The sequence below is a fragment of the Uloborus diversus genome, unplaced genomic scaffold (genome assembly GCF_026930045.1).
Source record: "Uloborus diversus isolate 005 unplaced genomic scaffold, Udiv.v.3.1 scaffold_94, whole genome shotgun sequence".
In the NCBI taxonomy this organism is placed as follows: domain Eukaryota; kingdom Metazoa; phylum Arthropoda; class Arachnida; order Araneae; family Uloboridae; genus Uloborus; species Uloborus diversus.
Genome location: NW_026559165.1, coordinates 4,612 through 76,700, shown reverse-complemented (window position 1 = coordinate 76,700; position 72,089 = coordinate 4,612).

The window sequence follows — 72,089 nt, the reverse complement described above, 5'->3', positions numbered from 1 at the left end:
GCCTGTGTGTATGTGTTTGTATGTGTGTAGGTGTATGTGTGCGTGTGTGTAGTTGTGTATGTATGCGCGTGTGTGTAGGATATGGATGCAACGTGGAGACGGCTTTCGCTAGAGGAGCAGCATCGTGAAGAGCCGGTCGACGGGGGATGCTGCAGAGGGTGCTGGCGGGAAAATAAAATCATAGGAAATCAAAACAGCCAAATGAAAGCAATAAGCAATCGTGATTGCTCAAAAAAACATAGAAATTTCTATGATGTGTAAAAATACAGTCGAGTATTCGAATTCCATTCAACCGAACTGCTCAGTTGTCCAAACACGTAACCCCTGTCATACTTCAGCAACTCAGCATGTAAATAAGATTTTAATTGATTATAATAAGAGGATAAGGAATCGAGGGATATGCAAGTCGGCAGAGTTTTAACTTCTGCTTTTTCTGAACCCGAATAATATGTGAAGAAAAATTACACAAGCAGAATGACTTTGAAATCTACTTATTCACTACTGAATTTGATTGAAACATACACGCTTTACAAGTGGAACTGCACATTTATATCGTTTAAATCTAGTTAGCTTCTTTAAAGTGGTTCACTCAATTATAACAAAGAATGCTGATCCAGGAATGCTTGAAGCAGGTTCGGATAATTTGCATTCTACTGCATCCTACTGGTACGTCCCGATGGGAGGTCAGGGGAGGTGAGCGGGATCTCCCTACAATCTCCTGATGCGGCAAATTTTGCTGACGATACGGTAAATATGGAGACAATATTGTAACTTTGATATGTTTTTTAATCCTTAATTTTTTTTGTCGATCGATAAAACTGGAATTTAATTTGGCGAATTGAGAATTTTCCCACCCTCAAACATTTTAGTTCGGGGCGCTCCTGACTTCATCTTCAGACATTTAACAATCAATTGACGAAATTCATGGTATGGTTTCAGGCTTTCTCATTTCACAATGAGCAGTGGTTTGTGGCTTTGCAGTCAGACATTTCCAATCTTCAACACATTCGCCTTTATCAAAAGATCGGCCGTGGACTCGAAAAACGTCAAACCATCACCTTGAATGGGGATTCAGACATTGATTTGATCACAGTCAGGAGTGTGCACTATCTAGTCGTTGCTACTTACCAAACGAGGACTAACCAAGGATACAGTTACAGAGCTGAAGTAAAGTAAGTGATGATTTTTCAATTTCTTCTGAATTTTGTATTCGTGAATTGTTTGCTATGATTGTATCCCTTTCAGTGCCTTATCTACGATTTTTCGGAGCTGGGGCAAAAACGTGAAAATACCGTCCAGAGCTATCTTCCTTTAAGTTTTTATATCTAGTTTCAAAAAAAAAAAAAAAATACAGGAAACGGGTGAATTTGCAGCCTGGGGCAGGGGCCCTGTCTTGCTCAACCCTCGATCCGACAGATTTCGTATTAAAATTAGGAGGATCTACTTCAGTATAGGTGATATCATCAGACCAAATATTTCATTACTTTTGGTATGTGTTTAACTCGATTTTACATTCTTTAACAACGCATGTATGAATATAATTTCAAGGATTTCTCCAAATCAACTTAATTTAAGTAATTCTATCTCGTTTTAAAAACGACCTAGTACTGAATTTGTCATCTGGAATTATCAAACTTTAACCCGTAGCTGCGTGGTAAAAAAAAAAGGAATATTTAGAGTTTGAGTGACTGCTACTAAATTTGGGGAAAAGTTGAATCCGACTTAAGGCATCCGAATATAAGGTTTTCGTGTATCGGTATTTCTCGTTCATAGTCTAGCTGTAGTGTCTATAATGACTTTACTATTGCTAATGTAGAACCGATTTTGTCAACAATACAAGTGTACAAGTAAATCTTTTTATTGAAACATTTTCTGATGTTTAGCTTCGCGTATTTACTTTCATTTTATTGACCAAATGCTTTTTGCAATGTAAAAAAAGCAATTAAAAAAAATAACGTGATGCACTGCATGTACGAGTAGGACAAAATACAAATGCCAAGAACGTGATATGGGGCACGGAATGAGTTCTTCAAGCTTGAAAAGAGTTGAACAGTTTGAAAAATTAACACTGTGACCGTGTGCAAGTTCTGATGTTTAATTTTCTTTCTTGGATTGGGAGCAGATAAGTGTATAGCTGATTCTCTTAGAGTGTGGGGGTAAAAATAACTGCATCGTAGAACGTACAGAAATTTCGTGATAACACGCTTCTGGATATTTAAGTAGTGACATTTTCGTCTTACATTTTTTTTAAATTATTGAAGTATTTACATTTAAGTTCATTTTCAATTGAATGAGGCAATAAGCAGCACTGCCGCTAGTCTAAACATGGGCGGATACAAAGGGGATATCATGACAGTTATGACCCCCTCCCCTTAAACCGTCAACACTATTCTACATCTACATTTTGTTTAAAAAAATATGTATAAAGTTGAACAATTGCAGTAATCTTATGTTAAAAGTAAATATTTGAAACACTTTTTATTGCTTATGAAATTAGTAACGTTTCTGGCGCATTAGGGTCTGATGTATTACTCCTGGCCGATTTGGTGTTTTTGTATTGACAGCCAAGCAGTTTTAGAAATTTTTCACACCCAAAATCGTAGATTCGTTTGTGTGTGGGGGGGAGAGGGGGCGTCTTCCTTAGCACGATCCCCCCCCCCTAAAATGGCCGTCTGTATCCGCCCCCGAGTCTAAATTGTGCCCTTGAAAGAAATATTAGCTTAACTAGCTTGTTGGAATATCTATTCAATGCTTGTTTCAAATGACATGTTGACGTTTCAGATGGAAATTTGATTTTTTACTTCCGTTACAAATTTTTCTTAAATTAACAAGGTCAGCGGAGTTTTTAATCGGGCCATGTTATCTTGATTGTCATTTTTATAGTTGAAAACGGGCAATTACTACAATTTCTTCAACTTGAATCCAGTTTGACTCTTTGTAATTGTTAAATCTTCATTTTGAAGGTTATATCAGTGGACCGAATCTCAGTTTGACGAAATTGCTTCCCGCGTAACATATGGAGCCACATCAGTTACTTGCTGGGTTCTTGATGGAAGCTTGTACATGGCTGTTGGACAAGAAAGGGACGATGAAGGAGACTATAGTATCGGTTCGCCTGTTTTCCTTTATAATGCCAGTAAGTTTCATTTCCAAACCTCCCGTTCATTACGCAATTTGTTTCTGGAAATTGATAATTACTTTATTACGAAAATTTGTACTTAATCTAATGTTAAGTGTTTTAAGAAAGCCAAAATAATGCAGATTTTGTGTATGCTTACTTTAAGAACTAGAATATCGATTTTTGTTTTCACTGTTGACTGCAATGGTATTCTGGATTAAAACCATGAATCGTAGAAAAAAGTGGCGACACGTCAGCCATCTTGGGGCTAAACTATTTTTTTCCTATGTCTGCTATGGTGAAGTAATGTTTTTTGCTTTTTGAATGTGGTTTCTTATTAACTCCAAGCTAATCCACAATCAAGAAGCAAAACACACTTCTTCTTTATAGCAGACATAGCATAGCTACTTCATTATAGCAGATGCAGCATTAGACTTTTTCGCTCCAAGTTGACGGCCGTGTCGCTTTTTATTCTGCGACTCGGGGCTTTTTTTAGGATAAGCCCGTGATCGCTGTACTACTTACTGCCAGGATAAATTTCGCACCATGTCTCGTTTAATCCATATTTTCACATCGAAGATGTAACACTGGAGCCTTGAAACTTAACAGCCGCTTCCTGTAATCTCTTGGGAATTAGAGATTGAACTTCGTTACTCCCATTAGCAGCAGTAATCGATACTCAGTAATAAAAAGATTAATACCCTATAAGGTACTAAGAAATAAGTACCTTTTTAATGTGAAAATAAGATTATACAAAGTTAAAATCCACAAATATTCAGAAAACTGCTGACACGGGTTTCACCAGAAACCTCTTTTTCAACGCAAAAGGGAGCTTGTGGAGGAAAATAAATCAAAGAAATTCAAATATCATCTAGGAGCATTGAACTGTTATAAGCATTTCTTATCTCTAGGGAAAAGATTGATCTAATCTACACCCACGAGAAGCAGTAATAAAAATATCCAACAATGAAAAGATTAACATATACTGTCCTGGAAAGATAAACAGCAGTAACTGCAAATGTTTCTTTTTTTTTCTTTGTTAAAATTGCGTTTTTTCTCGAGCAAAACAATAACGCCTTTGTTTCTCGAGGGAAACAAATCTGTTTGAGAACTGTATCCCGTGTTCCTCGAGTTCAATTGTTTTAACTTCTCTGATTTTATCTATTCTAGAAGAAAAGAATAAATTAGTCATGCTAGAAAAACTTGCTACATTTGGCCCGAGAAAAGTCCTTCACTTTTATGTTAGCAACAACCATTATGCCATATTCATTGGTGTGTCAGAAGCTGTTATCTATTGGTGGTCAAGTAAGTAGATATTTTAGTCACTGGACATTTATTTGAAGGACCATAGGGAAGGACAATAGTCCACCACACAAATTTTCGGTACTACGCTTTTTAAGTTGGAAGTCCCCAATTTTCCATAGTACCCCTAATCTTTGCCCTGTTATAAGTTGGAAGTTAGGATCTTTCCTGCTTGAATGATGGTACACTGAAATACTGTTTGTAATGATCTATCAGATCCCATGGTAACTTGAATTCGGTGCAAAAACAGATTTTATCGTTCTTCCTTGTGGTCCTTCATTTGGAAAAAGTTTTACCTGTAATTAGTAGATGATTTCTAGCAAATCGTTTCACTTAAAGCTTTGATGTGTGTTTCCAACACAATGGGTACTTATAGTTGGGGTAGACCTAACCTGGCTGCATTGTGAAGGCTACGCAAATCCTAATCACAGAATTAAAGCGCTACCAAGTTAGGTTTGCTCTAGAACTTGATTTCAGCATGGTACTACTCAGGCTTAATCATGTCATCTAGCAATTATCAAGTTCCAGTTCCTACGATAAGTAGTGTGCTATGTCCTAAGATTCTGAAATGAGTTATCTGAATTAGCATTAAAAATGGTACCACATATTTGCCAAATAGCCTGAAATAAGACACTGAAAAATTGTAATTGAGTATGAAATTTGTACGTCGCCAAAGTACTGAAGTGAAACAATCGCTATTCTCTTCGTGTCAACTACTTCATTTAGATTTTAACATTTTCAATACCAGACTAGTATTTCTAGGGGTGGCGAGAGGTTCAATGGGACAACATGTGTTCTATCAGTATATTTCAGGGGACACATGTCCTAGTGGTACGGAAATAGGGACTGCAATACAATGAAGTTTCCTTTGATCGGATGTTTCCCATAGTCACATCGCAACCCGGAAAACAGCATTGTAGGAAGTCAAGATTTTATGCAATAGATGAAGTATGACTAGATGCAGATCTCTGTAGCAAAAGCCACTGAACGCGCGAAACTTGAAGCAAACTGGTAAAAACTTAACCTGATTGGATGCAACGCTATTTGCCAAAAGGCTACTACAAAAGTTATTTGCGTGCATGCGCTATTCGGGCGCTTGCCCGTCTACTAGAAGGGCTCGGTTGCCCGCGGTACCGGTTTCTCGTTGTGTATCTGGTTAATACTACATCTCTGCATGATGCATATTGTTTCTCATTATTGTTTCGTTTTTTGTGGAAAATGAACATTACCTGAAGCCATTAATAATTGAGTGTCAACTAGGAAAGAGAAAGGGAACGTAAGTTTGAAAAATATCAGGGACACGAGTAATATTACCTCTACCACACAAATTGATAAATAGTTTGAAAATAGTATTTATCAAATTAGTTTTCCATAAGTTTTAAAATTAATCTTCAGGTTTCAAATTCATAAACTAAGGGATGTTAATAAGTACTTGTAGTTTGTATTTCCTAGGAGGGAAATATTTTCTTCGTTATTAAGCATTGAAACGAGGGTAGCAAAATGTTGAGAGGTATTAATGTCTATCATCTTTAACAAGTTAATTTAAAACTCATAAAATTGAGCTGTATGTATTTTATACTCATTCTTTTTTTAAAAAATTCAGGTTAATGTGAAATAACTTTAAAAATAAAAAACTCGGTGATTAATGTTTATTAAAACAATTAAATTGCCTGTTTGTAACTTTTAATAAAAACTTTTTTAATAAACTTTTTTTAAGCATTTCGTTTTGAGTTTAACTTTGAGCGTTACCCAAATTTTTCGTTATATGCTTATGATAATAAAGAAAAGTGGTCCGAATGATTTTCAGGTGGCCAGTTTCTTTCTTGGCAAACTATCAAAGGTACTGCTAATGCTGTCGATGTATCTGTTCTAACTCTGGAAAACGGGGAGGCTGCCATTGTAATAGCTATGGAGGTAAGTTTTTTTCCTTTTAATTTCTATCTTACTTAACTCCCACATCTCACTCTCTAAATGAATTCATTAAAACTAGCTAAACTACTATTACAACATTATTAAGTAGTAAGTTACCGCCCTTGAGCCAGAGTTAGGGCAGAGCTACATGCAATTGATCGAATGGCCAAGTTATCACATCCAGAGACTGCAGTTTGGTCCTTGTCGAGGACTCATCATCCTTGTTCATTATTCTAGACTGATGAGTCCGTAACTAGGACGAAACTAGAGTCTCAGTAAAGGATAACTGGGGTGCCGGTATATTGCATGTATTACAATAGTTTTCGACTTTAAACACATTGGAGTCTCTTCAGGGTGTTTTCAGTTCTATTCAACCTTCCGTTACGTAAAAACGATTATGCATAGACTCGAAATGTTTTTTTAAATCTTTGTCTGCCTGAAAATAAATGAGAATTTATCATATAAGCTTTGTGCTACAATATAATTAAAGTGAAAAGTCAACGTAAATAAAGCACAAATTTTGAAGAAAGCTATATGCTGTATTTTCTTCAAAATTTGGGCTTGATTTACGTTGGCTTTTCACTTTAATCATACCTGAAAATACTTTCGAGATTATACGGGCTGAGCTTAAAGAGTAGTTTATTCGGAAGTAGAAAACATTTAAACAAGCAAGAACATGTAGAAATATTTCATCGCCAGCAAGAATATATGGTCGCAAACGCAATACTGACTCACTACGTGCTCGCACAACCAGAAACTAACGAATGCGAAACAGGTCTCAGATGTTGGAGGAACGTTTTTAAAGTAAGTTCCGTTTTGAAGTAAAAAAAGAACGAGTACGGATAGAGCAAAAGAAATTTATTGCACAAAAATCTACCACCTTTACGCTATTTTTCGACATTGCTCCCGTGATTTTCCAAGCATTTGTCATAGCGTGGCATAGGTTTTTGAATAACTATTCGCAGAAAATTGCCGCCTGTGTAAGCAACCATGGGGGTAACATATTCTCTGAGCTCATTATTGCTGTTGTACCACAGACCACCTAGGAAATACTTTAGATGCTTCAGATACAAATGAAAGTTGCTGTGACAGAGGTAGGGGCAGACCAGAGGATGTTCAAAAACGTCGCTGCCAAAGCCCTCCAAGAGTCCTCAAGGTTGACTACACAGGCGGCAACTTTGTACGAATAGGTATACAAAAACCTGTAACCACGCTACGACATGCTTGGAAAATCACGGGAGAAATGTCGAAAAATAGCGTAAGGGTGGTAGATTTTTGTGCAATAAATTTCTTTGCTCTATCTGTACTCATTCTTATTTTATTTCAAAACGGACCTTACTTTAAAAACACGCCTCGTATTAGCCTATTTAAACAGCATTTTAATTCTAAGGAAAGGATTAAGAAGCTGCTGAAATTTGATCTGCAGCTGTATTGTAATGCTGCAACGACGACGCTTCTACCGTCACAACAGCAAGTCAGTCTATTAAGCTTTCATAGGCTTTGTTGTAGCTACAAATCGCAAATTTAAACTACCATTTTAAAGTTCTTAAATACTAAAATGTGTGAAACCGTCGAGATATAATAAAATTTACTTTTATCGCATCCGTCAGTTTCTGGTTCTGCGTGCAAGTAAGATGTAGCCCGTCATCATTCCATTTGCGACAAAATGAACCTATATACCGGTATATCGACCATTGCGGCGGACGGAGGTTTGATGCCCTGGTCAGGCTTGTTGGATGATCGCAAACTCCTGTGTCTTCGAAAGACTCCGACAGCTGTAGGGAATAGAGGGATGACGTCTTGGAGCCCTATGTTTGCCTCATGAAGGGGGCTGTTGGCCCTCAATTAAATGGTCAATAGCGCGACGTCCCATAGAACTCTTCTCGTCGGCGAATTTCTGGGAGGGAAAGATTTGATTGGACAAGCAGATGTCCAAACTTCAACCACATTGAGCATTATTTCTGGAATGCTCTCAGCAGACTAATAGAAATTCGCAACCATCTCGGAGCTCCATTCATAGATTGAGAACAGCGTTGTGGAGCGAGTGGGGTCCATTGTCCCAGGGACTCATAAATCACCTCATTTCAAGTACATAATTACGCTGCGAGGCCGTCATGTCTGTTAAAGGGGATTATACCACCTGCTGACTCATTTTTTTTGTTCAACTTTACAACCACTGTTTCATATCTTCTGACTCCAACAAATGTTGTTAATGGGCAGACTGGTGTATTTTGAATGTTGGATAATTTGTTTTGTATCAATATATGCACATACCAAATTTCAATAAAATCTGTCCAGTATTTCCGGACATAATTGACGCAATCAGAGAATTCTCTTAATTTTTCACACTAGTGTAGAATGACTACAGAAACTGTCTACGAAAAAGGACCGTTTTGATTTATTTTTGTCGTTTCTAAATCAGTTATCAATAGTGATATATTTGTAAGTTGTATTGCACCTCAAATTCCATGTTTTTAAATGAAGTTTGCTTGGGACAATGTGTTTTCTAGGAAGAAGCTCTGTTTTTAACACTAGATGTGTCCGGATACTACATAATCTCGTTCGTAATGAGTTTCGCCGGATCTAGTCTCTCTTCACTGCAGTTCATGTACAGTGGGCAAGCATATTATGCGTTGGCTGTGTTCGCAGAATCATTTAGGCACCGTTCCCACTCCGTATACAAGTTAACAGTTGAACCATACAATTTGAGTAAGTTTTTCATTTTTGGTTTTATCTATAGGAAGACTCTTCAAGATGTGTAAAGTTTTTATCCTTTTCAGATAACAAAATCATAAATGCAGATTTAATAAAAGTTTTTCGTGATCTCTACAAATCAACAGGCTTGGTGTTTCGATTAATTTCGAGTATTCTTCGTTCAGGTCTTATTATACGACTTCAATGCTTGTACAATATCTCTTAACTGCACGATAATTCAGTTATCCTTTGTTGTGACACATAGTCTTAGTGAAATTAGGGACGTCGCCAGTTTTGTACAATTCATCTGGAGGCAGTTCACTCGATCACTTAAAATATTACTTTTCGCATCAGTTTAACTATGAATAAGTTAAATGTTTGAAAATATGCTTTACTTCAAACTAAAAGCTTTGTAAAATTTATTTAGAATGTTTTAGTATGACGCCAAAAATGTACAACATGGGTTTACACACAAAGTTGCCAATACCTAAGTTGTGCGAATGGAGAAGATTTAGCTCTAACTGACATTGTGAAAGTAATTTTATGTTCATCTAGTGGAGCTATAAATTGTAAAAGCGAAAATTAGTATTACCTTAGCTATAGCCTTGCTTTGGTACTACCAACGAACAAAAGATTAAAATATTAGTCTTCATCAGGAGTTTACTTGGTCCCTGATCTGGATCAAACTGTGAGCTATCTTCGAGGCCCCATCGAAGTGATAAAACAGCTTACGCGGTAAGAGGTGTGTTGAAACCACCCTGGGGTGTGATTAAATATATTCGAATTGCTTTTGATAAATTATTTTATTAAAAACCAACAAAAATTTTCATTCGATAATAGTAGAAAAGCACTTCTGAGTTACAGTACAAATCTTTCAATTTCTTCAAACGGTTTTTAACAATATTTGCACACTTGGGATGATCAGGTGCAATTTCTTTCCATCAGTGATGGCGAACCTATGACACTCGAGTTCAGTTTAGGTGACACGTATAAACAGCAATTAAAAAAGCTACACTGTTCAATTTGGAAAATTTAATTTTAAGCATATGCTTGATGAAAATATGAATGCAAAAACAGTGTAGTTTGGAAAAGAAATTAAGGTACTTATGGAGAACAAGCAGCTGGCGAACATTCCTCAGATCAATGGACATAAGTAGATCTTTTTTTTTTTTTTTTTACAGAGCTCTGTTTATATGGTTTAATTAAATTTAAAATTACTAGGTTATAGCAAAAGTATTGACCTTATGCATGGAAACAGTAAATCTTTTGGAAATAAAAATAGTTTTAAGCGAGACATGAAACTATTACAGAAGTATTTTAACATAAGTATTTTCCTCCTCACCTTCCTTAAAATTTTTATGTTTAATATCAAAAAAAGAAAAAAAAAGAGAGAGAAATGAAGCATTTTTGCCCGAAACAAGGGTCCTGGCTTTCTCCCACCTGGATCTGATCCTGCCCGCAACAAATGCAAGAGTTCATACTTATGTACCAGAGTAGAAGAATCTCGTTGTTTGATCAGTTCAGCGAAAGGTTCAGCCAGTTTTAAAAGCTTAAAATAAACCATTAAAATAATAAATATCAGGTGGTAATTGTTTCTAGTGCTTTGGAGTTAAAAGATTTCTAATGGATACATAATGAGAGCTTAAAGATGCAATTTGTAAAATTTCAAGGTAGTATCTGGACTCGTGTATTTATCGAGTTAAGGTTGAAAATTTGGAACAAGTCATTTTAGCAATAAAAGACCAACTGTGAAAAAGAAATTTCGAGCTCTTGGAATAGATGATCTGACAACTTTTACTGTGACATGAGAAATCTAAAGTTGGCTTTGTCAAAAAAAAATGCTTTTGAACATATTTTTATGCGAGGTAAATAATTAATATCAATATCGACAAAAGAAATAGGTTAACAAATGAAGTTAGTAGCGATTGCTTGGGTTTGAAGTGCATAAAAGTATGAACTATAGTAAATTTTATTTTTATACAAAAGTTTTAATATTTTTGTTAAACGTCATTGAAATATATAAAACATGTTTAATATTTCCAATACAACTTTTTACCTTCACAAATATCAGAATTATGATTAGGCACCATATTTTCAGCGTTTTTATTTTTGGCACACTGAGCTCGAAATGCGGGTCATCACCAAGTGCGGATACAAGGGAAGGGCGATGGGGTCGATCGCACCTACCTTGAGGGACCGTGCACCGTCATTTTTTCAGAATTCAAGTCCTGAAAAGTGTAGCCAATCTTTGATATCAAGTAAAGTAATGGGGTTTTCTTTACCGAATGTGTTTACCAGAAACTTTTTCGGAAATGAAGTTTTAAAAAGACAACTTTAGACAATCTTAGACGATGTTAGGAGAAGGAGTCTGAAGACCTCATCCTGGGCATTTTTTAAAATTTAAATCTTAAAAACGTGATTTAAGAGAACACAGGTAGTGTTAGGGGAGATAATGGGTTCAACGGCTTTCCTCTAGTACTTTTTCGGAACTGAAGTTCCAAAAAGCGCAATATTAGACGAAAAATTCCCCCGGAGTTATTCTAAATTTTTTTAGAACTTCAATTTCGTAATAACTCTTTCAACGGAAAGTGCCCTCCCCCCCCCCCAGCCAAGCTTGAACAAACCGGATACGTAGTAACAGGCGAGTTAAAAAATCAACCGTCCCTCTTTGAAACATTTCTGGATCCGTCTTTGGCCATCACTGCTTTAAAGGAAGTGAGAAACCATTGGTAGTTTTAGCATGATGTTTAAATAAAATTGAGTTGTACGATAGGTCATAAATTTGTAAGGTATAAAATCAAAAAGAATTGTTCAGTACAAATTACTGTAAATAAAAATATTTCAATTGGCGAAGAAAATGTGTAGTTTAAAAAAGGCTTTGAAATTTCAAGTAATTCAAAACAAGATTTTTTTTTGCAGTGACAGGATCATCATTGGACTCTTTACAAGAATGCCTCAGCAGTATGAACGAATTATTAGATGAGCGTGAAACTGAATTACAATTTGTGAAATCAGAACTTGGGAGAGTATGGTTGAAAGGAAAAGATCAAAGAATTACTTCAAGTGTTTATGTTACAGGTAGGTATACGGGTATTACTTCCAGTCGTCAATAAAATTCCATGTGCAACTAGAGTGTTCAAAACGTAAATTTTCATATTTTTAAATTGAAAAATAGCTGGCTGGAAAGTGGTGTGATTTTAACTTTGATCGAATAAACCAGTCATGTTTGGAGCTTTAGTCTATAATGTTCAGTTCTTCATTAGAGTGATGAGACTTCGCACTTTGTTTAGCTGATTTAGTTAGTTTATTTCTAGAATAAGTCTAGGTAAAAAAAATTAATTCAAACCTAGAACTATCAAATTCTAGAAGCTCTGAAATTTAAACTTTTGCTGCTTATCTTTAAAAAAAACTAGTATGTTGTGACCATCACGAAACTTTCTTCTATATCTTTCTAAAAATTCTGATCCCTCCACATGCTTGACGAGGAAGTAATATTCCCAACAAAATCACAGACGCCAAAACTTGACGACCTTCCCGATTTATTTTAAAAGCAAAGCAAAGAATAAAATTGAATATAATTTAAAAAGCCTTGCCCTAAAAAAATATTAGACATTTGTTGACAAACGCAAGATGGCAACAGTTAAAAATTTTAAATCATTGAGATAACATTTTGGATACAATTAAAATCACGAGAAATACGCAGATGACAGCCTGTTACGATTTATTTTTCTTATTGGTGCATTATTAAAGCTATTTTTATTCACACAAAAAATCAGACACCCATGGAGCGATTGGCGCCAAAATTGAAACAACGCCTGTTTACATATGGATTCACATCTATTCCAAATTTCTTCCAGAACGTAGCATTACTTCTTGAGGTATGGCACTCACATTGAAAAAAAAAAAACAAAAGATTGCGCCACTCCCTTTTCAGCTGTTGACGCCAAAATAGAATCGGCTCTTATATCTTCTAAGAGCTACTTGTTTGATTCCGTTCATTATTTCTTGAGATACAGCAGTCGCAATTGACGACAAAAAACGTTCTATAGCTAAACCCCCATTTAAGCTATTGACACCAAAATTGAATCAGCGCCTGTACCTGTTAGGGGCAACATATGTACCAAATTTTGTTTGATTCCACCAGTCACTTCTTGAGAAATAGCAGGCACGCATAACTCAAACTTCCCATTGCTCCACCCCCTTGGAGAAATTCGTGCCAAAAACCAATGGGCACAAGTTCACATAGGGGCACATATGTGTACCAAATTGCGTTCAATTTCATGTGGTAGTTTTTGCTGTAGAGCGGCCACAAAAAACTGGTCACACACATTCGTGACACATGTGACACGGACACACACACTGACACACGTTTTCCAAAAATGGTCGAAATGCACTCAGCACACCTCAAAACGTTCCAGTCCGTTAAAATTCGAAAATTTGCAAGAATCCAATACTTTCTTCTATATATTAGAGTGCCTGGACGACCGAGCCTCGCACGGCTTGAAAAGTTTTTTTTTTTTGTCAACTCGTGTTTTCTAAGGTTCGATACTTTTTCAAATATACTTGAAACGCATCACGTTAACGAAATATTATGATTCTCGCCAGTCGTTGGATATGCTTCCGAAAAACGAGAGATATACATGTAATCACTTGATCAGCATTATAATCATTTCAGCTATAAGAAGTCACTACTTAATATAGGCCTCCTCTCCCCCACGGTTATCCACATAGGGACGCTCTGAGCTGGTTTCGTATACATATTTAACGCACGGTATTGCCAAAAAAGTAGTTTCTAAGACCAAACATTGCGAAAATAAATATGAAAACATTGCTAGGATTGAAAATGCTACCATCTTATAACACTAAAGTACCAAACAAAGATTCTGAATGCAATTAAATGAACATTTGGCTTTAAACTATCTGTTACAATTTTGTTTCCACTATCGAATTTTCCTGTCATTAATTAAAATATTTCGAACTTGGAGCCAATTTTACTATGGTGAAATCGGTTTTAACCCAATACTTCCTTCCATACTATGTTGTGAGTCAAGATTTTATCCCAATCGAGATTTTCACTTGGAATAAGTACTTTTAGCGTAGTTGGTCACTTTACGCCAGAAAATACTACATACAGCATGCTATCCATAAAAACCGATGATCCACAAACCACTCCAACAAATTATGACAACAAAATATATACAATCTCAAGACATGTTTTTTCGAAATAAAATTTAGATGCGTGACTTGAAAAAAAAATTAATTTGGATTTTGACCCCTTGAATTCAAATTGTTTTTCGCAATCACGAGTGTGTGTATGTAGGCATGTGTGTTTATGTGTGTGGGGGTGTTTGTGTGTAGGGGGGTATGTGTGTGTAGGCATGTTTGTCTGTGTGCAGGTATGAATGTGTGGGTAGTTGTGTGTATGAGTGTTTGTGTGTGGTGGGGAATGTGTATGTGTGTAGGCATATGTGTCTGTGTGCAGGCATGAGTGTGAGTATGTGGGTAGTTGTGTGTAGGCATTAGTGTGATGTGTAGGTGTCTGTATGTATGCGTGTGTGTATGTGTTTGAGTGTGTATGTGTTTGTGTAGGTGTATGTATTTGTGTGCGTGTAGTTGTGTATGTATGCGCGTGTGTGTACGATATGGATGCAACCTGGAGACAGTTTTCGCTATAGGAGCAGCATCGCGAGGAACCGGTCGACGGTGATGCTGCAGAGGGTGCTGGCGGGAAAATAAAATGATAGCACATCGAAACAGTGAAGTGAGAACAATAACTTCATTCACAATTTTTTTCAGGGCTAAACTCAATTAGACTTTATATTACTCTTTTTTTGTAAAAAATCGCGTTTTTACAGAAACGCTGATGCAGATGAACTTAGAATGCTACACTACAATAAAATCCAAAATTTTATCCAAATCGTTAGAGCCGTTTCCGAGATACGAAATATAAATATATATAAATACCCACAAGAATTGCTTGTTTAAAGATATAGAAGAAAGTAAAAAAAAATAATAATAATACTTAATTTGAATTTTGACATCTGGAGTTGAAATTATGTTTTTCGCAATCACGAGTGTGTGTGTGTATGTCGGCATGTGTGTGTGTGGGTAGCTGTGTTTGTGGAAGGGGGGGGGGGAATGTGTATGTGTGTGTGTAGGCATGTGTTTGTGTGTGTAGGCATGAGTGTGTGGGTAGTTGTGTGTGTAGGTGTCTGTATGTATGCGTGTGTGTGTATATGTTTGTGTATGTGTTTGTTTGTACGTGTATGTTTGCGTGTAAGTGTAGGATATTGACGCAACCTGGAGATGGCTTTCGCTAGAGGAGCAGCATCGTGAGGAGCCGTTCGACGGTGATGCTGCAGAGGGTGGCGCTGGTGGGAAAATAAAATAATAACACATCAAAACAGTCAAATGGAAGCAATAAGCAATCGTGATTGCTCAAAGAAAAAAAATATTAATTTGAATTTTGACCTCTTGAATTCAAATTACTTTTTTCGCAATCACGAGTGTGTATGTAGGCATGTGTGTTTGTGTGGGGGGGGGATGTGTGTGTGTAGGCATGTGTGTTTGTGTGGGGGGGATGTGTGTGTGTAGGCATGTGTGTTTCTGTGTGCAGGTATGAGTGTGTGGGTAGTTGTGTGTATGAGTGTTTGTGTGGTGGGGAATGTGTATGTGCGTAGGCATGTCTGTGTGCAGGCATGAGTGTGAGTGTGGGTAGTTGTGTGTAGGCATGAGTGTGTAGGTGTATGTGTGGGTAGCTGTGTGTAGGCATGAGTGTGTAGGTGTATGTGTGTGTGTGTTTGAGTGTGTAGGACCCACACAGGTGTGTTGTGTATGTATGCGCGTGTGTGTAGGATATGGATACAACCTGGAGACGGTTTCCGCTATAGGAAAGCATCGTGAGGAGCCGGTCGACGGTGATGCTGCAGAGGGTGCTGGAGGGAAAATAAGATGATAGCACATCAAAACAATCAAGTGAGAACAATAAGCAATCGTGATCGCTCAAAAACAGTAGTGACATTCCATGATGTTTTAAAATTTGTTGAATGTTGGTAGGTATAGCAATCAGTTAGCAAAATATAAATAAATGATTTTTTATAATTCATGTACAAGTTAGATCGTTTTCATTTAAAAATCTTGCGTGAAAAAAAAAAAAAAAACTCTGTAAAACTCAGTCTTAGAAAAAAAAAAGGAAGATCGCCTTGCATTTTGTCTTCAAATTTTAAAATTATGATCCTTCGAGAACTCTATAGAATCTGTTTTTGTTTAGCAAATTAAAGTACATAGTCAAGTAAATAGAAACGTAAAGTAATTTTAAAACTTTGTAGACACTTCTTTCATTTCGCGTTATCTCGCTTTTGGAAACTAAATCATGCTTAATTGAATCATTTATTACAAAAACCAGTGATGAGCGGAAAAAAAAACCTGGGGGAACTAAAAAGCAACATTTGAGTGCGGGATACCAGAGTTTTTAAGAGATTAAGTAATGTTTAACTTTCTTAGTTTATATTGCTGAAACGAACTATCTTCACTTCCTGACTTATCTAAGATTGATTTGTTAGATTTTCGTTTTGATTTCAGGTGGTCTTGACTCCACCCTTAATACAATAGTGAGACAAGTACTGATAGTTGTAGAACACAAACTCCTCACAGATTCGCCATCCAGAGACGAGGTAATCGAAGAGCTATCGAAGGCAAAGAGTTTGACCAATACTATCAGAAATGATTTGGATGACATAGTGCTTAAGTCTCCTACACAAGAGATAGCAGGTACAGTGAAAACTATTGCCATTTGTTTGTTTTTAGGAAATTTAAGTTTTCTACAGGTTTTGCATTTAAAATGTAATAGGTTGTTCATTAGAAGCAATTGACTTTAAACCTATTTACTTGCACTCTTGGACCAGGGTTGCTTTTATTTTCCAATATGACTCTTACTTTCATAACTTGAGTTACTCGATAGCAAAATATATGTAACGTGACTTAGAAACGTCGTTTTGGGAATATAATTGAAACAGCCATTTTTCAAAATTAATTTATTACCTTCAGGGAAACTTCTCGTTTTGAGATTAGAGATGGAGGGGGGATATCGGAGTTTGGTTTGCTATTTTCAATGAATTGGAAGTCATTAATTTATGATTACTTTAAATGAAAAGTTGTCTGACATGAACTGTTCATCTATAAATAGTTTATTTTTGCTGATTGATAGATAATAGGCTATAAATACTTAATGTGCTAGAATAATATATCAATCAAACGTTAGTCATTCATAGATGAAACGTTATGATGACACATGGACCAAGTGTTATGATGACGCATGGACCAAGTGTTATGATGACGCATGGACCAAGTGTTATGATGACGCATGGACCAAGTGTTATGATGACGCATGGACCAAGTGTTATGATGACGCATGGACCAAGTGTTATGATGACGCATGGACCAAGTGTTATGATGACGCATGGACCAAGTGTTATGATGACGCATGGACCAAGTGTTATGATGACGCATGGACCAAGTGTTATGATGACGCATGGACCAAGTGTTATGATGACGCATGGACCAAGTGTTATGATGACGCATGGACCAAGTGTTATGATGACGCATGGACCAAGTGTTATGATGACGCATGGACCAAGTGTTATGATGACGCATGGACCAAGTGTTATGATGACGCATGGACCAAGTGTTATGATGACGCATGGACCAAGTGTTATGATGACGCATGGACCAAGTGTTATGATGACGCATGGACCAAGTGTTATGATGACGCATGGACCAAGTGTTATGATGACGCATGGACCAAGTGTTATGATGACGCATGGACCAAGTGTTATGATGACGCATGGACCAAGTGTTATGATGACGCATGGACCAAGTGTTATGATGACGCATGGACCAAGTGTTATGATGACGCATGGACCAAGTGTTATGATGACGCATGGACCAAGTGTTAGAACCGCATAATAGTCTAAAACACTTAAAGTATTCAGACGCTTTCAAAAACCTATATTTACAAATTTCTCAAGAAATAAAAGACCTATTGTTCTGCAGATTTTCTCATATGCTATAGCACGTTTTCCAATAAAAATTAGATCATCCATGCGTTTAGGGGACCATGGCAAACTGAAGAAACAAAAGTTATTTTTTATCACCCTTTAATCGTAAGTAGCTGGGAACAAGTTGTAAAATTCAGAAATTAGTTTACTTGTTATATACAAATAGTGAATGGGTTTTTGTAGAAGTATCACTTAAATTCATGAAAATAAAGCAGTTATTTCAAAAACGCAAATTTCTTGCGTAAGTTTTTGATGGGTAACACACAGTTTTCCGTCAAACCTTTACTTTTAGAAAGCTTGACAACATACATCGGAACTATTATACTAAATTTCAAAAGTTTGAAAATTTGTTTAAAAAAATGAAAATTTAAAGAAATTTCTCGCTGAAGACAGCAATTTAAAACTTCAAAATTTTTCAACCATGTGTATATGAAAAATACGTTGAGTATCATAAAAGTTGTAAAAGATATCGGCGTTCTAATGAGTCCGATATAAATTCACGGACATACTTTTAAACGCATAGGATCGTACGCAAATTGGCAACACTTGTTTATAATCTTGCAGTGTTGCTACGCGGTAATTCATGATTAAAAAAAAATCGTTCACCTTCCTTCGCCTGTATAAGAGTAATTGAAACTTGGCTCATTAAGTCTCTGATATATAAGTTTTTATGCTACAAACCGGGATTTTTTTTTTTTAGAAGTTGCTTCATGTTAACAACTAAATTCTGGAAGTTAGAAATTGCTGTCTTTTGCGCTCGCGCGGTGAGAAATTTCTTTGAGGAATTTGCTAGAAATGAAAATCTGTAAAATAACTATGTGGCAAGTAAACTCGTTTCCTAAATTTATAGTTTATTTCAAGCAATTTACAACGAAGGTTGAATAAAAATTTTTTTTTTCTTGAATTCGTTAACTGTCCCTTAAACGTACTGGGTCCATAAACTGTAATCGAGGGGTAATGTAGGTAATGTTCCTTAAACATATTGACGATTTCCTCTTTACTATAGAAAATATCAGCTGAAGCATACCTTCTTTGTACAACCAATCTCTTATTTCTCGAGAAACTCGTAGACATAATATACAGTGGCTCCCAAAAGTGTTCGTACACTTTGAAATTTTTTAGTAAAACCAAAATAACTCAAAACTGAATTCGAATATAAAGTCCAATATTTTTTCACATCATTCCTATGTCATTCTAAATATAACCCATTGGTTTTTTCAAAATATTGACGGATCTTCTTTTTGAAATGGGTCAGAAAACGAAGAGACTGAGAAATAACACGCCACAAAAGTCATCGTACACTTAAATATTTTCGAATAAATTCATGATTAAAATTATCATATGCCGTTTTATTAATATTTTTGCATCGTTTTGACCCTTATAAGTCATCTGGCTTTAATTTTTGGTTTATTTATTCCATAATATATTGCTTATTACTGTAAAATGGCTGGTATTCGTAAAAAACCGCAAACGCCATTCAAAATTTGAATTTTTTTCCCACAGTAGTGGTAAATTGGTTTGAAATGTCTCTAAATCAGTTAATTTATTTGTTTGTATAGTAAAGTGCTTGATAAAATGCTTTAAAGAAAGGAATCGGACCGAAAACAAGGTAAGAAAAGGGCAACCGGCAAAGTTGACAAAACGTGATCGTAGATTTAAAGTTAAAAAATTTATGAAAAATACACATTTCAGTAATGTAAAAGTTTCTGCAGAGTTAAATGAAACATTTTACATTTAATTTTCACCTAAGATTGTTCGCCAAGTTCTTTGATTAGCTGGATTAAATGGGACCTCTTCCCGCAGAAATTTTCTTGGTCGTGCGAAAACCAGAAAGCTTACGCTTTTCGCCCCAAAATCAATGATAAATAAGCTAAAAACAGTCTAGAATCATGTCTTACTTACAGATAAAATTTAATTTAACATTTTTGGTTAAATTGTTGTATAAATGTAAGTAGAAGAAAAAATTAGGAACTTAATCTTCAGAACTTAGTTGGATCAGTTAATCAGGACGGTGAAGGTGTTTTAGTGTGAGGGTACATATCAGCATCAGGACTTGGTAGTTTGTAATTTTTTGATGAAATAATGAATCATGCTGTTCCTTTAAATATTTTTAAAACAAATTTTGAACTCTTTGCCAAAAATTTGGTTATTGGAAACAACTTTGTTTTTTTATCAAGATAACGATAAGAAGCACACGGTTTTCAACGTTTGCGTCTAGTGCCTCGAAAATCGTCCTAAAATTTAGAAAATACCCCCTCAATCTCCAGATTGTAACTTAATGTAACGTATTTAGAGATATCTGGAGGCTAGATTACGAAAATAGGGCTTTAAAACGAAAATAGATCTAGAAATAGTAATACTCGAAGTGTGGTATAACACTTACTCAGAAATTACGCTAAAAAAGAAAGAAAAAGAATGAAATCTATTCCCAGATGTTTAAAAGATGTTATGAATACTGTATGATATTCTACTAATTAATAACTTAATCAAAAGTTAGATTAGTCGATAATATATAGACATTTTATAAAGTGTACGAAGACTTTTGTGAGATAAAATTTCCGGCACTTTTCGATTTTTGATTTTTAAAAAATTAAGTTTTAATATTTTTTAAAAACTTTTCACGCAGTTTCTTTAAAAATTGATCATAGATCTTATAATTAAATACCTATTCCGAAATATTAATTCTAACCAATGATTTGGGGCCTATTTCGTTGAAAGTCGTAGGTGTACGAAGACTTTTGGGAGCCACTGTATTTGAAAGAGTTCGGATACTTTTACAATGTAAATCTTTCTACAATCACACATATGAAATTAAAAAAATCGCTCTTCGTATTAGAATGAATAGCGCCTAATTCATGCTAATACTTAGAAAAATACGTATAGAATTTCTGAAAAAAAGGCTTAATTTTTTTATTTCAGGAACTTTGCAATTTTTTGAGCCCATTATTATACCGTCCTTGAATATGAAGTCTTCCGACTTGGATGTTGTCATCAATGGAATTTTTGTCAGCCTTTTGAATCACGCTTTGAGAAAAAATGGCGACCAGACGTTCTTTGGACCAATATTAGCAGGAAATATTCACACTGAACAACTGAAGCTGAATTCTTTGAACGGAATTTCCATTAATGGTAAGAGCAGTTATTACACGAATACAGCTATAGTCCAACCATGGATTGTATGGAATTTTCAAACGTCCAGATAAGACGAATCTATGTGAATAAGGGGGGAAAATAAAAATTTGATAGGCGTATTCCGCTCATTTGAAAGAGACTCTGCTTCTACAAAAGCTGACATCGGTAAAAAATAATAGATTCGTCCATTTCGGGCTGTAAAACGGATGTTTGTCTTTCCATACAATCAATGGTCAGACAGCATAATTCTTACTAAAATGTAAAATATTTTAAACTTTTAAAATGTTTTTAATTTTAATAATGTATGCAAGAATATGATTCAATAAATACATTTATTATTTATCAGAAGTAAGACGAAATTCAATTACAAAGAGTGCTTTTGCAAGCTTCTTGAAGTAACTGACCTGAGATGGGTCTTTAAACAACATTTTGTTTTAATACCTACCATTTAAAGATCACGGGGCATTATATCAACCGAGCAACAACTATCATCAAGTAATGAACAAATGTCTTAAAATCATATGCCTAAACTAATTTTTCGCCTAAAATATTTCACTTATTTTTAATTTAATACTTTAAAAAGTTTCTATATTTTCAATTATTTCTTTAAAAATCGAAATGCCTGAGTTATTTAAAGAACCTTAAATGAGCTTTGCATTTTTGTTATAAGCACTGTTAAGAGCTCCATTTAATCGTTTTGCACATGATTTTATTCGCCCCCATGATCCGAATTTGTGCAGAAGTATCGGACCTTTTCTCCCCTTTCAAAAAGCAGCTGTTTTAGAAGGAAACATAAAAAAAAGAAAGCTTTTTGGAAGGCTTAAAGCCTTTTTTTAAAATTTGTTCTTTTAAAAATAAACAATTATCCATAGAAGTCCTTCAAGGAAGGTGACTTTTATAAGATGCTTTGAGAAAGAATTATGAATAGAACTTACTACGTGAAACGTGATGGAAGGATGTGTGTACATATAGGAAGAATCTCCTGTAGAGTTAAAGCAGTGTGCCAAGATTGCATTGTGAAAGTTTAATGACAACATATTTTTGGAACGTGAAGATCAGCAGGCATGAATGTATCAAGAATTGGCACTTTCATTAGTATACTATTTGGTTGGTGAGGGGGGAAAAAACCCCATCCAGAATCGGGATCCTGGCATTAATTTGAATTTTCACACCTTGGGTTCAAATTGTTTTTTTGCAATCACGAACTACACTACCCTACGAGAACACTACTCGTTAGGTTTTTATTTCTACAAATGACTCCAATTGCAATCGTAATTGCGAAAAACATAGTTTGAACGCAAGATATCTAAATTCAACTTAATCCCAAGGGCTGAATGCTTAGGGCTGAAAAACAGAGGCCGTGTGTTGGATATTGTGTGCTGGATGCTGTTTTTGTCTAAAGCGGTTTATATAAATTCTGGGAGATATGGATGAGGAGTCTTGAGTCCTCCCCCCCCCCCCAACACCACCCAGGAGGAGCACTCGCGAGCGGAGTTCGGTGGACCTCAAAGAGGATTGCACACAAACTACAACCAAGTAAAAACAAGAAGCAATCGTGATTGCTTAAAAGAAGCCGAGTGAGAAACTTAAGTTTTAAGCTCATACTTTGCGGCGACACTTATTTAACGCAATTTGTTCTTCGACTGATTAAATCGAATATTTTGTTAAGCGTAATGTACCACATTTCGTTCGAAAAATCTCCGTGAAATATTTAACTATTTTTCCTTAATATTAGGAGCTTTTTATATGTTACGCTGCATTTTCAAATTTTATAATTTTTTGTGCCAATGATCCTGAGAACCACCATATCTTTCCAATCCTAGATTTGCTGTTGCTTCGAGGTCAACAAACAGTAGCAGGATTACTGAAGCTTTTCAATGTGCTCAGCAGCTCTCTTTCAGTTTCTTCTTTGAATTCTATTCCCGTCGAAAACCTAGTGCTAACAAACTCTGCTCAGGAGATTGTTGATTTGAAAAGTGCATCATATTTAAATTCCCTTGTTATTGATGTTCACGAGCAGACCAATGGAGTAAGTAGTGTTTTTTTTTTTCTGTTCGGTTTCACATTCACGCATTAGTATTTTTTGTGTGAAGCTTTACAAAAAATTGGAAGTGAATGAGAATTTTCAAATTTGCCACTTTGGTCCTCTTAAATGTTTGAAAGATATTGATTTTCCCCTGTCTCCCGTTTAAGGACATTTTTCTACGCGAAGAGATAAAATGGACTTAAAACTGCTAAAGAGGTTATAAAACTTCTAAAGAGGTTATAAAATCCAACAATATGGGATTTATACTGCAGGTATAACTAATCGAGGGCTTGAAATTCGTCAAGAAAGATTTGTACTCTTAGGTCGGAGAAAGTTTTTCGGATCCGTTCTGTTTAGTTTTACTTTCTGGCCGTTGCCGAAATCGTCAATTACCTATTGAGCTTTTATTTCAACAACGCTTATAGTCTAAAATAGATATTATCTTTTTTAGGTAGCAACCTGTATTGTTCATTTACTGTAAAATTTTGTAATGTTTGGTTCAAAAGATCAAACAAAATTCTCTTGTCTATTGCGCGTGACTCTTTTCTGAATAGTTAAGTTCAGTTGGCTCCTTGCTTTTGGGAGACAGATAAAATTACCTGTATATATAATTACCTGAATATTTATTTCTAAAAGGCAATTTACTTATATTGAAACTTCAGTTTACTTCGAGTAATTAGTACTTTTAGCTATAGTAGCGCAAATGTTTAATCCTATCAGAATTTTTTTTCATTGATTTGCCCTTTTTGTGTTTTTAACAGAAAAACTTAAACGAAATGCGGAATAAAATAGTTTTGACCAACACTGATGATGACATTATGGGAAGACTGACTTGGAACTCACATGCTACTATAGCGGGAGATCTTTTTGCCCCAGGGTTGATCAATGGCGAAGTTGATCTGTCCAAGATTGCTCAAAATAGTGTCCAAAAGCATAGTCAGCAAGATTTGACAGGTAAGTTTTAGTATATTTTTTCATTACCTTGTTCTCGTCTTAGTGATTTCTCTACTGAATGAGCTCTGGTAGATAAACAGCTTTAAAATTCGTTAAAGATTTCCCCAAAGACTGAGTTACTTTGACGTTGCAAATAATTAATGTAGTTGTGCAGTACGTTGATTTCCAAACAGAAGATATAGTGAACAATAAGTCATCTTCACTCCATGTATGATTTTATTCAACCTAAAATAACGCAAGTAGAGAAAATAAGCGATTAAATCGTTCATTTATTTCTTAAAGCTTGAGTTTAGTAGCTTATTCGAATTGTTTTAAAAGTTAGTTATGCTATTCTTCTTGCAACAGTTCTAACTTCTCTGAAAAGTGCTAGATTTAGCAACAGGTTAGGTAGCGAAATACGGCGTGTGTTTTGAAAACTTTTTTTCTGAATGGGCGGGCGATAGGTGGTATGCGTGCATACGATCGGGGAAAAAGATATTGGAAACGCTGGGAGTAATCTGCTCTCGTCAGTTGAAAAGAGCGGGTCACTCATACTGTGGAGTGTCAATTCCCGTCGAAACGCCTCGTCACAGAGAACCATGGCGCATTTTTTGGAGCAGCGATATGCAATCAAATTTTGTGTAAAGCTGGATGAAACGGGCAAAGATACTCACGACTTCGGTGGGTAAATCATGTGTTTTTCAATGGCAAAAGCTGCTCCAAGAGGGTAGGGAAAGAATGGAAGACGGCCGCTCCGGACGCCATTCGACCAGCAGGACGGGCAAAAAAAAAAAAAAAAAATAGAGAGGAAAAAATTCACTGAATAGTCGTTGTGTATGAATATCAGAATGATTGTTGATGAATTAAACATTCCTCAAACTCCGGTTTTTCAGATTGTGACAGAAAACTTATCCTTGAAAGAAAGTATGCGCGAAGTTTGTGCCGCGAGTGTTGTCAAAGGAGCAAAAAGTCAACCGGGAGAGATCTGATTCATGCACCGTAATCCACTTTACAGGACACAAAAAAAGGTTAATTTATGCTTTAGAACATCAAGCTTTAGAATTCAAATTACAGCTGAAGAGTGTAGGTGAAAAAGTAGGTATCTTAAAAAAAAAAACTTAAGGGAAAAATTCACAGAAAAGTATGAGCTACAGTAACTTTTTCAGTTAAACCCATTTAGTGGATCATTTCGAAACTCTTCGATTGTCTCAGGTTTTCTTACCTATCACACTGAAGAAAAAAAGCATTTTTTCACCGAAATTGGATTTGGAGATACTACTTTTGCAGCTACTCGCTTCAATTCTAAAAGGGTCAATTATCTGAAAAATGAGAAGCGCACTATTCATTCAATTTTCAGCCATTTGAGGTACTTCTCTGTCATAGAAACTAGGAAACCAAGCTCACCAATACGTACAAACAAGACCAAATTTACTAATACAAAAAGTAATTGGGGTTCATATTCAAACATCAACAGTCTTAGTAACTCTTTGTTCGGTGAATTTATGAACTTAAATATCCCAAGAGTACCAATGTTCATGTAAGCAACTACCCAGAAAAGCAGTTGCCAACGCATGGTACTTATAGCATGTCTCTTTGAGTTTTAGTTGAAAAATAAACAAACGGAACTGGAGATCATACACATTCTTGTTAGACGGGTTGTTTACTAAGTCTTGCACTAATAAAGAAAATTTATTTAAAGAAAACTACTTCAAGTTTAAAAATATTCATATTTTTAATTCCTTATCTCAAAATTATTTTTCACAGCTTTAACACACTTCTACGTATGCACCTTTCATGATTCTGCGAAGATTCAGACTATTTTCAACCACTTGTTGGACTGTTTTTATTTTACCACTCTTTCTTCCAGGTACCTTATTCTTCACGACTCCACAGTCTGTCAGTGCAGATATGACAGTGATTGGGTCAATAAATGATGTCGACACCCAGCATTTGCTGACTAAGGACACCACACAAACGATTTCCGGCTCCGTTATCTTCAGTGAACCCCTTTCTGTGCACAACGATCTTAGTACTGATTCTGTAAATGGCGTGGATCTCAGCGAATCTGCAGTTCTGAAATCTCCTTCATACACATACTACGACCAGTTTGTGTCTGGTTTGAAAATGTTCTCGAACGATCTAAATGTAAACTCTATTGATATGACGGAGTATATGACGCTAGACGGTGTTGATCCATCATTGCTGATGCAGGACATTGTAAGGCACAAGGCAGGAGTTGTCAAAGAGAATAGAACGAACTTCGGCAATGTTGTGGTGACTGGTGACGTTACTGCTCTTGGTGGTTTAAATGGACACGAAGTTCTAGATTTACAGCACATGTTTTGGTTGAAATCAAAGCCTCAGGTGAGCTTTTCATCAATATTATGCTTTCTATGCGACAGGAAAATGCAAAAGGGTTTGTTTCTTTGCTCGTATTTAGATATGTGTAGTATCCAAAGGCGTCCTTATGGGAGGTCACTGTGACCTTCCAAAAGTTTCCTTATTCGGCAAATTATATCTGACGATTCGGTAAAATTTGGAGTTCCATGCAGAAAAATTATAACCATTCGGCAAAACAATCATTCGGGAATTGATAATTTTCCCCTTCTCAAAAGTTTTAAGTCCAGGGTGGCCCTAGTGGCATACTGTTACTCTGAGTTGAGCTGTAACCTTAACAATATTTACTTTTCATAGAGTAATTGAAAAGGGTACCTGTTACTTATACGAATTTGAGTTGCAATAATTTGCGAAATTACTACAAACGTAGCTAAAGTCAACTCGGCGTCAAGGTCATGGCTTAACTTTTCAGAGCCGAATTAGGTTTCAGGAATTGAAATCAATCCTGGGCTAAATTACTTAACACCGCTTGCCACTTCCAATTCTCCGAGGCAATTTATTTTGGGTAAATGACTAGCTGTAAGCACCAAGCTCGATCGGTAGTTTTATCTTGTATTTTCAATGACAAGTTTGCAATCGATTTTCCAAGAACACCATCAATGTTGTCTTGTGCCAGCTAGGCTGATAATGTAAGGTGCGCTGCTTCACTTTTCCGACTGTATCGTAATTTGGTGTGAAGTCGCTTTAACAGGACACACATGTCATAAGGACCCGTTTATAGGGTAGGCAACCACTCACAGCATATAACAACGCCTTCACACAAAGAAAGAAACACAGGAGAGAGAAAGTGCTGCATCCATGCTCGAGCTAGAATTCGAACCCGGACCCTCCTCATTGCAGTCACTCCTGACCACGTGAACACAATCAATGGATTCCCAAATAGCACAACCAGACATCACACGCTGCATATAAAATTTCAACTTTCTACACTTTATCGTTTGAGTCATGCGAGATAAATACGTACATCGGGCGCACATACAGACATTACGTGTACAAAACTCGTGATAACTATCACGGCTATGGTCGAAATGAATATTTCTGCCCTCCATACGTTCTTAGGTTCTTCCATACATTCACGTGCGGACGGGTCAAAACAACTAAACCTTTATTCGGAGGTGAGCAATTTTAGTGCAATTTTCCGCTATTACGCTTCTAATACGTAGAAGGAAACGAAAAAATAGCAATTTTTAATAATTTTAAATACGTCAGATTGAAAAAAAAACTGTTAAAGGTTTTAAACATTTCAAATTTTCCTGTTTAAAAGGAAATGAAATTTACTCAATATATTCTCATAAATTGCAGTATTCACTCGTATATATCTAAATTTGGCATAGATACTACAATGCAGGGACTCACAAAGTAGGTTATGCGGCACCGTAGGGTGCCAAAGAAAGAGGCGAAGGGTGGCCACGAAATGTTCAATTTCAATATGTGTGTATGATCGACATAGGTTAAGTTATCTTGAAAAAAAATTCCAATTCGTAGAAGGGTGCCTTGAATCGGAAAAATTTGGGAGATCCAGCTATAATGTATTGTTCTACATACTTATCTGTAATATGTTAAATTGTCGTTGGACTTACTGGTGAAAATCTTAGAACAGGAATTAAAATGGAGGGAGCAAATCCAGTCATTGGCTGAGCAAAAGCCGACCCAAGTCATGTGACTCAATAACGACGAATGGTTAGCATGTTTGAGTGAAAAGAGCGAAGGAAATGCGACTGCTTCCAATGATTTGCTTTAAATCTGTCACGTGACTTGGGGTCCCGGCTTCATGAAATAAGTCTTCACTCCCTCCATTTTATCTCTTCTCAATGCTGAAAATACTAACATGTAACTAAACTGAACTTTGTAGATCATTGGAGCAGATGTTAGCTTCACAAAGATGGCGGTAGAAAACGACTTGGAGGTGGAACAGATAAACTTGCTGAACTTGGACAATGATGTTGTTCGAAGTTTCGGGAACGAAACTATAGATTCCGAAAAGTCGTTCGACCGCATCATCAGCGTGAGACGGTTGGATCACTCCAGGGGAATCCTCATAAATGGAATTGATGTATTTTCGTTCAAAACTGAGGTAAGAAGTATTTATTAATTAATACTAACGCCCAAAATCTTTTTCGCAGCATTTATGAAACTTCCTGGGACGGACACATCCGGGTTACCCTCGGATGGTCGTAAAACTCAACTCGTTTTTCAAAATCCATTTAGTATCGCTGTGAAAAGTGGCTTAGCCAGAAAAGAAAACTGGCAAGAGATATGATTGGTTTTAGACGATTTCTATGGACAAAAAATTAAATTTGGCCATTTTGGATGGGTATATATCGTCGCCTCAGAGCAACCATAAGACAACTACCCCCAGGAATAACAGTAAGAAATCCTACAGTTGTTTTGAGGCTACGATATATTTTATGATCTCCCCTGCGATACGCCACTTCCTCTTAACGTATTGCGCTGGATTTGGGTATTTTGAAAGGACTTTTCGTACAAGAGCAAAATATCACGTTCAGTACTACTGACAGGCGCTTACCGATTTGAAGTCATAAGAGGTGACTTCCCATCGGGGTGCGACTACTCCCCCCCCCCCCCCGTGACCTTTCAAAAATTTCCTTATTCGACAAATTTTGTCTAACGATTCAACAAAATTTCGAGTTCTTTTCTGCAAATTTGTCATTAGGCGAAATTTCGAGTTCGATTCGACAAAATTATCATTTGGCAAAATTTGGAGTTCCACTGGGCAAATTAAGAATTTTTTTCCCTTCCAAAAAATTTAAGTTCGGAGCGCCACTGGCTGCTCAGCCATTTTTTGAGAACGTGACTTCGCATCAGTTAGGTAATAGCGGGTTAATACTGCCGAAAACTCTTTAAAGAAATTAATTTTTCAACACCAACAGAATTTTGAATAGTTTTGTTGAACATAATTACATATTCTAAGTACTAAAGTACGATTACTTATAAACATTCAACTCTACTTGCATAATGTTATTCGAAAAAATTTCCTTTCAGCAATGTAATTCTTTAAATACGATATTGCAGTGCTTCTTATATTCAGATTGGCAGTTGTGCCAAAACTATCATCAACCAACCTTATCTAACCGTTCTGAAAAAAAATGTAAAGTCTTTGAATTCATCAAAATGGGAATATTCGTTAACTTTTTATATCCTTCTTTAAAAGTTTTTTTCTGTTTAATTGTTATCCTTCTTTATTTTTTTTTCAGTTGGAACGTGAAGATAATGACTGGACTGCGCATGGAACCAAGATATTCAAAACTCTAGAAGTGTTTGGAGATTTATCAATGAAAGAATTAGATGAACTATATGGTGCTAAAGAACTAATGCAACTAAAAGCATTTCAAACTGTTCTAGGTAAGTATAGATTTTCCAAATATTTAGAATTCCTTTACTGTATTGTAAATTTACACACATGCGGGGTTTTTTTTTTTTATTTTTTTGCTATAAAGAGTAATAATTTTGAGCATGAGAATTTTTCTTATCAAGCGTCAGGCTAATCCAATAAAGCGTTTCTATAAAAGATTTTTGTAATCGGTGATATTAGATATGTCGCTCGAAAATATAATGGTTATGAGTTCATCCTTTTATCTTATGGGGTGACTTTCTTTTCTTGTAATCTTAAATTTCAAGTGCTTGTAATATTATTTCTCAAATGTGTTTTTTCGTGCGAACGAGATCTTCCTAAATACTTTAAAATGCTTTACTTCTGAAGTTTTATGATTTTTTTTCACCTCTTTTGGCAAAAAAATTTAATCTGCTTTTGTTACGCATTGCTTATTTCATAGCGTCTTAGTATGAACACCCATTGACTCAGATGGCAAGAACGTAACGCGAAAATTTCTCAGGTCGTGAGTTTGAATCCGACTGAGAAAAAGTCACTTTGATTATTTTTTTAGCAGAATTCTGATCCAAATTTCCATGCATATATAATCTAAACTCATTGCAAGATTCTGAGTCACAGTTCTTTAAATCTGGAGAGAAGATATTAATTTTAACGTGGTAAATCGCAGTATAAATTTCAATTTAAAAAATATTAAGATTTCAATTTTTGTTTATTTAATACGCATTTGCTTTAAGGTCTGGCTTCCCGAGGTGGAGGCGTATTAGCTGGGGTAGTAAAAAAGTCCACCATAGAGCAGAAATAAAAATGAAGGGAGCGAGTCCAGTCACTGGCTTAGTAAAAGCTGATCCAAAGACCCCAGATCACGTGACTCAACAACGACAATAATTGGCACCGTTCTGCGTGAATAAAGCGGCACCTGATTTCTTCCAATTTGTTTTAAAATCGATCACGTGACTTGGGGTCCTGGTTTCATAAATGAGTCTTCACTCCCTCCATTTTATCTCTTCTCACTGGTCCTGAATCGACGGTCCTAGGATTGAACCTCCCCATAGGCTAGAAAATGTAGTTTTTGAATGATTGATTTTCCTTAGCTGAATTCTGCTCCAAATTTCAACTTAACTCATTGGGGAAAGGATTTTAAACCGCATTTCTGTTGTTACATTGAAATCAGAAGAAAAAAAAACCTTTTTAATATGGTAAACCGAAGTATCATATGTATTAATATATCATAGTTTTTTTTCTGGTTATGCTATAATTCCTTACTACTTCCTCAAACTTCAAAAGGAAAATATAATTTTAGATTTTCTTGAAAAGGAAGCAAAGAAGTCACATTTTTGCCTGTTATTCAAATAATTACTTAAGCAATTAAATTTTTGAATTCCTTCTGTCGAGAAAGAATGCTTCGCACGAGTCAGCTGGTCTGACTTTAAAGTGATTTACCAATCGCCAATTAAGGAGCTATATAAATTTAAATGGATAATAATAAGCTTATTCGTTGAAGACACTGCTTTAGTGAAGCTGGTTGATGCATGCTAATGGATCCTTTCCTCTTATTGCCACACAGCCAAATTGATTACATATTTTTTCGTTGCAAACTGTAATGAAAAACACCATTAGTGGGCAGTGCTTCAATAGTGGCCACTTCAAGTCTGCATATGTGCTTTGAAGAAAGAAATGAACAATATTAATCTGATATTTTGTTCTTACTTAATGTAACTATCATATTGAATCAATTTTATTCATCAGTTTTTCGAATGTAAAGTAATGTGAATTCTTCGGATGGGAGAATGTCAGATGGACACTATTGAAATTTTCAGATTTTGGAGTTGCCACAACTGGATCAAATTTGAGGTTTGGGAAAAAATGGATAAAAATTGAACAAATTGAAATTCTGGCATTTTTAGAAAAGAGGACGCTTAAGGAAGATTGGGGGCTGTAATACGCTGATTGTGTTTCCAAAAAGGTGATTAATATTGTAGATCCATAGCTTAAAAATATATTTCACTGTGGCCACTATCAGTGCGTTTTAAACCTTCAAGCTTGAAGTGACCACTACTGGTGTGTTTACCTTACTATGGATTAAAAGTTGCTCTCGTTGAGGATTTCTGAGGGCGATATCTCTGAAAGTCCTCTTTGAGTACGTTAAAACCAGACGAGATGATTCAATGAACGATTAATCTGCGTGTCATAGTTACTTTAGCCTCCTACACTCGAGGCGTTTAGTTGAACTTGAATCAGCTTTTCGAAAACGTTTCCAGTCAACTAGGTGACAGGCGTTTTTCGCTGTGTTCACATGAGGCACCTTGGTTTAATCAACTTTTTTCAAATAAACCGAATTTGTTCAAGCAGCTGCTGCGCAACACTGTTAAATGCTGTACCGAGTTGACTCGACTAGTGTAGAGCGAATGCTTGGCAGTGTCCCAATGAGTTGAATCATCTTTTTTTAGTTGATTCAACTCGTTGAATACCAAGAGTAGCGGCCCATGTGCCTGATGAGATGACTGTCGTGTGAAAGATGCCGGGCGATTCTTTCTCTTTTCTACTTGGTTACACATCATCAGGGGTTCCCACGGGGGGATGGTTATGCTGCAAGTTGCGCCATCAAAATTTTGGCAAGGGGGGGGGGATTTTTAAAATTCATTTATTTAATTCATTTTAAATTTAAATTTTTTTTTAATTTTATATTTTATTTTATTTTTATAGTTTGTGTGCGTGCGTGGGTCATTGGCGTAGCACAATTTTTCTAGTTAAATAGTTAAAATTAAATAAATTAATAAACAAAAAGTATTTTATGAAATTAAAAGGGAAAGAGGGTTTAGTTTTTTTTGGGGGGCGGAGGGGGGGGAGGATTTGCGCCATTGAACTTGAGAGGGCACCCCTGCACATCATAAAAACCGCCCGTTCGAAGGTTGATTCAACTAAGTAGCCTCGCGACCTAAATCTCTGCTTTAAACGAAAATTTAGCGAAGTTAAGATTCTAAACCGGGTCTTTCTACGGGAGGTAATGTTTATATAGAAAAGTAGCAATTAGACAAGTCCAAAAACAACTTTTTGTAATCATTTGTATATTTATAGAAATAGTAATGTAGAATATATAGTAACCGATTGAAGGGTAGTAACAGTTAACAGTATAGAGATCGTAACGAAAAATTACATTTGACTGTACCTTAACCTTGTCAAGATTCCATGCACACAAATGCATTTGTTTCATTTATGGCTCAAGGGCAATTCAATTTGATCAGTATCTAAAGTGGTCGAATCTCTAGGCTAATGTCGCAGCTTCGCATTATCGTGCTGCAGTTAGCGCCATCTATTTAGAACTATATTGCAGAAAGTAGAATATTGTAAATATGGCAATATTCTTTAGAGTAATATGAAGGGAGTCAAAGTGCTTTTGGTGTGATGGCATCTTTGGTAATTTTGCGATATTAGACTTTTATTAACGAAATTTGGAATTATTGTAAGAGTTTAATCCTTTTCAATAGGATGAAAAGGGTCTAATGTTTTTTTTTTTTTTTGCAGGAGAGGTTGAATTTTCATCGGAGATAACAAGTGTCCTGAGTGCTTCAAGAGTTCACGATTTACTTTTCGATACCATTAATGGCATTAATTTTCGAAATTATCTGGAGAATGCAGTTATGAGCCCTTCATCACGAACCATCTCAGATAAAGATTTCGCCTTTTTAGAAGGTAAGTCTGCTTTGAATTTATGCAGCATGTTTAATCTCTTTGACTACATAAAATGTTAACCGTGAATTAGAATTATTTAAAGAATTATCGCTATATTAAATATGGAAAATAGATTTTATTTGGATTTCAAATTCAAATTTTTTCCACTTATTTATATGAGTGTACATATTTAAATGTGAGTTACAGATGTTGAAGAAGGGACGATAGGCCGCAATATTTAAACATTTTCCTTAGAGGAGGATATAACTTTTGCGACTTAATAACCTTTTATGTTTTAGCCGTGGCGCTTCATTAACGGCGGAACTTCAGTTATTAAATAATTAAAAAAACCTCCCTCCCACAAAAGAAAAACTCCCGTCAGTAGAATGAAATTGTTTTTTCATAGTTTTTAGAACATTCAAAATTAAATAATCATTGAAATGTTACTCGAGTTCTTTAAGAGGAAATTACTTTTTTTGAAAGTGGCAGTTTATTTATATGAATATTCTGTTGACTATATCTTAAGTTTCACCTCCGATCTTAAGTTCGTTTTGTCAGCTCAAACAGATAATCTGATTGAAATTGCAAGCTCTTATCCCGTCGTTTTCTTCATGAGAAAATATAAAAAGTTTGCGGCAGCAGATTTGTTCAGTCTATATACTGTTGGTTTTATGAAAGTTTATGTTACTACCTGCATTGCCAGAGTTGCACTGTCTACCTCGAAATTAAAAGTTGTGTCAAGTGACGAATGTTCGCCAATCAGGTTTAAATAAAAGAAAAAGAAAATACTTCAAAAATCCACCTTTAATATGTAAAAAAAGAGAAATTTCAGGACTTAAAATTTAAACTTCCTTGGAGTTTTCAATAATTCTGAAATTCAGTCGTTCTTATCAATAAATTCAAACATTCCGTTTCATGAGTTTTTTGGCAGAAACCGCGAAGGAAGGATTGCCCCCCCCCCCCCCCAATTGAGACAAAAAAAAAAGAAACCTTGAATTTCTGAGCGTAAAAGGACCTCTGGTCAGGATTTGGCAAAAATTCGACAAACTGAATTTGCATTAGGAAAACGCAACGTGGGAATGATTTTAGTCCCCTCCCCTCATAGAGAGGTGAAAACCCTCCATGACTATTCGTGAGCATAAAGAAACTCTATGCCAAATTTGAAAAAGATCAGACGAAAACTAGATTTGTATAAGGAAACCCCTTATGGGAGTTGTCCTGCATAGTGGGAAGAAAGTTACCTCTTGAATTCCTGAGCATCAAAGTGCTGGCGAAAGTTTGACGTGAACTGTGGAAATGTATAAGAAATACACACATGCATTAACGGCCATTTACATATCGATTCCAAATAAAAAAATTTAAGAATACAAAAAAAAATTTCTTAAGTTTTACTACATCCTTAATTTAGCCAATGTTTAGTTAATTATGCAAGTAGGTAGAAAATATCGATTTTAATTTGAAAAAAATGTTAAAATCTACAGTCGGGTACTTTTGATTTGAGTTGAAACAAAATATTTTTATTGGTTTTAAAAATAGCTATACTTCCAGGCTCAAATATGCAATTGGAAAATGGAAGCACCATTGGCGTTGGAAAGACGTCTTTATTTGAGCTTCTACCAAGAATTGTGACATTAAATTCGATTCAACAGATACTTTCTCCAAAAATCTTCAATTCGGCAGTGCATTTTGCGAACGAAGTTGTGGCAACAGGTTTGAATGGCTTGGACTTATCATCATATGCTAGTCGAGTAGTTTTGAAGGATGATTTTAAAGTCATCGCAGCACGGAAAGAATTCTCTGGGTAAGTATTTAATTTTAAATATGAGACTAATACATTTTTCTTTGTTTAATCGCTCAAAGTTGTGATTTTTAAATTTTTTTCATGACTGTACCAAATATAAAATCTATAATTTGCTATGGAAATCTGAATGGGCTTTGTTTCATTTTAAGAAATCTGTAACCTTTAGTAATTCTTCTATGCTTTCGTTTCAAATTTGTGTATGTTTGAACTTCCTTAAAAGTGTGTCCGTGCAGCTTGGGGCAACACCATTTAAAAAGCTAGTCAATTGAATGATTGTTATTGTTGTTAATTGTTATTAAGAGATAACTGGCTTGTCTGCCAAAAGCGGCAATATTGCTTTTATGCTGTAAGTTTAACGTATTAGACTTATGTTAATGTACTTTTTTTACTGTGTTTAATGATCTGATTTGAAGATATTTAATATCTCCACTGAAATGCTGGGAGCCAGAGTATCCCCTCGACAACTTTATGGGTTCTTCATTACTTCGTTGCATGCCTAGTTACCAACAGACATTTTAATAACTAAAAATATTGTTATTGAAACTTAAAAACTGAAATATTTCGTGATTATTGAAGTGTATAAGAGTAATAAAATGGCAGTAGGAGATATACGTCACCGACACTCTTCAAATGCAGTGAAAACTTCAACTCGGTGCTACACAGGGGTGCACGAATGGGAAGTCACAGGAGATCACTAACTTTCCAAATATTTTCTTATTAGGCAAATTTTGTGTGAGGATTAGACAAAATTATCATCCGGCAAAATTTCGAGTTCTATTCGGAACAAATAAAATTTCGAGTTCTATTCGGAACAAATAAAATTTCGAGTTCTATTCGGAACAAATAAAATTTCGAGTTCTATTCGGAACAAATAAAATTTCGAGTTCTATTCGGAACAAATAAAATTTCGAGTTCTATTCGGAACAAATAAAATTTCGAGTTCTATTCGGAACAAATAAAATTTCGAGTTCTATTCGGAACAAATAAAATTTCGAGTTCTATTCGGAACAAATAAAATTTCGAGTTCTATTCGGAACAAATAAAATTTCGAGTTCTATTCGGAACAAATAAAATTTCGAGTTCTATTCGGAACAAATAAAATTTCGAGTTCTATTCGGAACAAATAAAATTTCGAGTTCTATTCGGAACAAATAAAATTTCGAGTTCTATTCGGAACAAATAAAATTTCGAGTTCTATTCGGAACAAATAAAATTTCGAGTTCTATTCGGAACAAATAAAATTTCGAGTTCTATTCGGAACAAATAAAATTTCGAGTTCTATTCGGAACAAATAAAATTTCGAGTTCTATTCGGAACAAATAAAATTTCGAGTTCTATTCGGAACAAATAAAATTTCGAGTTCTATTCGGAACAAATAAAATTTCGAGTTCTATTCGGAACAAATAAAATTTCGAGTTCTATTCGGAACAAATAAAATTTCGAGTTCTATTCGGAACAAATAAAATTTCGAGTTCTATTCGGAACAAATAAAATTTCGAGTTCTATTCGGAACAATTAAAATTTCGAGTTCTCGGAAGAGTTAAAATTTCGAGTCCTGTTCGACAAATTGAGTTTCTGCCCTTCCAAAAAGTTAAGTTCGGGCCCCTCGTCCTACATACGAAGCTTTACCCCTCTATTGTTAAAGGATTGAGTTATGTGAAACATACAAGGTAATTTAGGCCAATTCATCACAATCTGCATATAGGTCAAACGCCCGATAACAAGCAATAATCGCATAGAACTTATGAAACGCAACGCTGACGTGTACATGTACACATAGTCAGAAATCGATGGATGCGAAACTGGTCACAAACTTGTAAGACGATTTTACGAAACAGTATATTTTTCAAAAAAGTTCAAAACAGTTCTTGGAATTTGATCAGTAGCAGAGACATACATCGCGCTAACCGCCGTTCTGATTACGCTTCCATCCACTCACTGCCTTGCGTGATGAGAGCTACAGACCGCAATTTTAAAATGACGTTTTAAACTTATCTAAAAAATTTATCTTGTGCGAAATCCTTTGTGTGCAAAAAAAATTTGTGACGAGCGTTAAAAATGTTGTTCAAAAATTAAGCTCAATCCTATTGGAAGGTATTTCATTCTGGAAGTTTTCTTTTTTTTAGCTTTGTCCTCCAATAATTCAAAACTAAGTTGGTTGAATTTAGTTAAAAACATCGGAATATTCATTAATTTATTAAATATGTATTTTTAGTATAAACCATATTTAATGAATTTTTCAGCTATTCCGGTTAAGGTGTCGCTCCGGCTATGACGACATTTTGTATACAGTCCCAAAGTTAATGTGATAACCAGGTTCGACTGTATTTGGATATTTTTGATTAGCGTTTTTCAGATAAACAAATAGCACTATAGACTGTTAATTGTCAATGTTCTGCCTTATTTGTTTAAGAGTAGTACCCATGAAAACTGTCTAATCTAAAATATTATGTTTAAAATATCTGAAGTTGAACAATATCAAATTACTAACTTTAATAAAAGTTTATATTGGTTTACGTGATTATTCAAGATCTATTTAAATTTATCTTTTTCCAGAATCGTTGAAATGGATTTTATTTTCGTCCAAAACTATGTGAATGGCATCAAACTCGAAAAATTAGCTGAAAATGCTTTTTCTAAAACTGGTGATAATTTAGTAACTGCAAGTGTTAGCTTTTTGAGCGATGTCGACATTGGTAAGTACATTTTAAATATTTTATCTTGTTTCGATGAGTTTCTGCGGTTGAAGTTAAACAATTTGTATTTTTCTAAAATAATTACTAGATTTTTATGTGAATGATGCATAAGACAATAACACTTATCTGAAATGTCGTTTTACAAACTTGGACAGTAGTTTGAATTTTAGTTTCTTTAATCTAAACTATTAAAATCTGAGTGCATGTAACTCTTTCTCTCTATCTCTTCCGGACTGTGAATATCTACCAAGTCAATATTGGTAAGGTTGGACACAGGACATCCAGAAAAATCCATTCTGCTTGGTTTCACCTCTCTAAATCTTATATGGTCACAGATAAGGGATGGACATTCAGGGGTAAAAACATCAAAATCGATTGCCAACCACCGCAGGCGGCATTGAGACCCCCGCATTTGGCAAGCGAAACTAGGAGGCGGAGCCCCCAGCAAATCTTAAGCATTAAGACAGTATATGGCTAACTTTATGTATAAGAGCAAAATTAGTTACGCTTTTAATAAATATAATTTTAGAAATTTATATGAATATTGATACACAATCTTAACTTTATCCGGCAAACGCGAAACACACTGTCAACTGGTAAAGTCTTAAACCAATCGGATTTCCTACACTCTACCGCAAACCTTATGTTCCTTACAAGGTTAATAACCATCTTAACGGAAAATTCGCATTCCTGATTTAGCTCTGATTATATAAAATCAAGTTTAATGTGTTACTAGCTTAACTACAATTTTCCGGCTGGTTGCTGATTTAATCAATCTACTCAGTGGTAGAATCATTCCTGTGATATACCCTTTAAGCACCTGGGAAATACATTAACTCGATCTCATGGGCAGGAATTTCTGAAAGCTTGTTAAACTAGTGAGATCAGAATAAGAAGTTTCTACAATTATGAGTTTAAAAGATTTTCTCTTTTTTTCTATAGGTCATCTTTTAACTAACTCCATAAATGGTTTAAATTTGTCTAACCTGGTACTCACAAACCGAAATGAAATTCTCGGATCAACTTGGTTTCTTTCCGACGTGAAGCTGTTTGGAGGTCTATTTGTTACCGGATATGTTAATGGTTGTGACTTATCAATGGTGAGATGGTTTTCTGATATCTGTAACATTAAAAGTAAAATAAAATTAGCATTAAAAGTTCTATGTTGTAAACTGAATTCAACTCATTCCAATATGCTAAAATGACTTTTTTGGTTGATCTTTGAACAAAATGAAATCATGCTAACTGATCTTGATTTACATTTTAAGCATTTGGGTTATTAACAGGACGCGTGTTCTAGCCAGAGAGGGGAAAATATCAGTGGGGAGAGCTCGGAAGTACATTCAGTAAGAAGAATCGGGTGTCGTCTGCAACTCGGTAGCAAATTTTCCTTGTTTTAAAGAAAAGAGTTTTGCATTTAAGAGTTTTTTTTGCCAAGTTTTGGAGCTGTAATCGACAGCAATAAATTCATTGCTAAATTATCTATCCAGTTGAAAGACGAGTGCCCCAGTCACGTGACAAAAATCTGTTTTTTTGGAAAGAGGGTGTTGGTTCATTTGGATGGCATGCTCTCTCTAACCCATTTCACTTCTATGGTTGCAGGGATTAATAAAGGGATAAAAGTATGTTGATGTATCGTTGCTAAGCCGGCGTTTAAGTTTCGTCGAGTTTACCAAAACTATTTATGTAGCGGTTCGATTTAAAGGTAAATTTCAGTCGTTCTAGTTAGAACTACCATAGGTGGGTATTCTAAGGATATTTTGAGAAACTTAAGATATTTTTTTAGCAAAGTTTATTAGAAATTGACTATGAAAACGGTAAAATCAAAGGTGAAATTTTGTTACGACGTCGTCGTTTGAAATATGAAATTGAAATTGTCTAAAGTTATTTTCAATGGAAATCTGCTGGGTATCAGTTATAACAGTAGTGTCGTAAGATTTCGTAACAAAAGAGTTGGACTATATTCAACTTTTTAAAGTATGTCTTTTTTTTTTTAAGTTAATTTTCATTTTTGTTTTGAATATTCATTTTAAACTATATTTCAGATTCAGCGTAGTGCATTCTACACGAATAAAACTCAGCACGTAATTGGAACGGAAATAAGCGTTGATAGCATCCAAGTCTTAGGAAATATTGAAATCCTTAACAGTGCAAGTCATTCGCAAATAAACGCCTTGAAACGGAACCTCATTTTAGTATCTGAAGAGGAAGTTGTTGAAGCTGACATTGTTATAGATTCCAACGTTTTTGCAATAGATTTAAATATGGCCGAATTCGTGAATGGTGTAAATCTGCCTTACATTTTTAACGATGCTGTCAGATTATCTGTGCCACAAGTAAGTATCGTCATCTTGATCATCTGCTTATTTTTGTAGTCTGTTGAGAACTTAGTTTCTCGTACTCTACTATTTAGTGAGTTAAGCAAAAAATGAAGTCACAAAGTATATTGAACAATTTTCACAGAATTAATTTAGCAGATTACAGCTAATTTTGTGCAATGCGGTAATCTGCTAATTTTGTGCAGGTAAACGTTATTGATTGCCATTTACTTCTACACACAAAGGTATTTATCTTTTCTGAGCAAAGTTGGAAATAGGTTTGAAGGGAAGTAAATTGTCCGCTCCTTTTTGTGAAGAAATACTTCGCAGGTATTTGAGATAGATAATCTCATTTTTTAACACCTGAATGTAATCTGAAAATAAGTTCAAAATTATGCGTAAATAGTTTTCTCAGCTATTTGAACAATGAAATTCTAGTAGTTCTCTCCCACTGAAAATTTGATAGCACACTAGGTCTAAGTGGAAGATTCGTGCGTGAACGTGTTTTGCGTAGACAAAACTCATGCAGGTTAGAAGTTATTATTTTTCGCATTTGTTTTTTCAAAAGTTATCAGAAGCGACACATAAATAACTTTTCTGCTATGAATAAGTAATAAACTGCAATAAAGTTTCCTGCTTTTAAATTGATTTCGTTTAAAATTCAAAAATTATACATTACAACCTCGAATACTACAGTCCTTAAGAGAAACTATTTACTTGGTTCTTAAGCGAAACTATTCGCCTTAAAGGTTACTATCATAAGATTTTTTAAAAAAAGTTCATACTGAGATATGTCAGCTTTAAAATTATTTAAATCAACGCGAATAGTGTTTGGATAATACATTGAACAATATTTGGATTTAAAAAAAGTTAACTTTATTAGTTCAATTGAACCTTAAATACACAAAGTAAAAATTTTGTTTGGTTAAACCTTAGAGCTGGAATCATAACTGGAGGGAGCCAGTCTAATCATTTGTTTAAAAAAAAGCTGAGGTCCAAGACCCCCAAGCCACGTGACTCAACGACGAATGGTTGACACGTTTTGCGTGAGACTAACAAAAGAAACCTGATTTCTTCCAATGCTTCACATTAAAATCTATCACATGATTTGGGATCTTTCCTTCTCGAATGAAAGTCTTCACTCCCAGCATTTTCTCTTCTCAATGGATTAAACACTTCTCTTTTTTTACGCTTAAGAGAACAAATTAGCAACGAGAATTATAAAAAATTCCTACATGTTATGCAAAAGACTTACTTCCCGAGAGAATTTAAACTAGAATGGTAAATTTACAAAAGCGCTCAAAACGAAAGCAAACGCACGGAAGCAAAACGTATTGAAGAGAAACGCGAAAGTTTTAGAGACAGATTAGATTACGTTTGACTGATAAAGTCTACTATCTTTTCCGCCGCATACTGCACAATTTACTCTTCTAAATGAAAAACCCTATACTTTTCAATAATTGAACGTTTTGGACGCATGTATAGTACACTATTTTTTTTTTTTTTTAAGTTTTCGTGTAGTGCTGTTCAACAAACCATAACGTATTGCCAGAGCTGCCAACTGCTACGAAAAAATCGTAGTTTCTACGAATTATAGCTTTAAACTACGACGCTACGGAAGCGGGTCCAAAAACTATGATTTTCAGATTTTTTAATTTATAATCCCTAAAACAAAGAAAAAGAGAAAAAAAAAACAGCATGAAAATTAACCGGAGAGATCAGAAAATCAAACTCCTACACGTGTGCTGACGGTTTCTGTGCAACAAGCATTGCTCTTCGAAAGTTGCATGGTATAAAAATGGTTCGGTTTTTAGATCGCGAAGCTGATTCCAGTCATTGAATCTTCAGCAAAAAAGCAGAAAAACTGAAAACAATTCCATTAAGAATATAATTTTTTTCAAAATTCGTATTAATATTTTCAGTATCATTATTTTTGTTCTTTATGCTGTAGAAAATTCATCAGTGTTTAAATTGGCGGCAGTGGCCACGCCTCCCCCCCCCGTCCCACTGAAAATGATGCTACGATTTTGGATTTTCAAAAGTTGGCAGCTCTGAAGAATTGCATAATGTGTGCGTCGGTATTTTGCACAATGATGAAGAGTTTTTCTTAGACTAAAAAATATAAAAGTGACTTAACAGAAGTACTTTCTTTCCACATTTTTCAGGAAATCAAAGGTTTTAAGGCATTTACTGACCTCACTACGAGTGTTTTGAGGACTAGCGGAATCTTTGTGCTAGGCAATTTGGCTGGTGTAAACATACAAGAGCTTCTGCGAAGAGCGGTGAGGAAACACGGACATCAAACCATTGCTGGAGAAAAGATTTTTCACTCTAAAAATGTAATGATGGACGTGGTGACTGCGAAAGGTAATTTTTGCATAGAAAGCCTCGAAATACTACTCAATTAAGTCTTTCTAGAACTAAACGAGCCTACTTTCTAAACATGGATTTTTTTCGAGTAATGCTCATTTTTATGTAAGCTTACCAGCTGGTACTTGGTTACTCGTGGGTTGTCCACCCCCCCTTCTCCAATCACTACATCTGGTTAAATCCTCATCAGGGTAGATATGATGATCTGTGGTTCAAATAAATAAACATAGGTGTTCTAACATAAACTAAATCTATTCCTCATTCGTCTCGGCCAGTAAATTATTTCAAATCTGCTTATTAACAAAGATTTCAAGCCAATAGCAGCGTAATGGCAAAGTTGTCAGTTGTGCAATCTGTATTATGTCAGAAGTTTGCTTTCGCTTAAGTATCTCTCTCTTTTTTATATACTGTTAACGAGTACTATATCAACGAACTTCTTCAATTATAATTTATATACCCAGTCAATATGAGGTTTAGTTAGCAGGACAAACTAGTCGTATCAATCGCCGAAAAGGTGGAGAGAAAAAAACGAACACGGGGTAGAGATCCATGGTAGATAAAATAAAATCAAAGGCGGTTATTAATTAAATATTTTTCAGACACAAAAATAATCAAATTAGTTAAGATAGAAGGGATAACTGATCACAGTGAAGGATAAAAGTTGACTAATTAAAGGTACCTTTGAAATAAATAGAATTTAGAAAAGCAAGTTGCCGAAATATTTTCTACCCAGATCCTGCTTTGAAAAGCCCTGAATTTGCCTTAAGTTACATGCTCCCGCGAACCTTTTTCGTTATTTAACTTGGATGCCTCAGTTTACATTACTTTGGATTGAAGTTTCGCGTCTTCATTTCACTCATTGTTAAAATTTTGCTCAGTGAACTGTTTAAAAATAGTTATTAACCAGTCATTAGTATACTAAAAAATAAAAAAACATAATAGCAAAGACTTTAAAACAGGGATTCAAAATCACACGTCTGGAACGTATTTTACCATTCCTAGATTTCTACTAGTAGGTGCTAAAGAAAATCCCTTAGAGTAACTACAGTGCAAGCATTTTTTTAGGCGCCATAACTTTTCGCTGCCGTTCCTAAAGTGCAACATTTTAGGCACCAAAAATAATTTTCTTAAACGTAACTATGGAACAAAATATTTTAAAAGTAATTTTGTGATTAATTTTCATTTCTTTTGGTTTTCTCATTGACTTAATTATGTATAGTTACAATAAGTTTTACATTTAGACATTTTTAATACATCTTAGTAAAAACTCCCTTTTGGTTAATGCAGCAGTTGTTCAGTACTTAGTAAAGAAATATTTTCAAATAAGCTACGCTGATCCACGAACTTGAAATTTTTACCGATCCGCGGAACAGAGGTCGAGAAACGCTGTCGAAAAACGGGATACTTGTTGATTTCCTTCCCCGTTTCGCCAACTTGAGCCTTAAATGTAGCTTCCTTACTAATATGATCTAGTTGCAGTGGAAATGGATTGCCGTTTCAAACCTGCAAATATAGTTAGTTAACTCCCGATTTATCGGCGGTCGGTTTATCCGTAGATCTTTTCACTATTTTTTTAACGGTTATTAAATGTTTAAACTTATGATTGAGATATTGTTCGTTTTTTGCTTTTACACGTAATTTATTTTTACATTCAATGTTAGTAGATGAAATGTAGCAATGTTTTTAGCTAAATTTTGTATGTATGTGTGAGTGTTATTCATAGTTTTTAGCTATTTTATACAGTGGTATTGTTTTTACCTGTTGCTCGGATTATCCGCGGTTTACGTTTACCCGTGGTTAGCGTGCCACTCTATTCCGAGGATAATTAGGAGTTTACTGTGATGGTTAACATTTCGATCAGCTGAGTTTTTATGCTAAATGCTACAACTTGCTGCAATGAATTGATGTTTTTAGGCTACTTTCATAGCCTGAAATGTGTATTATTTTACGCGACAAATACAACTATTCCTGTAATGGCTGACATTGAGTAATAATGTTCAGATCGGTATAGGTATATATCCTCTACTATATTTGCGATAAATATAGTACAGGTAAATTTATCGCAAAAAAAGGAGTTTTAGGGATTACGTTCATACGGCTCTATGCGGAATAGGATTTTACATACAATGCACGAGAAAACTGAAAATTGCAATTTTTGGACTTGCGTCAGTTTGGCTCTGAGGTACAAAATTGTAAGTGAACAGTCTGGGTTTCATAATGGTTATTTATTTTAGAACTCTAGAAAATCGCCCGTCAAGGTATGACGGGTGAATATTGCTTCTACATTTGAGCGAAGCCGTTGTCTGTTTGGTGACATTTTACTACTTGAAATTGTAACCTTAAACTCCAATAGGTAGAGTTCATGGTTGACCGCTTTTTCGTTTCTTCATTCTCATAAAATGACAGTCTTACCAGTAAAACAGTTTAGTTACCGGATCCAGTTCAGCCTTATCACAATAAAGCCTTTTCCTGCATGTTAAATATTACAGAAACACACTATCAAATTATGCCGCTGCGCGAGTTTCATTGTTAAAACACGCGCTTTTACTCGGATCATCGGCTAATATATCTTATATGAGGATTTGTGAAAAAGTTAGCTAAGCGTAATTGCTTAAATGATAAAGTATGGTTCCATGTTAAATAGTTCAAACTGAGAAAGTCTCTTACAACCAAAAACTAGAAAACGTAAAAGCTAAAATTTCTATATAAATCATAAATTCAGCGAAAATACATTTTTGTCAATATCAAAATAATGAAAATTCGTTATAATGAACTTGCAGTAGGTTGAACTATGTTAATATAACAAGATGCCCTAGAAAAGTAGGGAACTTTTGGATAAATTCCATGAAATATCTACTTTAGATTATTGTTAATGTGTCAAAATCGCATGAAGAGATTGTAAACAAATTCCATTTCAGGTCGTCTGAATAGCTTAAATTTACCTCAAGATGTTGTACGAACTGATTCGTCAGAAGTTATAACGAATCCTACATTTTTCATGTCCGACATTTACTTAAACAACGAACTTATTGTTGGTGGAAACATTGATGGAGTAGATATCGAGGGTTTTTTGAAGAATAGAATCACCTTAACTACAGAACAGACTATATCATCGCCACTTACTTTTTGGGAGGCGACTGTAGTACAAGGTAAGTCTACTCGATTAAAATTTTAATGATAGTTATTTATTTTTGTAAATGTGGAATATTCAGGGGGGGGGGGGAGTATTAATTTTGTGCTCTAGTACAAAAGTATTTGTTTTTTAAACTTTTCAGGTCTGAATTTTATTTTGCAAGTAAAATAATTTTCAATTTGTTTTGCCTAAAATCATAGAAAACATATGTTTAAGTCTTACCGAACAGTTGTCATTTTAACAGAAGGGAGAAATAAGATTAATTTGATATGAAACAATGATTTTTTCGACATTCTTTGTACTTTAGTTAACATATATTTCTAAAGTAACATTTGAAAACTATTCTGTGAAAATTAAATTCTTTTCTTATGAAAAATGAGCCGTTGACAGCGGCTGTACGTGGGTGTGTCAAAAGAAAAGTTTCATTACGGTACTCTTACTCATCATTGAAAAATAAAAACCGAAGTAATTTTATTAAACTAGTTCAGGTAACAATGTCAAGTTTTTAAAATTGATTTTTCAATGTTTTACAGCGCTTAAGTCAAAATATCGATATTTTTCTTCCAAAAGTTTTTCACTGTTAGAAATACGTAGATAGTAAAAAAAACGAAATTAATTATTAATTTGGAAAAAGAAAGAGTGCAAAACTTCAAAAGGATCGGTGCAGTTGATTCTGAACTCGCCGTGGGCACACTCTAAAAAAGCAAAGAGTGAAAATAGCGCTTAAAAATCAATTTTTTTTACGCCATAAAACAAATATTTCTTTTCTACTTAAAATAGATTATTTCTGACCATCGTGATAAGGAGGTTAATGTAGAAGCTTTCTTATTTCATTCAATGTCAAAAATAAGTGACTTTGATTTTTTCTTAAAAAAAAACATTAACATACCTTGTTTTCTTGTAAACAATTATTTTTATAGGAAACCTTGATATTAATGGTATGATAAACGACGTAGCTCTAGAAATGGTCGTTAATTTAAGACAGCGTCATCCGATTGGTGGATACAAATCGTTTACAGATTTGAAAGTTTCTGGTTCCTTGCAGACGACTCATGTTAATGGCTATGACCCAATTAAGCTGCAGAAGGACATTTTGAAATTTAACAAAGAAGAGTTTGTCAACGAAATACAGGTACTTACTTTTTAGAATGAAGTTGAAACAAAGTGTTGGTTTATAACGTGATGGAGATAATTTGAAATCTTTGCTGATTTTCTTTAAAATTTAAACTTCTAACTTGTAATCTAACGCTGATGCCTATTGCTTCCGCATCATGAGGTTATTCGTTAATCAGTGACTTTGAAGAAAATCTTTGCCATACAGTTTAAAAGATTTATGTAGAATCAATTAAAAGATAAGTCACACAATGGCGGAAAGTAAGTTTCCAATGATTTGAAAATTTATTCTCTCGGAAAATGGCGGTGATGGAAGGCAAATTTAATTGAGTTTGATTGCATTTTTAAAGTGTCATATAAAGAAAAATACAGTAATAACTGGAAGTGTATGAATGTACAAATTTTTAGATTAAAATAACCAGTAGGCCGACTAGAAATTCTAGATGTGTTAAAAAAAATCAGCCAAAATTTGTTAAAGCGTAATACGTTACACGAATGTTGCATAAATATTCTGGTAACTAACAAATATTTTTACTTCTTCAAAGGATAACACTCATTTATTCAGAATGAATGGGCATTTCTTAGAAAAAATACTATACGCGCTCATACTTGAAATTTACTCGCATAAATAATTATAGTTATATTGTTTCATTCTAAGTGTTCAAGAAAATGATTTTCGTCGCTGCATTGGGTACTTTAGCTTCTTTCAGTTTAACACAACTTCTATTTTCCTCTCATAAATCCTAAAAAGGCTTGGGCTGAAGATTAGATTCAGAGTAAAGTAGTTTTTTTACTTTTTTTAAAATTGTAAACATTAGAGCACGCTTCATTTGAAATAATTCTCACAACGATAAGTTTTGAAATTTCAGGTTTTCGAGAAGCCCATGCAAGTAAATTCTCTCTTCGCCGATTGGATCAATGGTATATCTGTGAATCAACTCTCATCGCTTGCCTACTCAATCCTGAATGGATTGAGATCAATTTTAAGTGTCTTTGAAGATGTGACTTCCACAATGCAAGAACGACTTGGGCATCAACTATCCTCTTCAGGAAGTAAGGGATAAACTTGTCTATTCGAGTATTAAATATCTACCGATTCGTACTTAAGAAGCAGAAATAAGTATTCAATTTTCAGTACCTAAATTTTAGTGTTTGATATGAATAAGCAATGTAGATACTTTGAAAATATTATATGTAGCGACTTTGCTAATTATTTAAGATCGTGATTTTGTTGAGATGTAGTTATTTTTAGAAATATTTAGTGTAGTAAGGTTTTAAAATGTTTCCCTGTTTAGGGCAACTTAGATCTTCGATTTCCTGATTCAATTTTCCCACTCTTTTTCAAGGGTTATAAATTTTTTGACCTAAGACGAAAGAAATCCTCTGAAGCATTGTATATTGATAAAAACATAATCGATAAAAACCATACGAAAAATAGGCAGCATTCATGTAGAATGATTGTGTGGCCCGAGAAAGAATCCTAGAATACTCGTTGTACTTTGAGTACTCTTGGCAAAATTAAAACTCCTAGAACAGTTTCGCATCTAAAAGCCCAGGTGCCTCCATCTGGTGGGGTAACTGGGTGAGGCAATGGCATCCACCGATAGTGGTGTCACATGAAGTAATGGATGCGAAATTGAAGTATTGCACAAGGTCGGTAAACGGTCAAGTTTTTAACAGTCCCATATATATAATTAGAACAAAGTTAAATTAACTTGGTTTCTTAACCTGGTTCAAAATACCCTGACATTCCAAGTAACTTTGAAACATATCGAAGATGTGATGCAAAATTATTTCCATAACATTAGCACGAATTTGAACCGGAAAAAAGTTTTAAAAACTCCTCAATTTTATTTCACACAAGATCAAAAGATGTAGGAAATGTATTAAATTGCATAGAATATTAAAGTGTATGACAGAAGATTTCAAATCAGCATACCATCCATCATATCAGAATTATTGGACTTTTCAGTGAGTTGTGTATAGTGTTGTGAACTTTTTGTAAAACAAAAAGGTGGGCATCTTACATAACTTTGCCAGAAGAAGGCACTATTAAGCGTTCTAGTTTCTTTACAAGTCTGTTAAAAATAGGAAGATGTGCAAAATTTAATCCATATGGTTCAAAGTTAGCCTAAATGACTACAATTTAGACTCTGCTCATTTCTGTGATAAGTTATTAGTCATAAACGTTTTAGTAAAAACTAGCTGCTTTGCCCAGTCTACCTTGAAAAAACCCATTGCGTCAAGTGAAGTATCTTCAATAACCAAGATTAAATGAAGGGAAAAAAAACATGCAAAATTTTCTCGTCAATGACGACAGATACTAATATACTTTGAAGAAATTAAAATAAAATGAGAAAGATGGATTTAAAAGGCGTAACTATGGAAACGCAAAATAAAATAAGTTTAAGAATTGAAAATGAGAAAGATGGAAATAGACAATGGATTCAAAAAGCGTTACCGTGGAAACGCAAAATAAAATGGCTAAAAACTTGAATAGAGAACAGATTTTTGAACTTAATTTAACTTAATTTAATTCGCTTGTAACTTTTTTTCTAATGGAGATAGAGGGTTAAACTTTCGACCTTAGGTCGAGTTAGGTCTGGAGTAAAAAAAGCAGCTCTTATGAATGCTGTCAAAGAGAAAACTGGGACAATTCCTTCGCTTTTTATTGGTAGATTTGATGAAGAAAGTAGTGCCAAAATTTCAGCTAAGCCTAAAAAAAAAATAGTTAAAAATGCAAATAACTCCCGCTGTAAGTAAGTTAGAGCCTTGAAACAAATTGCGTAGAACGCGGGAAATTCTACTCTTTCCAACGATATGTAATATTAATATGTGCAAGTAATTTTTCTCTCCCATAGTCGGGAATTTACGTGAAAGTTGGGCCTAAATCGGAATAAAACAAGAACTATTCATCTAATTCTTTTCGAACTGGCCTGCAAACCTTTTCAGAGCTTAAAGGAGCAAATTGTGAAAATTTCAGCAAAATCGGCCGGGTAGTTCTCGAGTTTTGCGAGTTCAAACACACAGACGCTTTTTGGAGACTTCATTTTTACTTTCTTCTATATCTAATATATAGAAGAAAGTATTGGATTCGTGCAAATTTTCGAATTTTGACGGATTCGAACGTTTTGAGGTGTGCTGAGTCCATTTCGACTATTTTTGGAAAATGTCTGTCTGTGTGTGTGTACGTATGTATGTGTGTATGTATGTGTGTGTGTGTGTCACGTCTGTGTGTGACCAGTTTTTTGTGGCCGCTCTACAGCAAAAACTATCGCATGAAATTGAACGAAATTTGGTACACATATGTGACCCTATGTGATCTTGTGCCCATTGGTTTTTGGCGCGAATTCCTCCAAGGGGGGTGGAGCAATGGGACGTTTTTTGAGTTATGCGTGATTGCTATTCCTCAGGAAGTAACTGGCGGAATCAAACAAAATTTAGTCCATACGTTGCCCCTAACTGGAGCAGGTGCTGATTCAATTTTGGTGTCAATAGCTCAAACGGGGGTTGAGTTATAGAACGTTTTTTGTCGTGAATTGTGACTGCTGTATCTCAAGAAATAACGAACGGAATCAAACAAAAATTTTTTGACAAGTAGCCCGTAGTGGGTATAAGAGCTGATTTTATTTTAGTGTCAACAGCTAAAAAGGGGGTGGCGCAATCGCCTGTTCTTTTTTTCCATTGTGAGTGCCCTATCTCAAGAAGTAATGCTACGTTCTGTTTGAAATTTGGAATATATGTGAATCCATACGTAAACAAGCTTTGGTTCAATTTTGACTCCAATCGCTCCAAGAGGTTTTTTTTTTGCGAATAAAAATAGTTTTATTAATGCAACAATAAGAAAGATAAATCGTAATAGATTGTCGTCTGCGTATTTCTCGTGATTTTAATTGTATGGAAATGATCGGAAATATTATCTCAATGAATTAAAACTTTTAACTGTTGCCATCTTATGTTTTTTAATAAATAAAATATTTGTAATTAATTCAAGAAAGGCTTTTAAAGTAACTTTCAATTTTCGCTCTTTGCTTTGCTTTTACAATAATTCAGACATTGGGATGGTCGTCAAGTTTTTGCATGTGTCATTTTTTGTTTTTGTTAGGAATATTGCTTCCTCGTCAAGCATGACGAGGAAGCATGGGAGGGATCAGAAAAAGGAAAAATATAGAAGAAAGTTTCGTGATGGCCACAACATACTAGTATACTATGTAGAGAATCGTAAATAATTAAAGATTATTAAGTTGATCACTTTTTTTCAACATCGATAACTATTACGTTATGGGGAAACTAACAACTGAAATTCATAATTTATTTGACAGTCAAGTCGTTGCTCCTATTTAAATTGACTGCAATAATAGTTAAGTCTACTCGAAGCGTTTTTTCTTTTCTTGATAACTGTAGTGTTTTACTGTTATTTTCCGCATGAATGATTTCTTTTTATAGTGAAGAACTTTATTGATGCATTTAAACGTATTGAATTGTTAGATGTTTAAGAGACATAAGAATCACTTTTAAATGTACATGTCTTTCTTTTCATTTCAGCTCAATTATCAAAGTTCGCATACTTCATTCTTATACAAGAGCTGGATCTTGGATCAGCGAGTAAGATATTGCACGGGTATCGCTTCGAGTAAGTGCATTTTACAAATAGCGTCAATTAAGAAAACTACCGAACTATTTCAAATTCTCAAATTTTTTCATTACTATTTCCCTTTTAAGGGGGTCCGGGACACAAAAATCCTCAAATTTTGCAAATTTTTTTTATAATTTGAAAAATTGCTCCGTTTTTTTCTGCTTAAGAGGATGTTTGAATCTTGTTTCTACCTTAAATAGAACGAAAGTTATAGTTATTTTTGTTGCATGCATCTAACGAATGTGTACATAACTTTAAAACTTTAAACGCGTTTTTCTCCATGATGCAATTTTTCCCGATTTCTTGCATTCAAACTCTTATAAGTCAGGAACCGATAGAGATCAAGTAATGAAACTTGAAGCATATGTTTTTCAAGCAATTTACTTTAATTTTTATTCGGCGAATTTGAAAAAAACGTTTACTGCAAAAATTATGATTTTTTTAAAAAAAAAGTATCTTCGAATTTTTCGAAATTTTTCTTCAAATATTTTTTATTTTTTATTGAATCAATATTTTTAAAATCGCAGAATAAAAATTAAAACTTAGATATTTGTGCATACTTTTTTGAAAAAAAATTGAAAATTGACCAACAATATTTTGAGTTATAGCAATTTAAAGCAACCCCATTTTTTGAAAAAAACTAATTAAATTTAAATAAAAAAATAATTTTTTTTTCATATTTATGTTATGATTTTGCTTATTAAATAAATGATGAATCAGTTCAAAAAATTTCAAAACTCTAAAGTACATAATAAAAAAATTTTCAAAATGTGTCCCGGACCCCCTTAAGTATTTAAAGAAAAATAAAATTTGCTCTGAATATGTAGCTACTTAGATTTAATAAAATTGATTTTACGTCATTGTTTTAAAATACTATCTTGGAATACTTTTGATTCATTTATTTCAAAAAGTTGTATGCTATATTTTCATGAGTGCAACATTAGGTATTTTGTTTTCTAAAGCAGCTTTTGTATTGTTAGATCACGAGTCTTCTCTAAATAGCTTTCCGAAAAATCTCAAATTCTTTGGAAAGTTGCATATTTTTTCTTCAAGTTTCAATACATGCTAAGAACTATGTTTAGCAGCTTTAACATAAACTACAAATAATATGACATTGCAATTTTTTAGCTTAGATTCATTTATAAAAAAAAGTGTTTTTGAATGTGTTTTCCCAAGTAGCACCCTTCGTTTAAAAGACGTTTTAAAATGGCTGCCAAATCACCGACATTCAACACATTTATTAAAAGAAGAGTACTTGTTACCTGGGTCTCTTGTTACCAAGAGTCTTGTTCCTGGGGGGTTGTTACCTTAAGAATGCGCTGTCGCATACGACCGTTCATTAAGCATTTTGTAATCTTTAGGCATCCGGTTAGCGAGTTCTCTCACTCTATGGTTGTTTGGACGTCGCAGAGACATTGCGCCTATATGGAGAAGTGCTGCGAAACAGAGTTCACCTACTGGATGCGGGTCCGAAAGTCGGGTCACGTTGTGGTGGACGGAGAAGCTGAAATTGGCCGATACTATCCCGTACACAATCCTGCTCCCGTAACGCATGACAAGGACTTCTTTATGTGGACGAATACTACACAGCTTCAGCCTAAATGGTAAGTATATTCCTTTACATATTCATGTTAATTGTTCCTGGGTAAGTGTGTTAGTTTTCTACGGGTTATTGATCTACTGATTACTGCAAACCCATTTATTTTTGTGAGACTTTGATTTTGCCGAGCATGTCGTAATCGTAAAAGTTCAAGCCTCGCAAAATATTTCAACTTTATACTTAGTGAACTCTAAATCCTACCTAATGTGAACATTCCGGTATTCTTAACATATTTTGATGGTACCGGCGAGTACATATGCATTTCCCAGTTTCCCTCTGTAATGAACACCCCCATAATCTGAACACTTTTGCTCGGTTCAATTAGTGTTCAAAATAGAGGGACTCTACTGTGTATATATAATCAATGTTCGGATCGGTTCATTTAAAATTCGCTAAAGAAATCCTTTTATAACCATTTTGGCAAATTACGGCCTCTGAACTGAATAGTTTTTTTGTATAACCTTTTCAGCATTCAGAGATGGGCAGATTCGTATTCGTAAATCCGAATCCGAATTTGATTCACAGTACCTTAACGTGTCCATCCGAATACGAATACATTCGAATTCACAAGTGTGTATCCGAATACGAAATTCGGATTCATACCTATGAATCCGAATACGAAATTCGGATTCATACCTATGAATCCGAATCTATTCAGATTCAGACCTATGAATCCAAATCATTTCTGATTTACATCTGTGAATACGAATCCATTTGGATTCACACTTGGATTCACTAAAAAATTCAATTCAGAAGCCCAATATAAATAAATAAATGTCTGTCTGTACCTCGCTACAGGTCGAGTTTTTGGTGTTAGTGAATTTCTGAAGAAAAGTGACGATATTGTTATGGGTCCAAAAATTTTAAAAGTGGAATTCTACCAAAGTCATGTAAATTGAAACTTGATTTGTTTATATAGTTTTACCACAGATAATTTATCTCAATTTCACAACTTTAAAATATAATGAATGTTCAGTGATTGATGTTACAAAGGACAAAATTTGATTGTAAAAATTTGTTGATGTTATAGATACTTGTACCGTTGAAAATGCAGATTCTCTTTGAAACGTTTCGTTAAAAGAACAAATATATTATGATGGAAGAAAACGGCTTTTTATTTAATAATACGAACATACATTTCAACACTCCGTCTCCGGAAGGAAGCATCGATCATAAAGATAATTATTTACTAATAGTTCTACTAACCAAATTTCTCACGAAAAAACAGAAAATGCGTAAAAGAAAGCTAGGTTGTATTTTGTACTTCGCATTTATTTTCAACTATCGCAATTATTGACTACTGCGAAAACGTTTTTTTTTTTCTGTACCAATGAGTTCTATAATAGGGTAGAGGAACGACTCGTATACTGCTTCCATTGGCCGCCATGACCAAGCACGGACACCGATTTGAGAGAGATTAGAGTGGCAAAAACAGTTTCGTTATGAAACGTAATGAAATTCAAGCGGCGATAAATGTTTTTTAGCGTCAAATTGCTGATATTTCTCCTCAAATGCAATTTTAAATGGAAATAACGATGGAATCTGCTGGAAATTTTTGTCAAATAATTTGAAGTTAAACTGTATAAAAAGTTTTAATGCATGATATATAAAAACATAATGCACTTACAGAATACAAAGATTTTCAACAGATAAATTGGGAAATTTTTAATCAGTACTCAAGAACAGCAAAAAACTCTACATATTTTATTAAACAGATTATAAAATAGTGTTTAAATTGTTGGATCTTACTTCATAACAGGGTAGATAAAAATCAGGATTTTTAAAAATATATATATAAAAACTCGGATTTTTTTATTTAAATCGGATTTTTCTGTTTTAAATAGAATTTTTGAAATTTAAATTTATTTAAATATAGTATTCGATACTAACAAGTTAAAATGCTCAAGTTAGATGTTAAATTAGATAGTTCTTTTCCTATATATGGTTAAAAATTCATAAAATCTAAGTTTGAGTTATTCAGAAATCAGTAAAAAATAATTACACACCTGAGCTTGATAAAATCTTACTACAATATAAAGTCCCATATCCATATGGGTGTATTCCCAGACATTTTTTAACAATCAAAATAAATAACACCTTTCTTTATTCTAAGGAAAAAAAGGAAATAATATGGAAGTACATAAACTGAGAAAGAATAAAAATAGCGTAGAACATTGGATTATTTTCCTTTTTTTTTTTGGAAAAATAACACCTGAAATAAAATGCACGAAGAAAAAAAGGAAACCACATGCTTCTTGTATTTTAAATCTTAATATATAAAAATCAATATCCTGAGATAACATATATACATATATATATACATATATATATATATCAACGCACAGCCGAAACCGCTGAAGCTTCAGACTTGAAATTTGGCAGGCATGTCCGCATGATTACGAAAGTAACCACTAAGAAAGGATTTTCTGAAATCTCAATTAGTTCAGGAGAAATTAATTAAAACCTCTTAATTTCTGCGAAATTAAAACCTATCATTGAAATTCAAATTCCTTATTTTCGAAGGCTTTCCTCCATTCAAATCATTATTCAGTACTTCATCTCAACTTTTGGTCGATAGCGAACTATAAATTTGATTTTGTTTTTGTTTCTCACGTGATTCTTCGAGGCTTTTCTCAAGTCAAATCATAATATTTCTGTCTTTTGCTTTTATTTTTTCAAAACTAGAAACGTAGTTTTTAAGAACATCATCACAGGCGGACTATCCTTTTGAAGTTAGAAGAGTGCAGTTTCCTGTTAAAGTTTGCTTTGCAATAACCATTAATAAGTCACAAGGACATACATTAAAAGTAGCAGGGATCGATTCAAGAGAAGACTTTTTTCACACGGCCAATGTTATAGCACCAGGAAAAAAAACTAAAAATGTTATATACAAAGAAGTTCTTGCTTAAACATAGGTATAACAATAAAATGTGGATGGTCTGTGTTTGCAAAGATAATCAATACTTTAAAAGGATCGTTAATAACAGTTAAAGATCGGTTACGGACAAGGGCATATATATATAAGGAGTCCAGGGACCCCGGGATCCTCCCAAAATTAGGAAAAATTATAGGTAACTAGAGGACCCGACAGATGTTGTTCTGTTCAAACTTTGTAAATTGAAAAGTAAAAAAATTTCAATAAACTATCAAGTGTTTGAAGTAGTTTTGTTGAAAAAAATAAGAAAAAAGAAAAGGTTTTAAGCTGATTGGTGTCAGAATGCGTATATTTATTACAACTTGATTTATCTAATGCCCACTCAGCAGTTGTTTTATTAACTATTTTTTCTCCCGTACTTGATGGTTTGTTCTTTCAGCCATACTCAAAGGATAAAAAGCGTCCTCAGATATTAAGTGTAAAAAAACTAACTACCCATCTAAAACAAACGGGAAATCCCGTTGCAACATCCCCCATATGAAAAAGAAGAAAACAATGAAAAAGATATCGTATAAAAAATGATAAAGGTAAAAACAGTTCTCTGAATAAGCGAAAATCACTCATCCCTCCCCCACCCCTAACGATGTAAAATAAACGCTTTCTTCAACTAAAATGACTAAAAACTCTTTAAAATCGAAAAGCAACTCTTTGCAATTGGAAATAATTCGCCAAATAAACAAAATATACAATAAATTACATTAACAGTAGCTTTAAATTGTAAACAAATGATCACACAACTCTATTGTTTACAGCCAAAGTCGCCAAACCACCACGTTACTGTAATCCAGCCGATAAGTGAGCGAAGCCAACTCCGATCGATTAGCACTGCGATCTTTTGAACGAAAACTTTTTAAACTTCATATATTGCCTAATTTGTTCTTTCCACCAAAGATAAAGATCGTCCACTGCACTGATCTTTTGTGTACAGAACTACCCTGTTGTAATTTATCTGGACGAAAATAAAATTTGTTTCGGCTTTAAATTCCATCATTTTATCCTTTAATAATGTACTGATTAATTAGATAATCCTTAAAGTATTTTTGACATTGGTGCCAAAACTCAGATGGATTTGAGCCGAGAAACAAAAGTTGCTAGGTACGGTACTTTCTGATCATTTGGTTAAGAAAACCTAAAGCACCGATCCGGTCACATGGTTCAACTACGACGACAGAACACACGTTTTGCGTGAACCATCCAGTACTTTACTTTAAAATATATCACGGGACCTAAAATCGTTGCTTTTAAGAAATGGAAAGCTTCATTCTCTCTCTACGTTTTATCTATTCTCAATTGACATATCACAGTAGGAAATTTCATTCCAAAAAGCAGAACTGGCTTTCTTATTGTCCTTTGGCAACAGGTTAAATATTTATTTCAGTTCTCGCTCAACAATAGGTTAAAATAAATATTAATCATTTGGGAGGTATAACCATCCAATGTTTTAATTAATTAACAAAAACGTTTCCGATTCGATCCATCGCGCTTCGAAACCATGCTTGCACACAAAAAATTTGATCAAAATTGATCCAGCCATTTAAAAGCCTTATGGTGACAAACGTCCGCACAGAAGATTTTTATATATTAAAATACGTAATTATTACAGGGGATTTTCGAAACTAGGTGCACCAAGCACTGTTAACCCCAGCTAATTCCACTACCCGAGCAATGCCGGGTACGGGAATGCTAGTATTTTAATAAAACTCATCAAGGACTGAAAAGAAGACTGTTTTTTAGAATTATTATCTTATAAAACGCATACATATTTTTTCTCTCACAGTTTTGACTTACTGTACGTTGAGGAGGATTGTATGTTTATTTTTTAGTGAATAAGTAAATAGCTTAACAAGGGTGGTTGAAAAATACATGTAAAAAAGTTTCTGATAGATAACAGGACACCCCTCAATATTTTTAAACTTGTGGATAGTAATATACCGGAAGAATTTTGACTTCTTATTTCAACTGAGAGTGCTCAACTCCCTCCCCCAAACATCGTGAGTATGGGGAGGGGCGTTAAAAATTACATTGAACTGAAATAACAATGCTACATATTATAATATACAAAAGTAATATGCATATACATTGCAAAACAATTATTTACAAAAACACAGCTGGGGAAATTAAATGATTCCAGATTTGTGACATTTTCTATGCTACGACTAATGTTAAATTGAGCACCCTCTTAAAATGTGAGTAAGAAACTAAAACTTTTACAGCATAATACTATTAGTAAGTCTGAAAAAAAAATAGGGTGTGTCCTGGACTTTAGCTAAAAAAAGTTTTTTTGAACCACTCTAAGCTTAACTCTTAATAGGTACGTATCCAATTTAATTTATTATTTTTAATTTCATTGAAAGGTAATCTGCAAGTTTTTTCTTTTTTAATGTTAATTGCTACTATGATTTTTTTATATTTTTCTTCGGTTTCAATTACATTTATTTAATAACAATATGAATTTTTTTTGTTTCTTTTGTAAGATTACTTATTATTCCGAGGACAATTCTTTGAATTCGGAATAAGTAGTGGTACTAAGTGGTGATTTTTTTCAAGCCGGTGAGTGATAATGCCGATGCTATTTCCCTGGAAATAGCCTCTCATAAATCTATTCTAGCTTTATGTTTAAAATGTGATGCGAATGTTTCCTCAAAAGCTAAAGAAGTTCAGGTGAACATTTTGAATACTTCGAATTTAATACGCCATTTACAGCGATACCACTTCACTGATACTGTGGAAGAATTCAAAGCTAGTCTTATATCTGCTAGGGAAGAATTCGTTACCACGAACCCCCTAGGGAAAACCCTAACTTGGGAGAATGAACATTTTTTTTTTGTTTTATTTTTAAAAGGACAAATCTACACACTTATACCTTGTCTTGAAGGGACGTAGTAAGGCATATCCTGAAAATAGAATACTTCGTTCAAATGGAAAACGTATAATTAATATGCTACTAGAGGTAAAAGTTCAAACCTGTCCTAAGTATGGGCACTTGACTGTACGAAAAATTAGCGAAAATTTTTAGTGTTCATGACCATAAAATCATGATTTTTAACTTTTTATGGACTTCCAAAATTCGGGTCCAGTAGTATTCGGCTTGGGGCTCCAAATAGTAGGAAGTTCATTTTCGGGTCAATTACTTAGTTTGACGCCAATGAATATACATCCAAAAACTCGCTAACACCCAAAACTCGAACTGTAGCGAGGTACAAAGAAACATTTATTTATTTATATTGGGCCTTTTAAATTGAATTTTTCAGTGAATCCACGTGTGAATTCAAATGGATTCGTATTCATAGATGTGAATCAGAAATGGATTTGGATTCATAGGTCTGAATCCGAATAGATTCGGATTCATAGGTATGAATCCGAATTTCGTATTCGGATTCACACTAGCAAACATGAATCTATTCGAATTCACACTTGTGAATACGAATGTATTCGTATTCGGATTGACACGTTAAGGTGCTGTGAATCAAAACCGGATTCGGATTTACGAATACGAATCTGCCCATCTCTGTCAGCATTGATGGTCTTCTAGGGCATTAGAAGCATCTTCAATGTTTTCAGGTTTTTATCAGAAATCAGAAAACGTTGCCAAAATAAGGCTATCTTATTTCAAAACTATATCCTACTTGCAACGTTAGAGCAATCTGCCGATAGAACACGCATTACTATAAAAGACGAACCTTTCCTTCGAACTTTTCTCAGAGAATTCTCGTCAAACATAGATGTGGTTGGCAATTATCTGTTTGAATCTGCTCTACTACCATTGAATCTTTTATTCAAAAACTTACTATTATTGTGTACTTTTTCAAATTTTTTTGTATACAAAGGGAAATTAAATCATGATGTATTTACCTATTGTAGCTTTAAAATTCGAGAATTTAGTTTAATCAAAGCTCCATTTAACGTACAGTGCTGGCAAAAAAAAAAAAAAAATGCATCACCCTCGCATTTTCACAACAATGGGATTATATGAGAAGTTTTGGTCGAACGGTGAATGTATGTGAAATTCTGCAAAACATATGAAATAGACATTTAACAACAGGAATCCGATAATTGTTTACGTAGATCGGGGCTATTTCCGAGCCAAGGCAAACTGCTGACCCCATGCTCATTTTTGCATTTTTGAACCAGCGTGTGAGTTTAGAGAAAAAAAAATTAACGCCATTTCAGTTTAAGTCTAACGGCAGGATAAAGGTTTTTAAATTGTTACTTACCAGTTTTCCCCCTATGGCACGAAGCAGAATCATCCTGGAAAATGAAGTTTGGAACTGAAGTAAAGTGATCCATGATAGTAGGAAGCAATTTCTCCTCAAAATGCCAATATACACCTGAGCGTTTACTGTTCCTTGCATAAAGTGAAGCCCACCAACCCCTTGATCAGAAATACATCCCCAAAGTAATCTGGGATACGGGGTGCTTGACTGTGTGTTGAATCCAGTCGGGATGCTATTCCTCTCCTTTGCGGCGCCGGTGATGCATTTTCTTTTTACCACTACTGTAGTATTCGACGCAGAAACGTATGCACAGTATGAGAGCAGTTTCTTCAGTTGTACTTGTAAAAAGAAGTGTTTGTTTAAACCTGACGTGTAGGCAAGACTATTACATTTACTTCCTTGAAATTTGGTAAGCGTAGTCACATAGGTGGTTGTTTGACTGCGAGGTTTAATTTCAGATTTCAATCGAGAATTTTTAGTGTTTTTTTGTAACTATTTTTACCGCTTTCTGTGGCGTAGCTTCTGATGACTACTAAGACAATGCAATAAAAATGAAATTTCACCAAAAAAAAGTGATAAGTGTCTGTTTTGACTTTTAAAAGTAATTTTATGAATTCAGTTTTTTTTATAGAAAAGTAGATTCTCAATTTTTTTTAAAATTTGCATTAGTAATTTTAATGTTTCTGGCAGTTTTTGAGCCAATAATTCAAACATTTTCCCCTCACAGACAAAAAGGTGAAAAAAAAAAACCCTTCTCCCTTTGATGTTTAGTTTTAAAAGACCAATTTAGTTTTTTCTTTCATCCAAAAATCGTTGTTAATTACTGCTGCTGCACCCTATTAGACGTGTCACGTGCTTTATTTTTCATTGAACTGTTTTTTTTTTTTCTTAATGTTTCATTAGCATTTAATTTTATTTTTTAACTGTTAATACAATTATTTTTCCATTAAAAGTTTCTATTTTAATGCTAAACAAAGTAATAAATCCGTTTGCTCTACTCATTGTTGGTGCAACTGTGAATTATTTTCTGTTCCACTGCTGCGTCATTACTTCGCGGAAAACAGCGTAAGAGTTCTGAACGCAATTAGGCACAGAACCAAATTAACTGGTAGTCCAAAGAGCCAATTAAAAAATTAAATTTAGAAGATTATTATTTTTTTTTAACACGCGCAAGTTTTTCTTATTTTACGGTAGGTTGCTATTTTATTAACATTTTATTATTTTTACTTTATTGCTGCGCACTGTACAGAGTACAGTACTAATTTTTAGTTACAACGAAACGATGCTTCATATGCCATTTGATTTGATCTTCCATTTACTATTATACTGTATAACTGCTTTTCTTTCAATGTTATGATTAAGGTTTCTGTAATATTCACGTTTTGTAAATGGTTTCACGAGTACTTTAATGAAAATGTCTTCCTTCTAAATAATAAACTGGAATATCTCATCAGGAAAACTTTCAATTAACAGACATACGAGTACACACTTTTTTTAATTTTATAATTAACTTAGAAAGCGATAGTTCAAATGTTGTCCCCGTCATTTTGTCAACACAAAATTTCCTCCCCCTGTTTTGCTCTTTCAATCTTTTGCCCTTTTGAGATTCAGAGAGGGAGGAAGTTTTAAGTGTTGGCGAAACGGGTGTAAACAGTTTCAATAATTATAATCTCAAAGACACAGCCGAAATTAGTTTTATAATTTATTTCTTCCACTTAACAGGTGCAGAGGAAAAGGAAAGGGGAAACTTCAGTTAGCATCCTTTACAAATGGGGGACAGGTGCAAATTTTTATGGAAATGGTTAATTCTCCGTCCCTCAGCGAAGTGAAAACCTTTAGAAGTGGATCCTTATATGCGGTAGCTGGTTTCTTCTATGATCCAGTCGAAGGTAATGATTAAATTGATTTCGAATTCTTGTCCTTTGATTTATGCAAATCCGTAGTAGTAGATGATGGTAAAATAAACTAAACAAAGTATTGCTGTAAAAGCAACCAGTGACGCATATTGTTTTCAAGCTTTAAAAAAAACTTACGCGTATGTTTTTGCATTTCTCAATTTGTTTTTAAATTTATTTTGCTTCAAAATTCAGTTTTTATGGATATTCGTTCTTACCATTCGTTCTTCACCACATGAATATTGTAATAATGAAAGACATTTTAGTAGAGAGCAATCAAAAAAAGAATCTTGAAAAACATTTTTGACGTAAAAATTATTTTCCATCGTCCGCAAGTTACCGAGATATAAGGTTTTAAATTTTGCAGATACTTTAAGAACAGCTCCGAACTTGAAGACCTGGTGAGAAATTGATAACGCAACTTCACCGTCTGCATCCACAACAAATCTACAAAATACCTTCCATTACTTACTAAAACTCGCTAAATTTGGCGATTTTTCTTATAATTTCAGCAGACTTTAAGACCACGTGTTTCGTTTAAAGAGGTCCGGGACACGAAAATCCTCAAATTTTGCAATTTTTTTTTTATAATTTGAAAAATTGCTCCGTTTTTTTCTGCTTAAGAGGACCTTTGAATCTTGTTTCTACTTTAAATAGAACGAAAGTTATAGTTATTTTTGTTGCATGCATCTAACGAATGTGTACATAACTTTAAAACTTTAAACGCGTTTTTCTCCATGATGCAATTTTTCCCGATTTCTTGCATTCAAACTCTTATAAGTCAGGAACCGATAGAGATAAAGTAATGAAACTTGGAGCATATCTTTTTCAAGCAATTTACTTTAATTTTTATTCGGCGAATTTAAAAAAAAAACGTTTACTGCAAAAATTATAATTATTTTTAAAAAAGTATCGTCGAATTTTTCGAAATTTTTCTTCAAATATTTTTTATTTTTTATTGAATCAATATTTTTAAAATCGCCAAATAAAAATTAAAGCTTAGATATTTGTGCATACTTTTTTGAAAAAAAATTGAAAATTGACCAACAATATTTTGAGTTATAGCAATTTAAAGCAACCCCATTTTTTTGAAAGAAACTAATTAAATTTAAATAAAAAATAATTTTTTTTTCATATTTATGTTATGATTTTACTTATTAAATAAATGATGAATCAGTTCAAAAAATTTCAAAACTCTAAAGTACATAATAAAAAAAATTTCAAAATGTGTCCCGGACCCCCTTAAGGGGACACAAGGGCAAGAAAACTGTGCGTCTAGAAACATGTTTTGCAACGCTTTTTCGATTGTTACTTATTTAAAATTGTTTAATTGTTACATGAACGAGGAACTTCCTTTTTTGTATATTTACTTTTAGTTAATATTTTTATTTTATACGAGGATATATATGTAACAGCATTCTCTCTCATTAATTCCTAGTAACTCGGTTCCAATATAGCACCTCGAGCCTACTAACTTTTTCAAGCCTTTTCCTCCTTCTCTCTCTCTATATATATATATATATGGTTTTTTTTTCCTATGTATATGCGTATATGTATGTGTGTGTGTATGTATGTAGTATATGTATATGTGTGTATATGTATGTATATATATATATATATGTGTGTATATATATGTGTGTATATGTATGTATATATATATATATATATATATATATGTGTATATATATGTGTGTATATGTGTATGTATATATATATATATGTATGTATGTGTGTATAGGTATGTGCGTATGTACGATATGTATTTCAAGAGTTTTCCCTTCAGTTTCTTTCCCTCCCCTACAACCACCATGGTACCCTTCACCGGTTAAGCAAGAAATGGCAGGTACGAAGGTATTATTGGTTCAAAATAAAATAAAAAATAAAAAAAATAAAAATTCAATAGGGCGAGAACTTTCCTCGGATTTCTTTCTCTGCGAGGGAGCTATCTCAAAGAAAAAACGGTATTCACAGTGAGACAGCGAGCCTGTGAGGTTTTTTAAATTCACAGAACATTACGAGACTAATGAATCGACCTGCTTTCAAGCTTAATAGAGATTATTCTACGTATTTATTTTTTTAAAACCTTCCCAAGAATGAGAAGTAAAGTTTGGATCTAAATAATTTTCGAGTAATTGAAATAAGACTTCCGTAATGGCACAGTGACAAAAAATGGAAATTTTATATCGTCGCTTGAAAAAGTGACGCAACTCAAATACCGAAAATGAGATTTTAAATTGATATTTTTTAAATCTTTTATCTTTACTAATAATAGAGCTGAAAGTCTCTCTGTCTGGATGTCCGGAGGATGTCTGGATCTCTGTGACGCGCATAGCGCCTAGACCGTTCGGCCGATTTTCATGACATTTGGCACAAAGTTAGTTTGTAGCATGGGGGTGTGCACCTCGAAGCCGTTTTTCAAAAATTCGATGTGGTTTTTTTTCTATTCCAATTTTAAGAACAAAACTATCATAAGATGGACGAGTAAATTACGTAATTATCATAACGGGAACCGTAACATGGACGCAAGCGAATTGGCAAGATACGAAATTATCATAACGTGGAACCGTAACATCGGTACAAGCCAATTGGCAAGAAAGTTCACCCTACATTATTTGTAAATATACAGGCGAACCAAAAGACCTTTTAATTTTTCTATTACGGGCAAAGCCGTGCGGGTACCACTAGTATCGAATAAAAACACAAGTCGTAAATAACAAAGTTTCTGGTAGAAGGCAACTTTGATTAAAACTTAATTTGACCTAAGTGTGATTAAAATTTCTAGGAACCTTAAAAGGCTCTCACAAAAACTGCATGAAATAAACAAAGTATAGTACTAACCATTTCAGAGGGGCATTTTAATAAAATTAGGAATTGTTATGAGTGAAAACAATAAATTACAGATCGCAACAATTTAAATAATACTCTCCTGAAAAACTAGATTTTTTGAGTTGTTTCCCTATTCTTTTTAAACAACGATATGAAAGTAAAGTGATGTTTGCGTAAGGAGTCCCATTGCATAACGGTTGCAAAAATCACTCTAATGTCAAATGCTAACAACAAGTTGCAGCAACTTACGAACATCAGTCCGTGATGACAAAGTGACGTTTCAGTGGCTTCTTCGTAATGCCACAAAGTGACCGGTTACGAATTAATTGCTGTGGTGTCGCAGGTGTGTTTGTTGCAGAAGTGTCGCTGTGAAGTCGCGTGAAACGTGTCACAGTTACAGCGTGACTTGAGATGTCACGATTCTGTCACATTCTGACTGACGATAGTGGCTCGCAGTGACGTCCCTCTAACCTCGCTGTAACATGTTACGCTATCTGGGTAGTTTGAGATGCATACTGAATGCATTTTCTGAATTAGATATCGCATTGATATAGTTCACATAATCACATTTAAATTTGCTCATGATGATATTGAATATTCAATTTATCTTGTACTTCATTCGCAATGCTCGGCTCTCACGTAAAATAGCAACAAAAAAAAAAATACTAAAGAAATTGATAGATATGTAGAATAACTCATTTTCATCTCTACTTATATACTAATTTTATAAAAGAATGAAAAATTCTTGGAGAAAATATTTTAAAAAGTTGTTACGCTTATGCACATGTTTTCTCAGCGCGTTCCCGTCGTGACAGAATGCATTCATTAGTTCTTGGGAAATGAAACTGAGATCTGGATGTAAGAATGAAGGTCCTTATTTGAAATGATATAATAAGAAATCGTACTTCTTCCAAACTGTGTTCGTGAGGATTAAGTAAAATTCCTACGAAATTTAACTCACAATTTCTAAGTCATAATAACAAATATGAGTATTTTAGTCACATTGAATGTCCATAAACAGAACATGAGTTATCAGACTCCCCCTCCCCCATCCAAAAAAAACTATATAGCCTTTTAAAAAATTCAGATTTAGGTAAATTTTAGTCTCAATTCTCCCTTCGTATAACCAGACGATTCCCATTTTCAGCCGAAAATCATTTATGCCACTAAATACAGTCAAAACTTTTTGGCTTTCTCATTAAAGCAATGGCACAAAGCAGCGCCTTCTTACCTTTTGCATTAAATGAAGTTGAAAGTCCCATTTTGCATTACCGAGATCTTGGTACTGCATGTATTTGAAATATCAAACGAATTCACTAATATTGGCTGCATCATCCCTGTTGGAAAAATCTTTACTTTTTCCAAATCCGATTTTTTTCTTTTTTCAATTAAAGGTTAAAACTTTTAGATGATCGACATCAAAGTATAACGGTATCGTTTACGTCTTGGGAGCAACTAAAACTTAAGTTATGTTGTAAGTAATTGTCTGACGTAACTCTCAATGTTGGCCACATTGTCACACTGGACTAAAACCAGGCCACTGAAAAAGTGGTTCAATAACAAACCAGTTGGCATGCGAAGGAAAGGCTCCCGCCAAATCAAAAAAAGATCTGATCGCATCCATGAAAGTTTTTTTTTTACTGAGATAAGCGCTTTCAGAGTTTCCAAAGGGAAATACAATGTAATTTCCATTGCTCAAAGTTACGTTTCCACGACCAGACAGGAAACAGCAGTAAGTATAGACATTCGAAAAAAACTCATTCCCAATTTTTTATCACAGGTGAATACCGAAGCACTGTAGTTTATTCTTTTAACGAGGTTAAAAGAGAATGGTCAGAACACCAGATCCTTCCTTCTTTTGGAGTGATATCGCTTGACATAACTGCCGGGAAGAATGGTGAAATTTTGTTGGCTTTAGGAACAGGAATGGAAACGACGCAAGAATCCCATTCTATGATTTATAAATGGAGTGATGACGACAAACAGGTGAGATGCTGTTTTCCAGTGTAAAATCTTTCAGTTTTAGTTTTTGAAATTTTAGTATTTTCAACAACATAAAAAATCTAATGTAAACCCCTACACTGTTTCCTTATACGCCTATTAAATGAGTATGCTTTTTAAGGGCTCAAAAAGTAAATAAATAAAAATGCGCGTGTTAGAAGTAAACATAAACTTTTTAGCCATTTTCCTAAGCTTATGAAAGTATGGTAAACATAGAGAATTGTAATTCCAAATGTAAAGAACAAGGGTGTTAGCGTCTGACAGCTAAAATTGCACAAACTATATGGAACGTGTATAAAGATAAAAAATACAATTGAAGTTCGGGGGGGGGGGAGTGAGCGATGTAATGTTAGTAAGCAGAAAAATATTTTAAAAACACTTAAACAATTACACCCCTAGTTTGTCCAATCCGATGCAAAGACGACTTATTCAGACTCCTTTTTTAATTGATAATTTAACGTTGTTTCAGTGGATATCTTGCTAAATATCTAAACTTGCGCCACAGACAGTCGAACTTGAGAAATCATTTTTGTCTCGAAGTATATCCAAAACTTGGCTATATATCGCCAAGTTGGCGAAAAAACCTTCACGAGTAAAAGCTTGGCGACATATCACTAAATTGTTTCCAACTTACAACATTATTTTAGCCTGCAATGAAACAAAAGAATAAATGCGGGAGACCTATATATTGTTTATGATTTTTTTCCCTTACTTTTTTTTTCAACTTTACTGCGCACGTTTTTCAACTTGAAAATTTTTTAACATTTTTTTTCTGTTATTCAAAAAAAAAAAAACTATTTTTAAGAAAATTATAAACTTTAGGCCTCGTGCGGGACACCTAAATATTTTTGGATTCGGATAAAAATTTTTATGTTATGTGGGTTGGTAGAGGCAACTTTTTATCAACTTGACATTTTCGATGCACCCTAGTCAGTCTACGTACATAATTTCAAGATCAGACGGCATATTTTGAGTGTACATGTATACGGCCGTACATATACGCAAATATACCTCTCGAGATAATTGACTCGGGCCCTCAAGGATATTCGAATTTCATAAGTACGTGCACGTGCAGACGTGTCGGAAAAACTGCTCAACGTTCATTCGGGCGGGGGTGAATAAAATGAATATTTAGACTGGAGTATAAGAACTATTTGCGAATTACTTCCTGTACTTTACACACAAAAGTAAAGAGCAACATTCTGTTAACATTACAGCACGCGCAATATTATCTTTAAAGCGATTGTCTTTCATTATTCTCGACAGAGGCGTGCGCGCGCGCACACACATACACACACAGCGCATGCAAACTTAGGAAAAAATATATTTATGCAAGTCTACTGCACTTTTCTCGGCATAGTCCATACTTCAGTATGCCACAGTACAGCGGGTATGGTACGATGTTCCAACAGTGCATTCATTAAATATAGAGTTTCTTAAACCATGAACACAAGTTTCGATACGATTTTTTAGATAATGAATTTTTCCAAGTAGTACTGGCGATTTAAAGGGACAACTTTTCCTTACAGTTCGTAACGTTGCAAAGCGTCTCCTCCCGATTTGTTACGAGTACGGTATGGATTCACCACGAATCTTCGCTATTGCTTGCTATGTCCGGAGTCGAACGCTGGCCGAAGAAAGATACAGACTGCTTCGAGCACGTCTCTGGTGGCCAGATCAACATTTACCTTTACGAAGGCTACGCAAGGTGGATGCAGAGCATTCCTTTGGAAGGAGTAGTATCGATGGTATCTTTCACTGTAGCTGGTAAATATCGATAGTTTTTTTAGTTAGTACTATTTTATTTGATTATTAGCATATCAATTCGATACATTTAGTTTCTATGCATGGCAGGGTGTGTAAGGGTAAGAAGTTTTAGTTATCAAGAGAAAATATTGCTGAAATTAAAATTCCGGGAAAATTCAAAGAAATTGAATTTTGAAGAGCATTCGAAACCAACACCAAGCAATAAAATGGCGACTCTCACCTATCATGGTTTTCTCATGTGTACAATGATGAACCTGTTATGTGACTAAAGTTACTGTTAAATATGATAATTTAGTTAATATTACCTCACATTACCGTCTAAATAACGCTTTAAAGTTTACCCCAGCTTATTTAATTTTACGTTTTAATGTTTTTGTCATTCTCGGTATTCTACAAGAATGCTTTAAGTTAATGAATGGCATTGGCACGAGTTCATTTAACTTTACAGTTGTATCAATTAAGCTCTTTTTGTCAATCAAGTTATATAGTAAATTCATGGAGTCTTTTTCATTAGCACGTTGTGCCGAAAGTGGCTAAGAACAGAAACTTGTAAATTTAGGCTCAGTTTTGAATAAAAAGTATTATTTAAAATCGAAATTTTCTCTAAATGTTGGGTTCCAAATATTCGAAAAATTTCAGACATTTTGCATATATTTAGAAGTTTATAGCCTCACAAAAGTGAATTATCAGATAAAAAGCTACGTGCTTCCTTAAAATTAAACAGGCAAATAATTATCAAATTTCACTTACGCGAAAAATGAAACATTGAAAGAAAATTAAATGTAAGAAAAGGAATATATGCAACATTTTGTTACTTGAATTTTGTTTTTATTTGGCATTATTATTGATAGTTTCAAGGGTGACTCCAGTTTCTAGTTTTGGAAGGGGTCAAAGTCCAGTTTTACAGATCTGGGGGGAGATTTTCGACGTCTAAGTCCCAAAATAGTTTTAAAATGTAATTGGTTGCTTAAGAGGGTAATGACTACTCTCCTCCCCAAAGAATCCGTGCCTGAATAGTTCATTGACGTAAGGTGCCACACGCTTTAGTACGTCATAAAAATACTTCAAAATTGTTCTCGAGTCCCTACAGCTTTTGTATCTTCTGATTTCTAATGAAATTATTTCTAATATTTTGTTTACTTTTGTTTTAACAGACGACACCTTTTTGGCAGCAGCAAGTAGTCAACTTGAGACTGTTAACATATATGAATGGAAAGGATACGCTGGTTTTGCTTTAACGCAGTCTATATTTGCTGGCGAAGTTAGACATCTGAATACTTACAGCATAGACAGCGATCTATTTATGACAGTAGCCAAAGCTTCGGGATCTTCAGAAATTCTGAAAGCTATTACACAAGGAAGAAGTGATCCAGCTCACCTTGGATACAGAAAATTGACACAGGATCAAAATGATGAGACATCTTTAGAGGAAAAAATAGTGTCTAGATGCCGATAGTAGTAACTGTTTCCTAGGAAATTTTAAATATGTGTCCTTGTTTTAGTTATTTCACAACTAATATTGTTAAGTTTTTATATACTTACAACTTTTTAGAAATTCATGTTACCAATCTGTCTATTTTAACTCTACCTGAAATAAACTACACAAAATGCTTCAGTCTATTTTCGAAGAGATTAATTTTTAGGCGCATTTTAAGAACTTCCTTCACAATTATTCATTAATTTAACCCTTGATTTTAAATTCGATTCTTTTTAAATTTTGTAAGCAGACTTTGTGGCATTTTATTTCAGCATTTGCGTTTTAATACACTAATGATTCATATGCAGACGTGCTTCACCCTGTAAATAGAAATTACAATGCAGTGCCTAAAAGAACACAATCTTGAAGATTATTAAAACAAACTTCATTTTAAAATTTGTAATTAAATTCGAGATGAGTACGATGGAATATGGCACAAGTTAGTCATTTGCAGTATATAATTCCCATTATTTACTTAAATTTGTTGCTTCAATAAATGTTAACTCAAATATGTTTTTCAAATTGGTAAAATGTATATGATATATAGAATTTGTAAAATTGTGCTAAATAAATTTACTTACAGTGAAACACTGAGTATCGCATGTTCCAACTACTTTTTGGAAAAATTGTCTTATCGTAGCAAAAAAAAGAAAACTCTTCAAATTGAACAGAAGAGCATTAGTATTTACTAACAGCACCGCCGCAAGATTGGTGATAGAAATTAAAACGTTCATACGATTTGTCGTAACCGAAGGTCTCGAGCCCTCAAGTAACTCCAAAGAATTTGACTTAGCTTAATTGTGTTTTTTTTTTTTTCAGAAGACGCACATGGGCGAATTTTTTTCAGTGCACCCCACGTGAAACAAACTACGTATTCTCAAAGGACACAGCAATTTGTTACACTGAACTTAATAAATTTTGGCACAAAACTTACTTTATGACTCGATTCTTCTCAGGAAAAAAAACCCTGAATTTCTTCCAGTTTTCAATTTGACTATGTTTGCAACTTCTACTTATTGCAAGTACATTGTTAGACATGTTCTATTTTATTTTACATCGAAAGTAGATTTTCGAAAATTGAGTTAACACCATTCTGAAACAAGCTTTTAAATTATGTTTGGGCAATTCCACGGGTAACTGACTGACGTTTTTAGAGCAAAACAGTGTACATTTTGCAACATTCGAAGCAAAATATACGTTGTAAAAACTATTTTTCTCCTGAAGTATTGTATTTTTTAGCTGAATTTAATGATATGATCGAATTTTTGAAATAAATTTTTGATTTAAGAAAATATAAAAAGCATGGTAACTGACATGCTACTGTTTAAAATGCGAGTCAGTTCCCGTGTTTTTAACAAATTTTTAAAAATAAGCCAACATGTAGTTCGAAAATTCAAGTAAACTATTAAATTCAGCCAAAAAAAATACAATACTTCTGGTGAAAAATCGTTTGCACAACTTATATTTTACGTTGAATATTATAAAATACTTACTCTTTCGCTCTATAAATGTCAATCAGTTATCCGTGGAATGGCCTACTTAGTAGGAAAAATATCATTAACAGAATGAAATGTTTCATATTTACTGAAGAATGTAATTTTCCAGTTTTCATCTAAAGCAATTTAGAATGTAAAAAAAAAACCCAAGTTCTGAATTGGAACCAAAAAAATTAAAAAGAAATAAATCCCTATTTCAAAAGCATTCCTTGTTTTAAATA